Source organism: Pseudonaja textilis, chromosome 4 (assembly GCF_049901715.1).
Source record: "Pseudonaja textilis isolate UNSWEBS1 chromosome 4, rPseTex1.2, whole genome shotgun sequence".
Lineage (NCBI taxonomy): Eukaryota > Metazoa > Chordata > Lepidosauria > Squamata > Elapidae > Pseudonaja > Pseudonaja textilis.
Genome location: NC_141993.1, coordinates 70,277,527 through 70,349,615, shown reverse-complemented (window position 1 = coordinate 70,349,615; position 72,089 = coordinate 70,277,527). Strand labels below are relative to the sequence as shown.

The 72,089-nt window shown below is 38.7% G+C and overlaps 1 protein-coding gene and 1 pseudogene across 1 annotated transcript; both read right to left on the bottom strand.

Annotated features, from left to right (window-relative positions):
* Positions 1 to 24,263: 24,263 nt before the first annotated feature.
* TIPARP (TCDD inducible poly(ADP-ribose) polymerase) lies at positions 24,264 to 56,230 on the bottom strand. Its single transcript, XM_026705865.2, has 6 exons — positions 55,687 to 56,230; positions 51,815 to 52,782; positions 31,951 to 32,119; positions 30,955 to 31,136; positions 27,479 to 27,748; positions 24,264 to 25,019 (listed from the first exon to the last, which is right to left on the bottom strand). The coding sequence occupies exons 2-6, from the start codon at positions 52,720 to 52,722 to the stop codon at positions 24,572 to 24,574; spliced, it is 1,977 nt and encodes a 658-aa protein (XP_026561650.1). The 5' UTR covers positions 52,723 to 52,782; positions 55,687 to 56,230; the 3' UTR covers positions 24,264 to 24,571.
* Positions 56,231 to 58,640: 2,410 nt separating this feature from the next.
* Positions 58,641 to 59,884, bottom strand: LOC148125887 (protein phosphatase 1 regulatory subunit 12A pseudogene; annotated as a pseudogene).
* Between the last annotated feature and the right edge of the window lie 12,205 nt (positions 59,885 to 72,089).

Genomic DNA, 72,089 nt, shown 5'->3' with positions numbered 1-72,089 from the left:
ATGCAAGAAGAACAGATAGAATACAGTTTGGTGATACAGCAGTTTGGTTCATAATGGTATCACCTGATGCACTACTGTAGAAAGCAGAAACTACAATATTAGAACTGGGTGTTTTTCTTTTTAACTGATGGGAAATCATGCACTCAGGAAAGTACACATAAACACTGTCATTTGAGAAATGGCTCCAATACAAATACTATGAATGAAGAATTTGTTTATTCTAGCCAGTTGTTTCTAACAGAGGAACCCTATACAGATATCCAATCTTCATTTTAATGACAATCACAGAATCTCATTAAAATAAGTTTATTGTTTAACTAAACACTATGCATTAGTGTTTACGCAATTAAGCATTTTTCCATGTCAAAAGCTGGAAGGTTTGGGCTTTTAGATAACTATAAATGATATATCCATGAAGACTTTGGGATTTGTGCTTGACTATTGTTGGAATATTGAGGGCTTTGAATCTGAGTTTGTGTTGTCAGACTCCCATGGAGCCATGCAGGTGTAACTTTGTAGATTGTCTTTTGAGTCTCCAGGCTTGGTTTTGACTGGGCAATTGCATTATTTATTTTATTTATTTTATTTGGTCAATTGTTTACAAGATAAGTATAAGTGTATACATAGTTATGAATACATGAAATGGGTACATATCTAAAGAAAAATAAAAGAAACAATAGGACAGGAGTAGGTAGGCACGTTGATAGATCTTTGTTATGTAGAATAGACTGCTTCAGGCCTTAATAGGCCATTTAAAAAGGTGGGAGGGCTGAGTTTCTGCCTCTCTGAGTTTCTATTTCTCTTTTAGGGGAAATATTCTGTCTTTTTAATTTATCCTAAAACATTTCATTTTTCTAGGAGAGGGGTGGGTTTTAACTTCCAACACTACCTTTCCACGTTAAATGGCTTGCTTAAATACCCAAGGACAGAATGAAATGGGATTACTTTTTTATAATTAAATTGTTCAGTATGTGACATCCTGTTTACTGGGAAGTAAGCTCCCATGCTAGTCAAATGAACATGTACAAGATTTCACTATTAAAGGATTAAGTTTTCTTATAAGAAGGGTCCATGATTTGCTTAAAACTGCTTGCTTCTAAAGCATTGGTTTTCAAGTGATGTCCCGTGGTTTTATCTAAACAATGAGTCAGCACAAAAACTAAATTTAATGTAATGTACATTCAAATTCAATTAAAACAAATAGGGTTAAGCATTAAGTTTATAAGATGTTTAATGTACATTTATTTTTTATGAAACAAAGTAATCCCATTTCATTCTGTTATGGTTAACAGTGTTAATCTACAGTACTTCAGGGATAGTGGTGGGATTCAAATATTTGTACTACCGGTTCTGTGGCCATGGCTTGGTAGGCGTGGCAGGGGAAGGATACTGTAAAATCTCCAGTCAGGGGTGGTATTTGCCGGTTCTCCGAACTACTCAATGAGTAGTTGCATGAGAGCCAGTTTATCCTGATAGTCAAGACATAAGGCTAGAAATTAGCAATTTCTAATCCTTTTATTGTGCACTAAGCCAGTTAGGTGATCATGGGCCAGCCACTTTCTCTCAGCTCTAACATTGAGGCAATGGCAAACCACTTCTAAAAAAGACTTTTCCAAGAAAACCCAGGGACCCCCTAGAATTGGACACGATTGAACAGATGAAAATAAACAATAAAATAAATAGACTTTTGCAAAATATCTGTCATTATAGGAGGAAAGTGAGGAGGATATTATACGAAGGCTATCACAACCTCTTTGATACTGTCCCTCCATATATATATTAAGCATAAGAAAGAGAAATTTGTGTCTACTTGGCTCTATCTCCATTTTTTTCAGATTTTACCAAGCATATTTATGGTTTTCCACCTAGTACATGGAGATTCAGAAACATGAACAATTTCCTTCCTTCCTTCCTTCCTTCCTTCCTTCCTTCCTTCCTTCCTTCCTTCCTTCCTTTTATTTGTATGCCCTAAGGCAGGGTTATTTAACTTCTTTTTTGAACCACAGTCTAAAACTTTGAGTAAAATTTTAGAGGATCTTTTTGAAATAAAATGCACATAACCAGGACAAAGAAATGGCTGGGATAACATGACACAGTAACCTTGATCTGAGGTAAATGAATGCATTTTAGCAACATGATAATCTTTATACTGTAATTATGACCTAATCATTCTTTCCCCCAATCAACTGACATATCTCTGTGCAGTCAAATATTTGCAGCTTATTGGCATATCCAGAAATTGGATACCAAGGACCAGTCTTAGCAACTAGCCCCACAGCACATGATCTTGGGCACCTGTTTGGCCTATCTGATCTGCTTATAAATAACTTTGCTAAGTAAAGCAACAAACAAACAAAAATATTCCCTTGATTCAGTTGATCTATACATTTACAGACCAATGCCTTTCGAAGCAAGAAATTGGTAGCTTCTTAGCTGAGGATGCATTTAGATTATATCTTAGATTTAGACTGTACCACAGACTTCTATCTTGTCTTCCATGCACTTCAATACAGATAGTCCTTGACTTAAAACAGTTTGTTTAGTGACTGCTCAATGATACAACAACACTAAACTGACTTATGATTGTTTTCCACAGTTACGATCATTGCATTATCTCCAGGATCATAAACAAAATTTAGATGCTGAGAAGTTGATTCATATTTATGACGATAGCCATGTCCCAAGGTCAGGTGCTCACATTTTGCAACCTTCTGACAAGCAATCATGGGGAAGTCAGATTCATTAGGTTCTACTATATCACATGACCTAAAATGGACACCTAACATCAAAAACATCATCAAAAAAGCACAACGAAGAATGTTCTTTCTGCACCAATTCAGAAAGCTCAAACTGCCCAGGGAGCTGCTGATACAGTTCTACAGAGGAATTATTGAGTCTGTTATCTGCACCTCTATCACTCTCTGGTTTGGTTCTGCAACCCAACAGGACAGACACAGACTGCAGAAAAAACAATTACTACCAACCTGCCTTCAATCAAGGACCTGTATACTGCACAAGTCAAAAAGAGGGCTGTGAAAATATTTACAGACCCTTCACATCCCAGACATAAACTGTTTCAACTCCTTCCCTCAAAATGACGCTATAGAGCACTGCACACCAGAACAACTAGACACAAGGATAGTTTTTTTCCAAATGCCATCACTCTGCTAAACAAATAATTTCCTCAACACTGTTCAACTATTTACAAAGTCTGTACTACTATTATTGTTAATCTTCTCATCACTCATCACCCATCCCCTCCCACTTGTGACCGTATGACTGTAACTTTGTCGCTTGTATCCTTACAATCTATATTGACTGTTTCCTAGTATGATTTGATTGTTTATTGTACAATCAAATGACTATTATTAAGTGTTGTATCTTATGATTCTCGACTCTTGACAAATGTATCTTTTCTTTTATATATACTGAGAGAATTTGCACCACCAAGACAAATTCCTTGTGTGTCCAATCACACTTGGCCAATAAATAATTTTATTCTATTCTATTCTATTAACAACTGCGTTACTAACTTAATAGCTGTAATGATTCACTTAACAACCATGACAAGAAAAGTCGTAAAATGGGGCAAAACCCACTTGACAAATGTCTCAGTTAGCAACATACATTTTTGGCCTTGGTTGTGGTCACACATCAAGGACTACCTGTATCTACATGAAGCCTTTAAGGGCAATCAGCTGAAGTTTTGAAATGGGCCATGTTCCTAACCATCCCATTGAAAGAAGCAAATGAATATTAGTTGAATATTAAATGAACTTAACAATAAGTTGGATGAAGGAGAACAAGCTGAAATCAAATCCACCCAAATGGAAATGCTTTTGGTAAATTGGAAACTGGACTCAGGATCTGAGGCTCAGCCCCTTGGGATGAAATGGCTGTCTCCCGGAAGAGCAGACAGTCTGCCTGGAATTGCTCCTCCAAATCCTCAGCTGTCAATGGATATGAAAAAGATGGACACGGTTACGAGAGCTGTAGCAGAATTCTTTTTAGTGCACCAGCCATGTTCCTTCATGAATTAGATTTAGCAACAATTATCTGCACCTTGGTTACATCCTCTTGTTACAGTGTTGAGTATCAGTGTGGGGATTATATTTGAAAGGGGTCTGAAAATCGTTAAAATACAGCAGCTGGGTTGTGAGGTGGTCAACATACAGGGATCACCGTATGCTTTAAACTGAAAGACTCCACACTGGGTACAAGATGTTTATTAGGAATCATCTAATTTATTGAAATGGGCTTTTAAAGGCTTCAGCGTAGGGCCCATTTAAAGAACTGCCTTTCCTGTTTCAAAGTTGTCTGGTAGAGAAACATCCTTTTGGATATGCCCCCACCATTAAAGGCTCATTTTTTGGCACTTAAGGGGGAAAGCCTTTTCCTGCTTTACTCCTAGTTTAGAAACACATACCCTTAAAATGCATTTGGCTCCCCACTTTAGGAAAGTGGTCAAAGTACATCTCTTTCAATAGTCTTTTAATGGGTAGACCCATGTTTCCGAGCCTTAGCAATTTTAAGATGACTGGACTTCGGCTCCTATAATTCACCAGCAAGCATGCTTAAAGTTGCCAAGATTGCAAACACTGGTTAAATAATGCTAGTATGTATTCTACTGGAAATTTAGTACTACAAGCAGACCGGTGTGCAGGCCCCAATGTCTTGTTATTCAAGCTGTACCCATTCTCAGATATCCATTGGAAGGACTATCAGTGGATTTGGTGAGACTTTCTTCACAGGATATGTGTATTGCATTGGATCACACTGTATATTATTTTGTGTGGTGTCTTTCTTCCAAGAGAAATGAATAATTTCTCCCCTTTCATCTTTTGGGTCCCCGTCCCCTGATCTGAGAATTATTACTGTATCTTCTTACATTTGGGCAATTAATTCAGAACTCCAAAAATCAACTAGGCAAATATAAGTGCTTGGAGGAGGAAATATGGGGAGGATGGGAACCAGAATGGGCTTAGTAAACATCAAGCAGCCTATCGCCTACTACACAGTGTTTCCCACTCCTCACCCCTCTTTTTAAGGTCTTTCTTCAAAAAGCAAATCAAGCAAGCTGTCAAAGAAGTTCTGAGCTCAAGACTTACATTCTAAAGCTTAGTGGGAAGCATGATTTTCTCTTCTAAAAATACTTTTGGTGTAAAGTCGTAAGCAGAAAGAACCTGTTCCATCTTGGAAGATGCTGGTTGCACCCATTTCTTAGGCACCTCATGGAAAGGGGCAGGGGGAGAAAGGGCCTGCTTGCCTGCTATATTTGATGGAAAAGACAGCCCCTGCTGAAATTTAGCCTCGGGGCAGCAGCACAGTGAGTCATTGATGAGAAGTTGTCAGGAACAAAGCTACCTTGCTGTCAGGGTATCTGTGTCAACCAAGAGAAGAATGTCCAGATCGCCTTGACCTATTCCCACAATTTTGGGGAACTGGGACAGAATGACACTTGTATAAATAATCTGAAGCCTGAGTCAAAGAAAAACTTGGCATATTAAATGTTTGCATTTGACTGCTGAGTAGTTGCTTGTATTATGTAAAGGCCCTTCAAAACTTTCAAGAGGTAAATTTGTTCCAGACTTCATTGGCAAGAGTTGTAGGGGGGGAGGAAGCTCCAAATCTCTCCTTTTCTCTTTAACTTTTAGTATTTTGTATCCATTCACCCATGCTGTGAAGCAGGCATGGAAAGAGAGCAGGGCAGACAAGAAAATAAAACCGAGGGCAGGGTGGGGTTTGAAGGAAAAAAGAAAAAAAATTGGCTGGAAGGAAATACGAATGTGCCCAAAGGAGTTGCGAGCTGTTTGGATCCTGTCCAGTTTTGACTTGTTTCATCCATTACTGACATAATGCTCCATACAACGTCTGTGTTTAGCCTAAGGGATGCAGGTCTATAAGGAGATAATGGGAGTGAGAAGCAGGAGACATTTTCTGAGCAGGCCAAGATGACATTACATGCATCATAACACGATTTGCACAAATGAAGCAAAATAATTATGCATGTCATTTACCCAATGATGTCATGACTTTAAAGAGAGAGAGGGGGAGGGGACACCAGTGGATATATTGTATAATTATTTATGAATAAATTTAAATTTTAAATTTAAATTTCCAACAATTGGCAGATTTGTATTTATTTATTGTTTTCATCTGTGAATAGGGTTTTTCGATCTTTTTTCAACTTGATGTGGGAATCTTCCCAATGCAAGAATTTAGTGTCTATCCTAGTATGCCAATTATCACTTCAGCTTGTGGCAGAATGTTCAGGCAATGATTAAGCAACTTCAAATTAACAGGAGTTAAGATAGTTCCATCTATGGTTCTAAAATTCTGGATTATAGCTCTAAGCAAATTATTTTGAAGAAGAAGCAATATGAAGAATGCAATCTGAAAAGGAAGATAATCAAGTTGCCTGATCCAAGGTTGGAATATTCATCATCTGGCATGGCCTTCCTCGACTTGGCTTCCATGAATGTGTTAGGAACGCAGTTCACAGGATTCCTAACTAGCATACATGTTGGGAATTCTAGATAATACATAGGAAAAGACAGACTGGGGAGTGTTGATCTAGCTAAACGCTATCTGGACTTTAGCTTGGTCTGTACAATTGTTCTCACTGTAGCAGGCCCAAATCTGCATCCAACTTGATGAATTAAATTCTGAGGCCATTAGGTTTAAAGGCTACATTGGGGGCTGATGTCAAAAACTAACTTTCTTGATTTTTTAAAAAATAAATCCTATTTTAAGTTCAAAGGCTTCTCTCCCCTTGCTGGCAACTTTGATAAGATCATACAGTTGGAAAAGACTTTGAGGTCCTCTAGTCCAGTCTTGTGCCCAGTCAGGAATCCTCATACCATACATGTCCATTTAAAAAAAAAAAAAAAAACCTCCGGTGATGAAATACCCAGGACTTCAGGAGGCAGACTGTTTCATTGCTTAAGAACTCTTCTGGTCAGGAAATTCCTCTTTATTATAAGCTTGCATCTCTCACTGCAAGGCTTCCATCCACTGGTACTTGTCTTGCTTCAGAAATTCTGGACGATAAATCCACACCCTTTCCACTGTGATATTCCTTCAAGTATTGAAAATTGCTATTATGTCTCTCCTTAACCCTTTCTTTTTTTAGGATAAACATACCAAATTCCTTTAACCATTCCTCATAGGATTTAGCCCAGGACTCTCACCATCTTTGTTGCTCTTCTTTGAATTTTTCCTCTGCAGCCTTTATACTGTAGTGAACAGAATGGTTGTTCAGCCAATTGTGAATCTATCTGGTAGCGGAACAATCCATCACATATTGTTCCAATTTGTCAAGAAGTATTATACAGTCAATTGTATCAAATGCCTTTTTGAAATCTAATGTATGTAGCATTCCCTTCAACTACTATTATTAAAGAAAATAATAAGATGTTTCTGGCATGACCTATTTTTAATAGACTCATGATGGCTTCTAGTAATCACCCTGTTCAAGCCTACTGCTGGATTAACATTTCTAGAATTTTCTCAGGTATTGATATCAAGTTGATATCAGGTCAATATTTTCCTGGGTTGAATTTTATTCTCTCTTTAGATCCCCAATCTTCTGGGACATCCTCTGTGTTTCAGGATTTGTCAGTTCCTTTAATACACCAGGATGTAAAATCCATCCAGACCAGGATACTTGAATTCAATTATATACTCTCATAAATTCCTTATTTTGACCTGCATTTCTCTTTTTCTCCCCATTGTGGAGCTTCTAACAAGTAGGACCACTTTTTCCTTGGGTGAAAATGACAGATGCAAGGTAGCAATTAAGTAGTTCAACCTTTGCCCTGTTGACTGCCATCATCCTCCCAACTTCTCCACCCAGTGGGTCAACTGTTTCCTTGACTTTCAACTTGTTTCTACCCCCAAAATCATATGGAACAAAACTAATAAACACTCAGCTTCACATGACTCCATACCATAAATCTTCTGACAAGCCTTCATCACTTTTATATGGTCCCATGTTTCTAGAGAAATGTAGAAAGAAAGTACAACTGAAATACCATTTGTTAAAATCAAACTAATAACTCATTTTTGAAAATCTCCTTAGGTTTGCTTGATCGATTGCTTGCATACCTTTTTTTTTTTTTGCTTTGGGAAGTTCTGCAGACAATGTTACCTAAAAAGGCCATAGTAACCTCCCAGTCTAGCTACAAATACCAGCAAATGGTTTTGTCATAACCTTTTGCTCTGACATCATTCTGTAAGATGATAAATTACCTTAGCAATAGTGGGAGGAGGTATAAGAACTCATCATTTACTGGATCTCTGTGTTCTTTGTTCTTAGTTATCCAGTCTGCTGAGTTCTTTCTGTTGACAAGATAATCAAGACCACACAGTGTCAAAAACATGCACCAAAGAGATGTGTTAATCTACGTGTTCAATAGCACACAGGTTGTTTTGTTACATCCATTTTTTTAAAGTTATTGTTCCATTTTTCAAAGCACAATTTCTTCCTTTTCCTTATCCATGGAACACAATTTTGTTCTCCAGATCAACCCGTGCAACACCGTAATATGGAATTTTTCCTTATGAACTTTTTTAATTACTGTTGGTATAAATAAGGTTGGTAGAAATATATGTATGTAGTAGTTTGGATATCTGAAATATATTCAATATTATCCTCCACTTTAATTGGATTTACTCCCCCAAAAAGTGTGCATGTAGGATAGCGATCTATATAAAGCTTGGATCAGATTTGCTGTGTTAGCCCTCCTTTTCTTGAATACTCTAAAGAAACTGAAGAACACAATTGTTCTGGGGTTTACATTCCGTACTTTTATAATAGTAATTCTGTTTTGTAAGCCTGGGATTATTACATTTATTAGAAAAAACAGAGAATGAATGCGACCAATCAGTAAGTAAATAGTCCTCAATTCTACTCCATTCATTTTTTTTTTAATATTGTCAGTTTTTAGCTGTTAAATCTTCAGACTTAATTTAGATAGATCAAGTTAAGAACACTTCACCATTAGTAAAACAAAGTCATTGGATGTCAGAAAGTAATCATGAACCAAAGCACTACTTGTATAAACATCTCCTGTTTGTAGCAGATTGAAAATGAAATACCTTGAGGTTGGTATATCTGTATTATTGATACCATATTGACCTGCGTAACATATTCTTTTGTCAGAATCAGATGAACACTAGAAAGCTTAAATTAGGATTGGTCACAATTTAATAATCTCCAAACCTTGATTTTGCTCTGCAGAGCATTTCCCAGAGCAAGATGAGAATATGTGCCTGAATATTTAGCTTTTTGTAAGGAACAAAACTACATTTTTTTAAAAAATGTGATTTTCTTTATTTCCCATACTTTCACAAATCACCTTTTTGTTGTTATGATCCTAGGAAAATTCTTCCTCATCGAACTAATTGGGCTATCTAAAAGAAGAAGAAGCAAAACATCTAGCCTCTGGAACATATTCTTAATGCATTTAGAAAAGCAGGATAGTTAAAAGAAACAAATATTTTCTAGATGGTAGGAATGAATCTGAGAATTTTCAAACTCTAGAAAAAGTTAGACTGTCAGAAGATGTAAAGTTTCACTGAACCTTATAGAAGAAATGCCCTCCAGAAAAGAGAAACATGTGGAATGTCCAGACCTTTGAAAAATGGATTGCTTTATTGAGAAGACAGAACATATTTTCAGGAGCAATAAGAAATGCAACAAAGAAGGCTTAATCATGAGTTAGGCACGTCTGCATCACATCTGCATCATGTGGTTGTCAGCCAGATTAGAGATTAGTGAAGCAGTCCATTGCCAGTTTAACCCAATTACAGACAGGAGTTTAGAGCTGCCCCAAATTTATTAAAGAAAGCCAGTAATTGTACCAATTTATATAGCCTTAGTTATGTTTCTTGTCCAAACTCCCAGTTTCACATTTTTAAACAGTTTGAGTAAGTGATGCTAAAGTACTTTTCTTAAAACCCTGTGGAATTATGTTCTATGAGGGCACAGAAAAATAGAGGCTAAATTGTCTTATTATAGGGCAAACTTTGATATTAAAAAATCCTTTTTGACAAGTTTTCATATATGAAATAGTCAATCATATTTGAATCTAGTGTGAGATGTAAACTCAGCCTGTGTATATATAAATCAGTATGCCTTAAAATGTTGGAAATGTGGACTAATTCCATAAATCATAATCATAAGACACCTTACACAAAGATGGACATCCTCTGCTACTTGTTAAGAAAGTCTGAGTAATCCAAATTGGACCTGCAATATTTTCTGACTTGCTTTTTATCACTGACTTCTCTTCTCTTCCCTTCCTCTGTTCTGTTAAAAGTTTTAGTGCAAGCAGTTCAGGCAGGGATTTGTTCTATTGCACTTTGTAATGTGAAATAAGTATTATACTGATGCTGTAAAAACAAAGGTAATAATAACAGTGTGTTTTAAAAAATGTAAGATATCAGACTGGTTCCATATTTGATTATAGAAATGACATATATATTTGGATAGAGTTGCTTTCCTTGTTTAGTATACACTTGAAGTTTCTGGTTTAACTTGATATGAATCTTTATTCTCAGTTTCATCTTTTGGTTGCCAAAAATTCATCAGCAAAAAAAAAATCACGAATCATTCTCTGTTTTCTCTTGCCATATTCAGGGCTGGCAATACATGTAGCTCCTGATTTGCATATTCACTCAGTGGGAATTTGTAGAAGAAAAGAGGTATGTGTGTGGCGGGGAGGACTTTAAGCAGTCTGTCTCTTTCCTTTAAACTACAGGGAACATGCTAGTAATTTTGCAGTGTTTGTGTAAACATCCTGTCATCGTCATGGGCAATGAGTTGGATATTTGCTCATGACCTCAAATTAGGCTTTCAGTTTTGGTTTCCAAAGAAGGCAAGCCCAAATACTAACCAGTTGGCATTAATCCCAGCTCCTTGACAGTTTCAATCTCTCAGATGCTCTGGGGACCTCATCTCTGCCAAATATATGGACAGACTTTTAGGTCTTTCCAAATTTTCCCACAAGGCTGGAAATAGCTACTGAATTCTGGCCCACAGTGCAGCCTGTCTCCCTTGGAGGGCTCATTCCTGACGCCTGAAAGGCTAACCTTGTAGACATCTAGCAGACCCGCCTTCTTCTACCTGGCGCCTCCCAGCTGGATTTAGAAGATTGGAGATGAGATGAAAGCCTTGTTGTGAGGATGTGGCATACAAATAAATTGCCTGGGTATACTTGTGCTGTGGTGAGATGATATGTGGATGAGCCTTTGCTAACCCTCTCCATGTCTACCTCCATTCCCCCTTTGAAAGAAGGTGAAAGGAAGGAGAAACAGAGCAATCCTCCTTTTTTTCAGGGACACAATAGATTCTTTTAATGCCTATCTCTAGATACCAGAAGGCATAATTAATTCTCTCTTTTTTGTTTGCATGATACTGGCTAAATTTCAGGTCATACAGGCTACTTTAAGGATTTAGGAGGCCTGTTTATGATCTGAAAATAATTTAATTGTGACCTGATTTTAATCTGGGTTTGCATATCATTTGGGCTCTTTAAGTGATCTTGTCAAGCATGATAGGCAAAGAGAATCATTGACTGCTGTACAGATTTATCCATGCATTCTACTACGTATATATTCAGGATTACTGGGCATTACCTTTGCCTTTCAGTAGCCTTTCAGGAAATCAGCTCTCCTTGCCAGCTATCTGGTTAGGTTGATCTAACTGGATGATGAAGAAAAGTAGGGTCAGTGGGAGGGACTGGGTGAATAGGGGAAGCATCTAAAGTTTTCTTTCTTTCCACTGCTTTGCTATAGATACGATTTCTCATTGTATCTTATTCTCATTGATGAGGGAATAGAAGGGGAACTTACCAAATTTGCAGATGATACTAAGCTGGCAGGAATAGCTAACACGCAAGAACATAGGCTCAAGATCCAGATGGATCTTGACAGACTAGAACACTGGGCCATATCTAATAAAATGAAATTCAATATAGAGAAAAGTAAAGTCCTACACTTAGGCAAGAAAAACCAAAAGTACACATGTAGACTGGGTGAAACCAGGCTCAATAGCAGTAACTGTGAGAGGGATTTTGGAGTCTTAGTGGACAACCAGCCAAATATGAGCCAGCAGTGTGCAGTAGCAGCCAAAAAAACTAATGCAATCCTAAGTTGTATTAACAGAGGGATACAGTCAAGATCAAGATCAAGATCACTAATACCACTCTGTAAAGCCTTAGTAAGATCACACCTAGAGTACTGCATCCAGTTTTGTTCACCACATTATAAAAAATATGTTGAGACTCTAGAAAAAGTACAGAGAAGAGCAACCAGGATGATTAGGGGACTGGAGGCTAAAACATACAACGAATGGTTGCAGGAACTGGGCTTGGCTAGTCTAGTAAAGAGAAGGATCAGGGGAGACATGATAGCAGTCTTCCAATATTTGAGGGGCTGCCACAGAGAGGAGGAAGGGGTCAAGATATTTTCTAGGCCAGACAAGGAATAATGGATGGAAACTGAACAAGGAGAGATTTAACCTGGAAACAAGGAGAAATTTTCTGACAGTGAGAACAATCAACCAATGGGGCTTGCCCTCGGAAGTTGTGGGAGCGCCATCACTTGAGACTTTCAAGAAGAGATTGGACTGCCATTTGTCATAAATGGTGTAGGGTCCGCTTGGGTGGGGGGTTGGACTTGATGACCTACAAGGTCCCTTCTAACTCTGATTATCTGTTATCTGTTGTAGAAAAACTGGTCTGCTCTCCACTGGTCAGTTTAGCTTGATTACCTTGCTTGCCAGGGAAAATTGGTCTTCTGCTACATTTGCAGTCTGAGAATGGTGTAAGTTCAGTGATGCATGTTCTTGCAGGTTAATAGCAATAGACACTATACCGAAATCCTGGTTTTCATTGTGAACCCCAGCATATTCATAAACACCAGAGGAGCCGTGGTGGTACAGTGATTAGAATGCAGTATTGCATGCTAACTCTGCAACTGTCAGGAGTTTAATCCTGACCAGCTCAAGGTTGATTCAGTCTTCCATCCTTCTGAGGTTGGTAAAATGAGGAGCCAGATTGTTGGGGGCAATATGCTGACACTTAGAGGATGCTGTAAAGCAGTACTGTATGAAACGGTATATGTGCTAAGTGTTATTGCTATGGCTATCTCCCATTGATGACTATCAGTCCCTTGTTCTGATGTACTTTGAAATTTAAATGTAGGGTTTAAAAAATGACTAGCAAGCTAGAATATTACCTAACAAACTACTGATTTTAACTTTTAAGAATGCCCTGAACTCTTCAGGCATTCTTAGAAAATAAAGAGCTGTACCTCAATACCTTGTTTCAAATGTTTCTACTTCCTCTGAAAAAAGGCAATTGGAGAGATGATCGTAGCTAATTTTTCACCAGGGTGCCTTCTAGGGAATGGGTATTCTGGAACTGGCCAGAGTAATTGTGGCAACTATTTTGTGAACAGGAACTTGCCTAACTAACCCTTCCAAGGCAGCCATGGGACCCTCTCAAAACGTCAAACACAGTTGCTGTGCCCAAACACCTGATGTTTGCATTAGAGCAGGGGTCTCCAAACTTGGCAACTTTAAAACTTGTGGACTTCAAGCTCCAAGAATTCCTTATGCTGGCTGGAAATTTTGGGAGTTGAAATTGACCAGCCTTCAAGTTGTCCCTCATTAAAGAGATGTGTGAAACCATGATTTCTAATGGTTAGAAATCAGCAGATCTGCCTTCACCGTACAGAACCTTTGTTTGGATTCTTGATAGACACATCCATATGTGCAAATATTTTCCAATGCTAGCAAAAACCAATGATTAACTGTTACCACTGAGTAGTCCTAGCTCATCCGACCAAGCACAAGGCACGTTCATCTCAGTTTGAATGCAGAACTAGAACTTGGCTGTCATCTGATATGGAATTGCTAATTTGATAACAGTTTGCAGGCGTGCCACATATGTTCCAGAGTTGTTGGTATGGAAACAACACAGACACTGACACTTTAGTGCTTTACTGTTGTATATTTTTGTTGCTAATTAATTAATATAAATCTCAGAACAGGTTGGTAGGAAATATAAATTAGCTGAGATTTAGAATAAAGTATGGAATTGCCCGTATGCTTTCAGACTTCTACAGAACCAGTCAGATTAAAAAAAAAAAATGTGTGAGAAATTCATCAATCTCCCTATTACTAAACTCTTCTGTGGCCAACTCCACATCACCATCATTTCTCATTCTTGTGGATTTCCAAGGAAAAGCAAGGCACTCAGTTCATCCATTTGTTGTTCAGCTCCCCACCCATCCTCACATCATTAGAAAGTTATGTTGGCATAAAAGTTGCTACCCCTCTGCCAGTCCCTGCTCTGGTTTTAAAACTTCTGTTCTGACTTGTTGTACAGGGCATGTTAACCAAAGCCAGTGGTTAAATCTAGTGGTTTGGCTGCCCTTCCTTTCCTTTCGCCTTTAATCAGTACCCTATAGGAAAGGATGAGCGAATCACAGTGATCTGGGATAACAGTGTGGTGGGGAGAGATGGCTAGAGACATGGAGTCAGAAAGCTTTCAAAATACTGAACAGGTAGTCCCTGACTTACAACGATTTGTTTAGTGATCATTTGAAGTTAGAATGGCACTGAAAAAAATGACTTACCACCTTCACAGCATCCCTACAGTCACGTGATCAAAATTCAGGTGCTTAGCAACTGGCATATATTTACAACAGTAGCAGCATCCTAGGTCTGTGATGGCGAACCTATGGCATACGTGCCACAGGTGGCATGCAGAGCCATTTGTGTGGGCACCTGAGCTCTCGGCAAACTTACCTCACTGCACATATGCGTGCCTTTTTTGGCCTGCCAGAGGCTTGAGGGAAGCCTCTGCAGGCTTTGCAGACTGAAAAATAGGCCCATTTCATCACTTTCTGTATTTCCGGAAATACCGGAAATGATGAAACAGGCCCATTTTTCAGCCTGCAAAGCCTGCAGAGGCCTCTGGCAAGCCAAAAAAAGGCCTCAAATGGGCCAAAAATCATCTGTGTAGGTTAAGGGGGTGGCGGGGGGAAATTGCATGCGCATGCCCAGGGGCCATGGGGGGGCGTGCACATTGCCTTCTGGGTGTTGGCACGTGACCATGCATGCGCATAAGAGCGCACAGTTTTTGGCACAAGAGCTCCAAAAGGTTAGCCACCACTGTCCTAGGTCATGTGCTGGTTATTTGTGACCTACCCAGACAGATTCCAACAAGCAAAGTCAATGGGGGAAGCCAGATTTGCTTAACGACCATATGATTCACTTAACAACTGCGGTGGTTCGCTTAAGAACCATGGCAAAAAAAATAATAAATCAAGCTTAACAGCTTAACAACTATCTGACTTAGCAGTGGAAATTGTTGTCCCAATTATGCTCATAAGTCAAGGAGTACCTGCAGTGAAGTAGCTAAACCAAAGTGAGGGCAGTGGGTTTTTTTCTGCTTTTATGGGAAGTTGTTCTACAAGCCTCAATTCAGGCATTAGGTTGTGGCTGATTCATAGATGGCAGAGACTGTCTTGTAAAGCAGAAGAGTGCTTGCTATTTCATTAAGCCTTCCCCAGAGCCATGGGATAGTGTGTCATTTCTTTAGACAACCCTCCCAGTCCTTAGGGCTTCGGTGGAAGCATACTCAACTCATGTTTCGACTGCTTTTAGAAGAAGGCTGAAGTTGGGTATGAAAGCTGTCTAACAGTTGATAGGATTGCTTAGCGCAGTTGGAGAACTCCTGTCCAATTCACCAACTTACATGGCATTCTAGCTCCTCACATCTCTCACTCCCATGTCTGCCATCTATTCGCTTAGATTATTTTAAAACATACTTTAGTGCATTTTATGCCCTCAACCTTTCTGGCTCTGCAGACTGGCAGAGGTGGTGGCAGTGGCAGCAGTGACGGGGGGGGGGAGAGATGGTTTCACACATGCAACCTAATCTCGCACACACACACAAATGGAGCTTTATGCACTCTACCACCGCTTGTGCAGCCCAGTTCCCAGTGGGCCCTGGACCCCCGCTTTAGTGTGTTTGTTTAAAAGTTGGTGAAAGGGTGTTTCTCTCACTCTCCTCCAGTCAAAGTCCACCTCTCCTATTAATTTCTCAGCTACTCTTGGGGGCCTGACTTGGGCTTTGGAGCTAGAGATAGGCTTTCTCTCTTTGGAAGAGAAAACCAAACCCTCAGGTGCCAGTGGGAAAAATGTTTGGTGTCCTTTTCAGCTTTGTTGGATCATCTTTATTATGTAAACCTTAATCAAGTACCTTCTTTAGTGCCTCAGAGACTAAAGATCGCATTCTCCTAGCTGTCTTATGGCTACAGGATTGTTTGGTTTTCTCTTCCAAAGACAGAGCTCAGGTTCCAACTTCAAACCAACACCAGATTTCTCTTCCTGGTTGTCATGCCTGCAAGTGGGGTATCGGAAATCGGACTGGGACAACTTGCCAAAGCTCCCAGGAATATCAGAAAATATGGATGTGGCAGAGATCAAGAGGAACGACTCTTAACTCTTAGCATTCTTCCTATCCCCTCACAGTTGACCATCGTATTAGGAGGTGTTGAATATGTTCAAAATGGTTGAATATGATGAAAATGCAATGTAAAAGAGAAGGTGGAAGAAACATCAACTTTCTGGCAATGTTGGGGCACTGCAACTTTGGAGTGTTGCAATTCAATTATGTCTATGGCAGGGGTGGGATTCAACTGGTGTTACTACTGGTTTGGTGATTATGTTTTGTGTGCGCATGCGCGCTTCACAAAAAAACCTTAAGCTGTGCCGCTCGGACAGCTGATAAGCGCTGCGTGCGGGTGCACAGCGTTTGAAAAGCCTCTTTTTTTCCTGCTTTTTTCAACCTCAGCTGTGCCGCACAAAGTGGCTGAGGTTGAAAAAGCAGGAAACAAAGGACAGGTAAGAGCCCAGGCAGGTGGGCGGGCTAAACAGCAGCAAACAGAGAACCAGTTCCGGGTCTGTTGCTCTTCAGAGCTACCGGTTCTTTAGAACTGGGCAGAACTGGTAGCATCCCCCCCCCTGGTCTTTGGAGATTCTCAGTCATCCAGGTCGTGGTTGTTCTAAAGATGCCTTTTCAAAAGGCAAATGAACTTTGTTTTTCCTTGAAAAAATTTGCTTTTCATCCAAGAGGCTTTTTCAATCAGAACTAAGAACGCTTTTGGATGAGAAGCAAAACATCCGTTAATTTTTGAAAAAGCGAGATCTAGAATTTAAAGCACATCATTTCTTTTCTTTTAGCACTGGTTTCATTGTCAACATTAGAACTAGAACGTGAAAATTGAGTGAAGAGAGAATGTAAAAATGTTAAGCCAGACTGCTGAAAAATGGGCTCTTAATTCATAATTCTTTAAAAAAAAACTTAGTACTGTACATTGCTATATTGAGAAATTGCAAAATTCAAGCATTGTTAACATGTTAGATATTCCAGTTCTCATAAGAACAGCTCACACTTTATCAACAGGGGGAGAGAGAGAGAAGGAAAATCAATTACATGGAATCAAATAAAAATATTTATAGAGTGGACCATTTGAAGAATTTCTTCCCCACCAAGACCAACTCTAGAGAAACTCTGAGTTTGCTTTGGAGAAAATTCTATTGTATAATTGGCCAAAGATGTGAGAAGGGAAAGGAAGACAGATTTCTCTTTAGCACTCAGCTGGCCATTTAGCACCTGCAGAGAGAGAAAATTGGCTCAGAGCTTTGCACAATATGTCCCAATGTGCATGCTTCTACCCAGGAGGTCCTTCCTTATGGGCCATGTAAAGGAACAAGAATGGAAGAAGTTTTACAGCATTCCCAAACTCAGTATCGCTATACCAGCCAAAATAATAATGTTGCTACCCTTAAAATGTAAGGGTTACAATGAGGATGGAAGGAATAGTTGGAATGCCAGAACTGTTTATTTAATCAGTTGACTTCTAGATATTAAAAATGTTTTTTAAGTTTCCTTCTGAGATAAATGCTTACTTCCAGGAGAAATTACAAGAATTCTTATCAACTAAACACTTCAGAATGGCATTGGCACCTACTGTCATCTTTGGTTTAAAAGCAGGGGTGGGAATTCAAATTTTTTAACAACCAATTCTGTGGGCATGGCTTAGTTGGTGGGCATGGCTTAGTGGTCATGTGACTGGGTGGACATGGCTTGGTGGTCATATTATTGGCTGTGCATGGCCAACTCAATATCACTCACATCGAGGCATGCATCTCCTCGCCTGGCCTTTCATGACTGTGGGGATGCTGCAACAGTCATAAGTGTGAAAAATGGTCATAAATCACTTTTTTCAGTGCCATTGTAACTTGGAATGGTCACTCCACACAAGCAAAGTACCAGCAAAGGAGGGAAAATTAGCTCCAGAGAAGTTCCTGAGACAGGAATTCTTGTCCTGCCAAGAATGTAACAAGGGTTAACGGAGAGGCAGTTTCTGTAAGCAACACCAGAATGTTTCCTTCCTGCCTTCCTTACAGGATTAGGCCAGTAATTTCTTGTAACAACTGGTTCTCCGAACTGCTTGGAATGTTAACAACCCGTTCTAGCGAATAGGTATGAACTGTACAATCCCACCCCTGTTTAAAAGGCCATCCTGGACTGAGCTGGGGTAATTTGGAACTTCAGACAGATATAAGAAATGATTGGGAGAAAAACTGATTTTTTTTCTTTACAAAGGAAGCCTAATAGGCGTGCCCAAAGCTTGGCTAATCATTGCATGATTATTGTGGTGTGCATATTAATAAGATGTGATATGACCCTCTGAGTGAGGGAGAGCTGATGTTATATTACAGCAGGTTTCTGGTTTCTGCTGCTACTTTGTATCTCTGTCCATTTGAACAACCATCAACATAATATATTAGATAATTCATAAGTTTGCAAGATACTACAGCTGCAGCTGATTCCTATTATGCAGCCTTGGATCTTAGTAGATGTATCAGTGGAGGTTCTTCTTATAAGAGGTTAGGACAACTTCCCTTTCAATCCTTCAACCAGCATAAGAATTAATATACATCCAAACTAAAGAAATCTATGTTCAGTATCTGGGATCTTGTACTAAACCTTTCATCACTATCTTTGATGATAGTAGGGCTTAAGGTGCTTGTGCAGGTGGCTTACATAGATAAAACATTAAGAATAAGCTTGTGTGGCTCCTACTTTCTACCATTGTTGAATGCAAAATAGTCAGCATGGAATATCCCTAGACTTCGATCAACAGAGACCCACTTATTCATATGGGATATCTGTGCTACCAGGATCACAAAATATGCTGGCTAGGAAGATTCCACTTTGAATGGAACCTTCCCTAGCTGTCAGTTATGATATAGTTCTTGCAAGTAAGAAAGAAGAAATGAAAGAAAGGAGGTCCTGAGTACACATTTCAAGAACCAACCGTTTTCAGGCTAAGGACTTCCCATTTCTTTTAAGAGGCACACTGAAACTCTGTACAACCAGGAGAAAGATAAATGGGCAGAGCTAGGATAAAAATGAAAGATTGATGTAATTTCAGTTTAATTAAATCTTGCCCGTATTATTGTTATTTGGCGATATTCTTACTTGAGTCATTTCCCCACTTATGCAGTCTTCTGAAGTCATCCAACCAACTTTTGTGCCAAAATAAGAGTAATAAAGGTGATATTTCTATCATTTCAACATTGTAAGTTTCTAATGGGGAATTTACCTTGATTCTGAATGAAACCAGTTTTCTGGGTTTGCAAAATACATTACACTATAAACTAATCAAAACAGGCTGGCTTTTCACAACTTATTAACCCATAAGATACTAAACAAGATTATTTGTAACCAAGATTAGATATTGTGTTCCTCCTACTGTTATCTCAGTTAAAACATACTAGATGAACATAGCCTTTGCATACCTCATTTCTTCTGTCACATTCACAGTCAGTTTGATTGGCTTCGGGGGATACACCCAATGTTTTCATGCTCTGTAAGCAGTACTGAGCCTCAGTGTGTAGCCCTGGCATATTGCAAGAAAGTCAGTTCTTCTGCAAGTTTGAAGTAACTGCTTCTTCAGTTGAGAAGTACTTTTTGCTTTTCGAGCTAAGAATGCTTTACACATTTTCTTCCTTGTGATCAGGAGCAGAATTGTTGTCTCTGTGAAGTATATAACCCATGGAGTCTCATGGATAAATTGCTATTTGATACTGGTTAAACCCTGCATTTTCCCTTCATTGCTATCTATGTCCTACTGATTTTTTTCTTTTTAAGTTTGACATTGTGGACGAACTCCAGCCCAGAGGCATTCGTAAGATTTTCCTGAACTTTGTTCTAGTGGGATTACTTTACTGCCCAGATTCCACAAATTGCTTGTTCAATAAAAAGGGTGTGTTTTTTAACAGTCCACTTAGTTAAAATTTACCTTCAACCTTTAACAACCTTAGCTGCAAGAAATATTTTCCATACCAATGAACAGTTACCCCCGCTTTTAAAAAAAACTTCTGTGAAAATCAGGTCCTGTGAACATTGAGAAACAACTATGAAAGTTTAAGTGTTTCCTTTTCTAGATATATGTAGAGAGTGTGGAGAAATGAAGATAAGAATCGTTGCAGATGGTGGTTCATCAATCTATCACACAATCTGTTTTCTGTACAAAGGAAATGGAGGCCTATCACTTGGGCAAAGCAAAGCACAGTGTAGTGAACTGAAAAGCAATAAAGTAGAAGCCAGGTGTTCTGTGATAAGTGCTGCTGTAATACGCATCTGTGGTTTTCTCAGGAAAAAAAAAATCATTGCAAACAAATGTCCCCAATATTCAGGAACAAATACAATCCTTAGATAAAAAGCCCATTAACAACAACAAAAGTGGCAATAATTTTAAATGGGGATTGCTTTTGGCAAGGTAACTTGAAACTCTCCAAATGTTTCAGATAACAGCTGCCATAATTCCTTGTCACTGGCCATGTTGGTTGCATTAGATAGAGGTTAAAATGTGGGAAAGGAAGTGATTTTATTCTATTTTATCTGAAATTTACATTACTGCCCAATTCACACAAATAGGGAAGTTATGGTCTAAGTGAGAAGTCTGGGTCCCGTCAGAGGACATTGCCTTAAGAAAGTCACCTGAACTATAGTTATCCTATTAGAGCAGGACTGTCAAACTCACGGCTGCAGGTTGGATGCATCACGCGCTGGCCACGTCCACTCCCAGTTTAGCAAACGAAGAAAAAGTCACAATAGCTGTGACGACATGATGCCATGAGTTTGACGCCCTTACATGTGCACTCAGGACTATTGCTGCAATCTAGCCATGATGTACTCCCATCTCAACATGTTTGTATATCATATGAATAATGTAGTCTAAGTCCATTCAACAGCAAACTGTGATGACAATATCATAGCAACAGTACTTAGATTTATATACTGCCCTGTAGTGCCTTACAACACTGTCTGGATAGATTACAATGTCAGCATATTGCCTGCAACAGTCTGGGTTCTTCTCATTATACCGACCTTAGAAGATGGAAGACTGAGTCAACCCTTCACAACTGAATTCCAGGCTGTGGGCAGATTTGCTGCAATATTGCATTGTAACCACTGAGCCTGGTGCAGTGGTTAGAGTGCAGGAAATATATATTAAGGCATCATCACACAAATGCTGCCATTATCTACTCACATGTGCTCTCATCCCAGCATACGATGCAGATATGAGTCATGATATTTGCGTAAGGATACGGCCATACATTTCAACATCTGGCAGTTTGTATGCCTGTGAATCTATTCTTTTGAATTTTGATGCTTCTGTGTTTAATAAATATGCCACTGATTGATTAGACTCATACAGACCCTCTCCCTTTTTTGTTGAGACCAAACAGATGGAGCTGGAGGCCTTACTAGAGGTTATGGTGTATACATTAAGAATTCATCTCCATGAGTAGCAGAAAGTATAACATGAGCACAGTTCCTGCTAGTGTTCCATTCCACAACTGATCAATAAAAAAATATTGCAGTAACTGTGTTTTGTTCGCTGAGATGTTTCCTTATCAAAAACAAAATAAAACCCTCCAGAGAGCAATTTGAATGAGAAAACATTTAAATGTGATCCTTCCGCAACAGCCTGAAGTGACCAGAATCCAAGAGTAGTACTATTTTATGCTGCTTGGCTCTAAGAAGCTAAGCCAGAGAATAATATAGATGCCTAAGGATGAAGGAGCCTTCTGTTGTACGTCCCAATGCCAATCTGGATATTGCCATCACTGGGAAGGCAGCCTGGGTGGAAATCCTCATTCCAGATCTCTGTATGCCACTGAAAACTCTCCTCTGATCCCAGCTACTAAATTCAAAGAGTAGGAACAATACAATTAAACCAGGGCCCCCATTCTTCCTTTATTACTACTTCCTGAACTCCTAGTTTTTCCATGAAAAGTATGCAGGCATGCAGTAGGGACAGCTGAAACGCAATTTTCTTTCCCCTTTCAATTTCTTCAGGTTTTCATTAAGAATGTGGGTTGTAATAAAAGTTTATATCAGGGACAGAAGTATAAGGAACATTTAATGTAGTGTGACCTACACAGAGATTTTCAGATAGGTGGAGGTAGTACAGCTGGACTTTTGACTTATGACCACAATTAAATCCAAAATTTCTGTTGCTGAGACTTTGTTAAGTGAGTTTTGCCTCATTTTATGTCCTTATTTGCCACAGTTGTTAAGTCAATCTCCACAGTTGTTAAGTTAGTAACATGGTTAAGTGAATTTGCTTCCCCATTGACTTTGCTTGTCCAAAAGTTGAAAAACGTTGTTCACATGACCTCAGGACACTGCAACTGACATAAGTCAATTGGCAAGCATTTGAATTTTGATCACATGACCATGAAGATGTTGCAATGGTTAAGTGTGAAAAATGGTTATCACTTTTTTCAGTACCATTGTAACTTAGAACAGTCACTAAATGGACTGTTGTTGAGGGCTATCTGTATTCAGAAAAATAACAAATAAGCATTTGGACAATGTAAAAGTAAAACAAGTAAGACAACGATGGCCTTTTGGCAATCAAAATTAATTCTCCGTCGTACTATAGCGTCCTTGTTAGAATGTTGCGTGAACCCAATCATTATTTGTAAGCATGATAAAATAACCTTTGTTAGATATGTTGTAGGACCACAGCCACTGTGAATCCCAAAATTGACTGGGTGGGGGAAGGCATTACTTCTCACTTCTGAACAAATGGAAAACACCTGGCCAATGTTAGCATTATTTTAGCCTGCTTCAGTGATTATGGTGGAACAGAAGTGAAGATTATGCTATGTTTACTGGCAGCTGGCTTGCCCTTCATTTTAAAAGCAATCTCATATATTTTTATTTTGGGAAAATTGTAATATATATATATATATATATATGTAAATGTTTTCACGGGTACTTACATGTATGGTATTCAGCTTTGTTCGGGTATTTTCCCACGTCATTAGGAGTTGTGCTTTTAAAGTTGTAGCAACATTTTGGCAGAATCCCATCTGCCATCATCAGGCTTCTGTATTGTGTTTGTCTTTCACAGCCGTTCGTCTGACTCACAGACGAACACAATACAGAAGCCTGATGATGGCAGATGAGATTCTGTCGAAACATTGCTCCAACTTTAAAAGCACAACTATAATGACGTGGGAAAATACCCGAACAAAGCTGAAATTATCAGAAAGACATAGATGTTACATGCAAGTAAGGTGTGCAACTAGTTTCCACAATGATGGACTGTCAAGCTGCTAGCCAATGAACTTGAAGTTAGGTTTGCATCTCACACATGCTTTTGTGTTTCCATTTAAAAGTACATGGCCCTAAATGATTTTTTTTTAAAAAGGCAGGAAAACAAACCCTTTCTAAGCATAAATCAATTTTATCATCTCCCCAAGCATGTCATTTTGTTGTCGCCATCTCTTCTCATTTATGAAAACCCCAATTGTTGAACACTTAAGAGGGAAAGTAGCCATAAGAAAATAAAGTGTTTCTATGGAAGCATTTGGCTTTCCCTTCCTGTTATCACTGTTTTATGTAGCAGGAACTGAATCTCCAACCCTGTTCCTTTTAGTGAAGTAGATAATATATTTCACTTGGGCATGTTGCCAGTAAATACCTATACAGTTGCAGAGCTGTGATGTAGCCACACCTGCCTTCCAGATACGATTCAAAGGTGAAGCATTTCACAGTAAGGGATCAAGTACCTCCAAAAGCCCAGATAAGAACAGCAAGGACTCAAGACAGACAAATTACAAGTTTTCAAGATATCACTGGGTCACACTATTAAGTTTTTAAAACATTAAATTTACTAACATAAATAGTGTTTATAACAAAAGGCACAGTCTTTTTCTTCTTCTCAGCTATAAACAATGGAAAATATTTACAATTTGCACAATTGGTCTTTTCAGGATTATTTTTCTTTTTTTGTTAAAAAGGTTTATTTTTTCCCCCCTCCATGTTCCTCAATACCTTTATTAAAACTTCCCCAAATTGGATTTCTTCTCCCCCAAACAAGGCGTCCATTCTATAAACAGCAGATTAAAGTCCATCAACAACAATAATTTATCAATGGAAATTATTTCTCTCTGTGTCTCTCAGATGGTAACAGTATTACTAACTTCTTCATACTGGATAACAAAATAAGGGTAACTCTGGTCATCGTTAAAAATAACAAAAATCTGTGGTTCAAAGTAGTTGTCCACACAGGAATCATATAGATCACTGGTGATGCTTGCAGGGTTCACAGGTGGAGGTCTTCTCATGGTGTGGTTTCCTACTGTGTACTTTCCAGTCAGTACTTTTGCTAAAAACATGTAGTGGATCCCTTTGGGTGACCGCTTGGAGAAATTATGGGAGTAGCTGGCTTTCCGAGCAAAGTAGCTGCCTTGCCCGAACATGGTGGCGTGTTTCCCACATACCCGAGGGTCAAAGTTGTGCTTGCAGATACCATCTACCACGTCTTGGGAGGTGCCATGGAACAAATGTCTTTCATTCATAATTTTGTCTAACCCGGTCATTTTTTTAGACATGTATTCTTTTTTCCTGGAAATGAAACATAAGACACATACATGGTTATACCTTTTCAAATTCCTAAAAGTTAAAAGTCTGCCTAAAGGAACTTAAAAAGACCAAGACATTTTGTAGACCCTGGAGCTTGAGTAGTATGTCATTGCCTGAAATAATCTCCAAAGCAGTCCTCAGTTCATGCCTGGAGGATTGGGTGGCTTGCTTTCACCACTGCTTATTTGGTGCTCTTTAGCTATCCTTAACAATGCCCCCAATTGCCAATGCTTACCCTGCTTCTTTTGTGCCTGTTTTGACACATTGCTAAATGGTGCTGCCTGATCTTTGCACACCCAGAGAGTGAAAAACCAAAGAAATTGGCCGATTCCACCAGTTTTCCCTACTGAATGACATCTGCCAACAAATCTTGAAACAAGAATGATTGCTACTGCTCTGTGCTTGCCATGACTAAATTGTTTCCTGGGCTTCTCTTTCTACATCCCATTCTGTCATCATCTGAGTTTAACACAATTAAGGAAGTTAAAATTCAAAGCATCACAATTTATTTTTCAGGAGGGACCACAGCAGTTATACCACATATGGTTGAGATATCTAGCACCACCGTTTTCCTAGATCCCTAACACAGCACAACTATTTAGGGAAAGAAGATGGCACCAAACATGGTAGCCTTAGGTTAAAGGGGACGTGTGGCCTTACTTAATGGCTATGTATGTGTAAGACTTTACATGTTTTGCAACTTCTTGTGAATACTATTCAGTTTAAGGGGGGGGACACTACTTTCACATTAGTATAGCTAAAGATGGTGTACGGGTAATCCTCACTTCATGACCAAGTGTTTTAAGACAAAGTTATGATGGTCATGGATTGAGTGCTTTAGGGTCCATAAAGGACTTCAGCAATCATAAATGATCAGGCTGTGCCCTTATATTCACATGTCAGGCAGGTCAGTTTATAACCAGCCATGGGCTTCTATGGTCACATGGCCGATTCATTATGTTTTTTTGTCGGTTTCTATAAAAAAATGGCCCATTCAAAAGAAGAGGTTTGCTTAACACCCACCACATTTATACTTAATGATTCCTGCAAAAAGGGCAGAAAATTACTTCTGGTCATGTGGGTGCCTTGACTTATGACAACAGAGACTATAATTCCACTCTCAATTCCAGTCATAAGCTGAGGACTACTTGTAGACCTGCCTTACTTGTAGGCTGGGAATGAGATGGAGGCAACATCGAGACATGGCAGGAAAAAAAAACAACCCAATGCCAGGCCATTTGTACCCTGCTTAAATGAAACCGGGGAAAGGCTCTAGCAATACACAACCTAATTATAAAATGCAGGAATAATAGGATTGCAGCATCCTCTCCTGGGTCTACCACTTGCCTTTCTGCTCTTCTTAATGGAAGCATTAATCCTGAGAAAAACTTACTTGTAGTTAAATGTAACTAAGATTTAGAAAACACAATTATAAATCGCTAATCTGTACTATTTCAGAGAGAAAGCTGGAAAGTAGAATACTTGGCTATACCATAACATTAACAATGCTTTCTTTTTTTTATGCTAGCTTAAAAAATTTCCCCCATCTCAGATTTTTCTATCAGCATACTGTTACAGTATTTAGAGGAAATATTCCAGGGGCAAAAAGCAAATAAAATGTGATTTTGTAGCTCTGTTTGTGGGATCCATCACGGAGATTTCTGCTCTTCTCAGTTTGGGTTAGAAGCTAAAACATGGTGCCAACTTAAGAAAACGAGAAGCCAGGAAGCTCTATTCAAATTCAATCAGGCCAAACAAAACAGCTGTTCATCACCAAGGCTGGTGCTTCAACAAAAGGTCTCTTTCATAGGTTGAAAAGGAGATGCAGGTTTTAGTTCAGAGGGTGGCTTTTAGCAAAGCAGAGGCACTTCTGTCTAGGCTGCACTCCTTCTGAACAATTTGTACACAACAACGGCCATTCCTGATATTTCCCAACAGACAGCTGTTGCCTGCAGTCTTCCCCACTCTAATGTAGCTGAAGTTCTTGTTTGTGTTTCTAAGGACAAGCTCTTCACCGACATCTAGGCCAATAGTATATAAGGCAACTGACCATTAAGAGGCAAAATTTGTTTAATTTATATGCCTCCTTTGATATTTTTATACATAACTCAAGGCAGCGACTTGAGTTATGTATGAAAGCAGCAACACACTTTCCTCCTCCTAGTTTCCTCCCAAAAAACCCTAGTCAGGTGAGTTGGGCTGACTGTGTGTGACTGACTGAATGTCACCCTGCAGGCTTTCATGAGTAAGGCAGGGTTAAAACTCTCAGACTTCCACTTTCTAGCCTGGTACCTTAATCACTAGACCATGATGGCTCTCTTGTTGAAGGCATTGGCAGTAAAAAATGCTTTTCCAAGAGATGTTGCTATTATTGTCCCACCTCTCCAAAAACCGTGAAATAATGAAGTGAACAGGAGATTATTTATCTGATCTTGACTTACCTCTTGTACTTCTCCCACAAAAACTGGTTCTGAACTCGCAGTATTTTCAAGATTTTATATTTGGTCTCAGGCACAGTCTTATGAAAGAGATTATAAATGGTTCTGTAGCTTTTGTCTTCCTTTGAAACAGGCACTTGGATAAAGTCCTGAGCTGGGTCCATGCTAATCCATGTGTCTGGATAGAAACCAGGAGCGGCAACAGAACTTGGGAATAAAACTTGTGATGGGATAGATTCTGTCATTGGCACTGCCAGGCTGCCACTAAGTGTCCTGGAGAAATAGGGAGAGAAATGGAAGAAAGGGGATTTAATAGGATATCTAACATCTGCAAAGCTGTACAGGGTCCTCCATCATTTTTGTAAAAAGTGGGACGGGGTGCTAAAGGGGAAAAAATGCTGCTCTAACCTCTCACTCTGAGGCTGAACTTTTTGCTCTTCTAATATGTTGGTGATCGTCTACAGTTTTTTGTTATCTGAAGTTTGATAAGCATTATCTCTTCATTGAGGTTATTAATGAAAATACTTAAGACTGTTGTGACTTGAACTAAACCACGAGACATACCAGTTTGATGAAGAACCCCTGATGACTTACTCTCTAGTACAGCTTTCAAGTTGGCTATGAATCCAATCGATAAATATAACCTCCATCTCATACTTGCTAAAACATGTCATGATGAGTTTGTCAGATGTTTTGCTGAAGTCTAGATGTATTATCTCCACAGCTTTCCCTCAACTAAAGTAGTTCTCCAATCTGAAAATAAGATTTGTTTCCAAGAAATCCATGTTTGGAATTCTTAACAATCTGCACAATTTTCAAGGAAGTGGTTACAGAACTAACTTTTTCATGATCTATTCTAAAATCTTCCCATATAGTAATGTGAGATTGATTGATAGTACATATCTTATATCCTTTCTTTTCTTATTTCATAAGACAGGAATATATTTTCTTTTTCCAAGTTTGTGTTATTTTGAACTATCGATGCTCCTTTTATAGATTTTTGGACAGACTATCATCAGATTACTTCCACATCATAAAATGCAAATATCTCTGGCCCAGAAAGTAGCTCTTCATTTAGATCAGTACATATTCTCACTTATATTTCTGTTGAGCTCAAACTAAGAGAGATTCTGTTCCTTCAACCATGTTTTCCTAACCGTTTGGCAGAATGCATATTTCTTATTTAGAAGATATCTGAAGAAATACTTTTAGTTATTCTTAACATGTTTCCTAAGGGTACCTATATTTGAATTTTAGTTATCTTGACGCCATCTCTACAAAATTGGGCTACTTGTACATTGTTGTCTTTGCTGACCTATTCTTTCTAACTCCTTTATATCGCATGCACATAAACACAAAGGTTTGGTTTTTCAGATTTCTTTTACATCATGTTCTTCCCCTGTAGTTGTTATAATTATCCCCAATTGAGTTTTTAGTTATTTTTAGGAATTCCCATTCTTACCCATCTTGAATTCCCTTTCCCCATTCCTTTTGCTGTCATATAATCCTATTAATCCTTGTTCTGATCTGTGTATATTCAAACTTGCACCTTTAATTGCATTCTGCTTAGTGTCCCATCCTAAATGGAATTTCAGCATTCATTGGTCATTTTTGCTCAAATTCACATTCTCTAGTAGCTCTTCCTTATTGGTTAAGGTCAAATAAAGACTGGCTAATCTCTCTTGTCTCTTAGACAAGAGAAAGGTCAGGAATTTCCTAGAAGTAGAGGGCTTGGCAGTGTTTGTCTCCCAGCAAATGCTGCAGTAATTAAAAAAACAACCCCATCACAACTAATTGATGCTTATTGAAAGATAAGCAATTTGTTCTTAAAAATAACATTTTCTCTTTGGTTGGATAATCAATGGTAGACACCAACAATGAAACTATTTTTATTCCACTTATTATAAATCCGATGCTCTCAATAGAGAGCTATAAATGGTATTTATGCTGAACTACGGCAATTCCAAATGCCTATTAACTAGCTCTTAGAAAGCAAATAATGCACCCAGAAAGACCTAGATCCAGATGAGGTCAATTCCATTTTGGTCCTTTCAAAGTCAGTGTGGTTCATGCTAAATATAAATAGTTTTTCAAAAGGAATTCAAAGGGAACTTGAGTGAAAATTTGACAGGATCCAGCTAACGGTGTTAAAAACAAAGCCATTCAAAGAATTAAGATTCAGTTCCAAAACAAGTATACGCCAAAGCAATTTTGTCAAAATAGGGATTGTTGTGTTTCCAGGAAGAAATATTTGCACGTTGCTCACTTCTACACTAAATTTTCAGCAATCCGAGCTGCCTTGTTCCCAACAAAACAGAGCTAACTTTAAAAACAGCTGAGAACTGGAAAGTGACTTGAATATGGAAAGTAACTTTCTTGCAGAAAAAGGGCTTCCCCAAATAAGGTTTCTTTCTTATTAAAATTAATTTTTTACAAGTTGTGGCTGCATACTTTTGCCAATTTAGGAAAAGCAAATTATGTAAAGCTAGTGCAATTCTACCCTTATTAAAAAAAAGTTATGTTCAAGCTAGTTTGTTGCCTTTAGCATAAGTGAAAGCTGTGCATCTTGTACAATCTTATCGGATTAGTAGTTAGTCAAAGGAGCAGAATCATTTGAATAGAGAGGATTAATAGAAAAAAAGAGGAGAAAAACAGGAGTACAATTCAGTTCAGTGTTTCCACAACAGAAACCAATGCAATTAGTATCTACAGTCAAAAGGAAGACATCTGAGCTGATTTGCAGACAGAGTTGTTGGCATCTACACTTCAGATAGGACGAGTAACTCCATTGCTAAGTAATGTGGTCATAAGGTGTAACATGACATGATCATATCAACTTAGGACAGCAGTTCAGGCTGCCCCATTTGCTGTCATTAGGTGACTTCTGCATGGTTGCACTGTCCTGCATTTATGCGATCACCATCTGTGACCTTCTGTTGGCTTTTCCATTAACTTGTATGAAGCTGGCAGTGCAGATGGCAAATGGCAGTTCAAATGTGCGATGCTGCGGTGTCATAATTGTGAAGTTGCAATCATATGACTGTATGGATGCTGCAATGGCCACAACTGCAAGGACTGTTCATTCAGTGCCATCGTAACTTTGAACACTCACTAAATGAGTAAACCTTGAATGAGGACTACCTGTGGTATCAGAAGAACATCTAACAAACCCACTATCTATTTCTATGTGTCGGTTTCTATTATGTTGAGCATGTGTTTATATGTGCACGATGGGCAAATAGATTGTTTTTTTATTTATGCAGTCTTGGTTTTAGTTGTTGGCAACATTTTTTAGCTGTATGCAAGCACCAGGAAGGAAAAATACAATGTTTTGCAAAAAAAAAAAGAATTGGCTAAATCTATGACTAAGACAAAAAACAACAACAACATTAAAGCTACATAATCAACTTATATTGTATACCTGTGCCACCACCCCGTGGTTATTACTGAGCACCCCAAGAGATACATAAAGTACTTACTGCAAAAATGGCATGAGAATCACACAGGAGCGGAAGAGAGGTCTCTTCTTGATTTCTCTTCGAACACATGCATTTTGCTGGAAGCCATCTTTGATGTTCAAGATGTAACGATTGTGCCATGTAACAAATCGGACCTCTGCCAACCCTCGGTAGTTGGCTTCTTCTATCAATCGTACTACAGGCTGTTTGAAATAAAAATAATAATTTACTTCAGTCTAGTTCATGTTCAATTTCGTAGAACTACTCGTCAGAGTAAGCAACATTTCCCTTCTCCTTTCAAATACAGCCAAGCTTTCTTAATAATTTTAAAATGTAATAATACATAATGATCTGTTCATAGGTAGGACAGTCCCACTCAAATCAACAAGCCTTATGTTAATGATAGACATCTAGATCTAAAACCACTGCAATGAAAACAACCCCAACCCAGAACAACAAATTCAGTATCTAAAATTACTAAACTAGGTAGATCAACCTAGTGTCCTTCAAAACTGAATTATAACTCCTAAGGATCTCTCACAAGAGACTATATTTTCTCTGAATGCTGAGAATTACATTTCCATAACAAATGAACTGCCACGTTATGTATCCTTGTAAATTTGAAACAGCCTGCTCAACCTTTGGCTGAAAATTTTACTTTCTTCATAAAAGGAAGTAGATGAATAAATGAATATAACACGTATGTACGTAAAATCCTTTGAGCACATCTCTTATTTCTGTATTAGAAAAAATTACTGTTCTCTGGACAGCACCTTCAAGCATTCAAAGCTCTTAAAACCAATCAAAGGGTGGGTATGCACAATTCATTAAGCCACAGAAAGAATGCATGTTATAAGACTAACTAAGCCTAGCTTGTAGTACAAACACGGGCATTAGATCTTTAACTGACCTGATTAAATAAGTTGCAGAAACACAGCTACAGTAAGCTTCCTGACTAAGTGGTAATTTCAAAGCACAACCAAACCCCCTATGTTACCCCAATGATGGGAAAATTACCTCAGAATATTCTCTCCAGCCAAAGTGATCCCTGCAGAAATATTTCCAGACTGTATAATAGTTGGAGTCAGTACTTGTGCAGACAGGTGTAGAGAGTCTCCTTAACCGGTCAAACTCAGTTGTATCATAAAACGTCAGGGCATTCAGGTCTACTAAAAACTCCTGACCTCTGAAAGAGAAGATGACAAAAGGTTCAGTTCTTCCATTTGTTCACAAACGGATTGAAAGCTATATTAGCAGTACTATTTTTACTAGGGCTGCCATTTGGGACTGGAAGCCAAAGTAAACTCGTTATTAAATGCATAGAAATAACTAACTACAGGCTTCTCATTATTCTCCCAATCCCATAATCAACTCTCAATTCTCCATCCCCTGGAGCTTTAATTTAGCTTAGTTTTTCCTTCAAACAGATCTGCAAGAAGGATATTAATTAGAATGTTCTAACAGTTTGTATGTAGACATGTAAATCTTCCACAAAAATCTTCAGTTCTTTCATGCTTCATTGTCCCAGTAATTTTTAATAGTACACATTATCTATTCTTTCATATCTATCTTTCCCAATTTGATCTGGAAACTGAACAGAATATGAGCAGAAACAAAAAAAATGGGGAGATATTATAGGTCTATCAAAACTGGGTTGAAAACTTGACAGATCATCTGAATAAAGAGGTATAATTTTTTTTATCTCTTTCCTTCCCTTAAGTATGCATTTTTTTCAGCCCACTGAAAAAACTATTGAGAACAAGGAATAGAAACTATGCTCCAATAAATGATACAATCACTAGCATCACCATCCAAAACAAAGACCATTCTTTGATTACTTTGTCAGGCATTGAAAGGCTACCCCTTCTTCATCACTGTGATAAAACCCAGATGGGACAATATATTATACTCTATGGAGTGATGTTTTTTCTTTATACATGTATAATGCAAGACACACTTGTTTTGTATGAATTTCAGATTTAAAATATTACATCGTTGAACTACTTCTGATAATAAAGTTTTTTGTGTCCTTTTTATGTTTTACATTACCACATATTTTATTACATTTAAATTATTTACTAAAATGTTGTACACTACCTGCAGGTACATTGCACAACAGGTGGAGATATTTTTAAATTAAACAAACAAATGATTAACTGTTACTTTCTCTAGAGCACATTCCATAAGCTGCGGATCTCCAGAAATGGGGATAGAACTATTCAACTCTTGTGTACTTTCCAATCTTGGCTGTGTTGGTCTTTCCTTCTTCTGCATTGCTATGGAAATTCTTATACTAGACATAATTGTTTCTTCGGTTATTAGACAGAACTCCAGCAAGTTGAAGATAAGATATTTTATGATACCATTGTTTATTTGCAGTAAGTCATCATATCCTTGTAAAGCAGAAACAGGACAAAAGTCAACCACACTGCACCATTTTTGTTTTTGGATTGAGCATAGAGTTCCTGGTTCAAAATAATCCTTTCTGACTTCCTAATTATATGACCTCCTCCAGGTTCAAGATAAGTTGTTTCGTTATGAGTAGTTAGTTACCGATCCATGGGCCTTTCTCCTCTTCTTTATTAACAATCCAAGGACTATTCCTACTTCCTAGTCAATTTAGATGGAAATACCTGAATATGACATATTTTATAAACTTTGCATTTTGAATGAAATGTTCACGAATTCGATCTGACAACTGCTTTTGTGAGCATGATATGTATTGATTGCCAGCACATTCCAAGGGAGCTGCAGTTTATACTGTCCTCTTACAATTTTTGCTCTCAAACCCTTAGAGGCAAAGGAAGACTTTAGAAAAGTCTTTTTGATGTGAGTAATCATTCTTTTCAGTTTTCAGAAAAAAATATGGAGCATTTCTAGTACAGACATTCCTCAACTATAGGATTCATTTTAGATACCACTTCAATAGTTTGAAGTAAGACAACTTGGGCTCTCCTACACACCTAGCAGCTCATAAGCATGCAAATGCAAGTAGATAAATAGGTACCACTTTGATGAGAACACTGCTCCGTGTACCCCAGCATATAGTCATGCTGGTCACATGAGTATGGAAGTGTCTTTAGGGAACACTGGCTCCTTTGGCTAAGAAACAGAGATGAGTACCATCCCTAGAGTTGGGCATGATTGGACAGGAGGAACCTCTACGTTGGAGCTGCTTTGAAAACTACCTGATTCAGATTTAATTCAGAACTTTGTTTTGGAGAAGTTTTGTGCTTTCCATTGATCGTAAGAAAGCATAAAAAGTCAAATGGTTCTATCTTTTTTTTTTCCAATTTATAAAAAACTTTGATAATATATTCAGGCTCAGTTGTCCCTTTTTAAGAGGACTTTATCTACCAGATTCCAGATTGATAGCATTTCAAAGACATACTTCTCTGTTTGAATCTTCCAGTGTCAACCATGAATACCATATTTGCTGGGAAACTTATTTGTTCGAATCTTTTAGAAGACTTGATTCCCATCTCCCTTCTACAAAAACCTCAAAGTACAGCTATGGACCTTAAGATAGCAATAGCATTTAGACTTGCATACCATTCACAATGCTGTACAGCCCTTTCAAAGTGATTTATGAGTTGGCATATTGCCCCCACAATCTGGGTCCTCATTTTACCGATCTCGGAAGGATGGAAGGCTGAGTCAACCTTGAGTTGGTGAAAACTGAACTCCTGGCAGTCAGCAGAATTAGCCTGCAATACAGCATTCTAACCACCGTTTTACCATGGATGGGGGCAACTATACGCTCACAAAGAGCTAATGACTTTCGAAGCTATGTCAATACCACAGTGTGGACAAGGAGGTAAATCGGCAACATTTAAACTGTTTTTGCTGGAATTGATTCACTGATTTCATAAGCACTTTTTTTTTTACTTTGTCTATAATGTAAAAAAACACTATTTGAATGGCAAGTTATGAAGCAGAGTATGAACATATTGAAAGTAGGGGTGAGTTATAAGAATATGGGGAGGTAGAACAAATGATGGTGTAAACAGATTTAGCTATTTTTTTAATTTTTTTCTAAGCATATATGACTTGTTCTAATTGTTCCTTCTCATTCCTTTTCTGTTGTTTTGCATATGGTTGCTTACTTCAAAAGGGATTAGGCTGGTGGCTATGCACATGTGCATCTGAAACTTCATGGTGATTTAGAAATTCAATATTCAAATTCTGTATTGCCACACAACTAGTTTGCAATTTCCTGTGCCTTCCAGATGTACCCAATGGCAATTACCAGAGCATGGAGTCATGTACCAAATTTACTGCATGGATCCTTTGAAACAGAGCCCAACCTTAAGTTTTAAAAGTCCCTGGTAAATAAAATAAGATTTAAAAATGGCTAAGGATGCACACTCTAATTATACTCCTGTTCTGTGAACTACAAGAAGGTTTTCCTATTATCTTAATGATATGGTGGTAGGGCGAGAAAATTTGGAAGAGTTTTTTTATAAGTGGACTGGGAAGTGAAGTGGCAAAGGTTCCCCACCGTTAGCTCTATGGAGAATAACATTTGTCACTATAACCACATTCTGTTCTAAGAGACACATAATTCAGTCTCTAGTAAAAGAAGGGTTGGATTCAGCTTGCTTTGCAGGGGAAGACATGCAAAATTGTGCTAAAGTTCATCAACTCTCTTTAAAGCCTCCACAACAGATCATAAATACATACAAACACTGTGTTGATCCTATCACCCTGACAGCTGAATGAAAAAGATCTGCAAGCTCTAGTAATAAAAACCAAGGAATACATTAAAAATGGGAGTAAAACTACAGGTAAAGATCAAACTTATGACAGTAAGTAGAACAACCAGACTTAGAACTGACAATGAAGATAACTGGAGTGGTAGACTGCTTCTGTTGTTGATAAACCATTAATAGTAAAGAAATAAAGAGTCAAAAGTACGCCACAGACTAGCATTTGTAGAGCAGCCACGAATGCCTTGGGAAATACATTCAAATGCTGTGATGTGTCTCTACCTACAAAGATCAGAATTGTGTAAGCAACAATATTCCTTCTGACGTTGTATGGAAGCAAAGGTTGGTCTTTGAAGAAGCAGGATATGAAGAATTGATTATTCCAAGATCCAGCTCTATGAAGAACGAAGATGGAAAGGAGGGAAGAAAGAGAAGACAAAGAAAGTTGATAAGCTCAGTTACAGTGGGGATGACTGCATCATTCAAAGAGCTGAAAGACCAAGTTCGGATAGAATATCATAAAGAAAATCTATGTGGTTGCTAGGAGTTGAAAATGACTTAATGGCACATAATCAAATAAGACTGAGATATTTTTAAAACACTCTCCACCCAAACTTTAGAAGAGGGCATCTGCTTTTAGCAAATTAGCTTCTTAAAAAGGCCAGTCCACTCCTGGGAAGACATTGCCCTCTTTGTTCTTGCTCAGAACACATCTGTGCCTGGTGGAATCTCAAAGTTCAATTAACATATGCAGGACTACTATTAGTAAAGAAGGTTTTCTTGTGGGTTATGGTTCCTTTCAACCTACCCACCCAATAAACTACATATATATCCTCAGTTTATATAACACTTTGAACTCATAGATTGCATTTGCTATTCAAGAAAGGGCTCCGAATTCTGCCTAGCTGGACTCTAGCACAAGAAACTTCCTTAAGCGAGCTTATTTCTTGTCAGTAGCTAAAACATTTCCAAATTGTTTTATTAACTTGTATTTCACCAAAACGAACTCAAGCCATTTCTGAAAGGGGAAGAACCAGAGCATTTAGTGAAAAAGGAAACAGTAGGGTGGCCGAGTGGAAAAGATGCTCGCCTCCCACTTAGAAGGTTGAGGGTTCAGTCCTTAGGTAGGAGAGATGTTTCTCTCTTGGAGTGCAAATTCTACATAAGCGACAGGAAGGGCATCCACAGCCAGTAAATGCTTAGCTCCATCCAATCGCCCAAACCTCTATTCCCAAAAAGGACTACAGGGTCGTAAAAAGGGAGGGTTTTTTATTTAATCAAAAAGGCTTAATTTTTTTTTAAAAAATAATAATATCAGAACATGTGAATAATTGGATGGGAAACCCCCAGGAAACCCCAGAACGATAGGCTAAGTTTAGAAGTTCAAAAAACATCCCCCAAACAAGGAAACTACTGCTATATTGTTGACAGGAATCCTTCTTAGATATCTCTACAAGGTCACCCAGAAGTCAAGTTAAAAGTGGCACAGCAAAAAATTGCTTCTAGTAATTTTGCTGAAATATGAACATGCAAGGAACTGAGCAACACAGAATCCTCCAAATGTTGAACTCAGTTCTGATTAAACTAGATGTAGCTATACAAAGTCCCCTAACTTTTTGTAAGTTAGGAACAAGTCATCTAGCTGAGGAGAACTAGACACAACATTAAATAGCTAGCTGTGAGTAGGCTTTACAAAGGTTAACACAACAAACTATTCTTCCTCACACCTTGCTGCATAGAGATTAGTGCTTTTATATGCTAATTAATTCAACAATCAAGCTCACATTGATTGTAGTTTGTTATAGCATCTGTATCCTGGTAGGAATTTAGCACCTTAACAAGCAACTCATTTGAGGGATGGATCAAGCTCAAACTGGTTTATGATATTAGACCAGCTGACAAAATTTATGGGTTCTTGTGTTCATCAATTTTAATATTTTATAATATTTGCTACTGCAAGGATATGTCTCAGTAATTGGATAATTACATTTATTTAAATAATTATATAAATTCTATGCAATGTTAAAGCATATCAGTTTGTTGAATTAATTTGTATATAAAAGGGAATGAACCTTTATCAACAATATCAATAATACTTTATTAAAACTTGTACACTGTCCAACTCCCAATAACTCTGGGTGGCTCACAAGTAGATTCAAAATCCTCTCCGTAATCTCAAATGAATTCTGGATTATCACCTCAATTCTGCCCTAATATAACAACGCTGGAAATACCGTCAGCCCACCTTACAGTGATTTGTGAAGATCAGGATTTTTGTGTATGGTACGCAACATGAAATCTGAGGGCTTGATGCCATGAACGTTACAAAAATTCTACACTGATGTAAAATGTAGTCACTTTCAGCCATTTAAGCCTATCCAATCTCCCAAGAGCTTCCATTTGACAGGAGCTCTAGTGGAGCAGTGGTTAGAATGCAATATTATAGGCTGATTGCTAGGGGTTTGACTCTCACCAGCTGAAGGTTGTCTCAGCCTTCCATCCTTCCAAAGTTGATAAAATGAGGTAGATTGTTTGGGGGGAAATCTGCTGACTCTGTAACAGTGGCTCTGTACATTTTTTAAATACTGGTTCTGTGGGCATGGCTTGGTGTGTGTGGCAGGGGAAGGATGCTGTAAAATCTCCAGTCAGAGGTGGTATTTGCCGGTTCTCCAAACTACTCAAAATTTCCACTACCGGTTCTCCAGAACTGGTCAGAACCTGCTGAATACCACCTCTGCTCTGTAAGCTTAGAAAGGGCTATAACTGTGAAGCAGTGTGTAAGTCTAAGTGCCATTCCTATTACTCCTAGTAAAAACATCCCTTTGTATCACATGTTGACACTGCACAGGAGGGCACAAAAATGAGTGCCTGGAAGAGAGCCAGACGTAGGTTGATTTCCATGCACAAGTTACACAATGGAAACTTCGGCAGACATGATTTTCCTAATCTGCACACAGGGTGTGGAAGCAGCATTCATATTCAATTAATGCCTTGCTGAGAAAGACAGGACAGACTACAGGAGTCGATTCACCGTGCCATGAACGGTTTCCATGTACCACATTAACTTCAGCCTCCTGGCTAAAAGGCTCCTGACAGGAGACAGGAGGATACTGTGCACCATCATTGAAGGCTTTGCTTCAGTGACTATGCCCTGATTCATCAGCACTGGTCAAGTGGTGTGTGCCCTGCAGTTATAAGGGAGGAAGGAGGAAAACCACATGCAGAACGAGGTTTTGCTTAATCACTCTTGGAAACTGGCTGACAAAGCTCTTTGTTCCCCTTTTGCCAAACCCTTTGTGGCTTAGCAACAGTAGCTAGGCACACACTCAACACAACCAAAGTTAACACATAATGCAATTCCTAGTTTTGAAGTTTTCAAGTAATTCAGCAGGAAGGAGAGTGCGTGGAAGTCAATGCCCCCATTTTCAGTGTACTGAGAAAACAAAGCAAGGCACGGAGCAATTTGCTGTATGGAACCGAGGAGAGGTTTTGAGTGGCAACATCTCTGCCAAGATCATGCAGAAGCCGAGGATCTTTATCCCCTCCACAAAGACCGGGCTCAAAGAAAGCAACTTCTGCAATAAGGATGGACAATTTGCAAGTTTGTTTGTGACTCGTATTTATGTAGCTGAAACATTTATGTAGCAGTCCAGCTTGTAACTAATTCTGGGCGGCTCCCAATCAACCGTTAAAACAGCATAAAAGACATCTTAAAATTATAAAAAAGAAACGTACTGTATTTAAAACAAAAAACCTGATGCTAAGTCAAACCTCTGGTGTGCAGCTACCTCATCTTATTCCAGTGTTTGGAGGTGGAAAGCCAGATCTTCATATAGCTTTGCCGAAAAGCTAGGAAGCGGCAGTGTGTTCCACAGGATAGGAGCTTCCATGGAAAAGTCATGTTTGCCAGCTAACATCAGATAGCAAAGTTTAGGCAAAGAAATTAGAAGCATGTCCATCTTACCTGGCCTGGTAGGATCGGGAGATGTCCTTAGGGAAAGAGATAATCTTATCCCACAGATAATCTGGCTCTGAATCTTTCATTACATTGTAAATTTTAAATCACAAAGAGAAACAAAGCACCACTTAAAATATTATCAGGAAAAATACAGCCTACTAACTATCAAAAGAAGCTTTTCTGAAGAAACCCAAAATGACCTCAACCATTTTTAAACAAAAAGAACAATTTTCAAAGTGCTAACAACTCAATTACAAATAAAGCCAAATTTGGGGATAATAGCCTGGATCGCGATCATTATCAGTACTTACTCTAAATAATTAAGTTTGTTTTAGGGCATGGATTAAGTCCACAATTTTGAAGAGGTATCAGAACTTTTTGAGTAAATGTCAGCTCACATTTTCCAAAATGGTGGTCCAGAACAAACTTTAAATGTAATTCAATTAAGTTTCTGCTTTGTTAAAAGTTAATCGAATAAAATTTATATGTTCACTCCTATGCACAGTATAAGCAATGTTTCCCTCCTTATGTCATATTAAATACAATTTGGAACTATTTAAAAAAGAATTTTCTATCCCAAAGTACTGTTACAAAGAATGACCTTCCTAAGAGTCTAAAATAAAGGATGGATTATAGACTTTTGTTTATCTAAGTGATGAAAATTACCACTAAAAATATCACCTAAAAATAAACTTTCACTAGGTAATCCCCAGTTATGGGTTCCTAAAGGAACTGATGTTTAATATTTGATTTCTAATTACTATTATACTGTAGGAAAAAAATAAGAGGCAAATGTAAAAAAAAAAAAAACCACACCACTACATAATGAACAGATTACTCCATCCACCTGGGTATTTCTTTCAAAAAAAGATTTAGTAATAGAACAAAAAAGGTTCCGTAATAGTCCATTTTTATTAAATGAATATGCATATCTAAATTGTTAATTTTTGCAAGTATTGTGACAAAGAATCCTATTTAAACAGCATAAAAGTTGTTCTAAGGAGCACATCTTCCAGGACAAAAGAAACGCATACCAAAGCAGAGAAGAAGACCAATTTCTCATTGTCAATTTTCAATGAAATAACTAAAAACACAAGTTGAAACTTGAGATGTGGACTCCTATCATTCTGTACTCTTCTGCCATCTCAAAAGCACTCTTATTATAGGACCATAGCAGTTATAGGAAGATTAATAGTTTGCACAATCTGCATTTCTAGGTGCACAAATAAGGAAATGATAAGACTGAGGGAGACATCACAGGTTGCAAAAGCCTGTGTTTCCAAAGAGACTTATGACCGCTTTTCACACTTACGACCATTGCAGCATTCCCATGGTCACATGATCAAAATCTGGATGCTTGGCAACTGGCATGTATTTATGCTGTTTTTGCAGTGTTCCGTGGCCATGTGATCACCTTTTGTGACCTTCTGACAAAATCAACAGGGAAGTCAGATTCACTTAACAACCGTGTTACTCACTTAACATTGCAGTGATTCACCTAACGTGCCAATAAAGGTTCTTCAAATGGGACAAAATTTACTTAACTACTATCTTGTTTGGCAACAGAAATATGGGGCTCAATTGTAAGTTGTGGACTACCTGTATATTGAATGCAATTCTGTTTAATAAAGAAATGCTTAGATGTAGTAAAGACTGGGCCTGTGTGGATGAAAACCACTTGCCCACAAATCATTTTTCTATATTTTACTTATTTTTATATCCTTAATTATAGGAGCAAATGACATTTCCTATTTTATCTTCTGAACAATAATCCTGTGAGGAAAGTTGAGCTGATATGAAGTAACTAGTCCTGAACCATCTATGAACATCATACTTTACTATCCAACTGTAACTACTACAGAACTACTACTATTTAGGGCAATGGAAATTGATATACCCATCCTCTGCATGGATTTGATAGAAATTCTCAGTATTCATTTCTACCATATAAAGGCCAAGCATATTTAATAGTGATATGCAAAACAGTTTGATTCCAACCAATTTCCTATCCCATTTTTAATGTGAAAATTCTGTTTCCAGAATTTTGGAAGTATCCTAACATTGAAACAAAGTTCGAAAGTACTATTTCGAACTTAAAACATTTTAAACATACACAAATATTTGGAGGATGTTTTTCCATCTTCATGGCCAACAAAACTATAACACAGGTGGTAATCAGAAGTTTCTTGGAACAATTCACTAGAACAGGCTAAACTGATTGCTGCGTTTACCTATGCCTTCTTTTCTCGTTAGGCTGCCATGCATTTATTACCACTATACAAGGAACAGACTGACCTAGATCAAACCAGGTGACAGCTGCTTCCCCAATCTTATCATCATAGTAACAGAAGTAAATAGGAGAGTGTTGACTCTGTTCCCACCACTTCCAACATGTGTCTTTCAGTTTTCTGAGATCTATAAGGAGAGAGTCTAATCATTTTGTTTCCCGTATAAAGACAGCATATGAGCTTGCAGGAACCCATAACACACAATATCCACAACCATTCAATGCTGCCCCCATTTTTAAGATCTTTGATTCTTTTAGTCTTAGAACAGCCAAAGCACCCAAACAATGCAATTCTCAGAACCAGCCCAGAAATCAAATTCATCCGCACTGATTCATAGCAAGCTAGCTCTTTCACTGAAACAGCGTACAGGTAGCCCTTGGCTTATGACCATAACGGAGCCGGTCCATTGTGATCGTAAGCCATGATGGTTGCAACCTGAGTCATCATGTGACTGACCCAATTTTACAAACCTTTTTTCCCCTGTGGCAATCATTAATCAAATCACTCTGGTCATTAAGTGAATCTGTAGTCATTAAGCAAACACAGCTGTCATTACGAGAGCCTACTGTTCACTATGGAGTATTTTTGCCTGAAACCAGGAGTAAACACCAGCTTTTGGCAAAAATGGTGTAAACTGAGATCATGTGACCACAAGATGCTGCCAATAACTATAAATGAGGATTAGTTGTCAAGCACCTGAATGGAGTCACATCAGAACTGGGGGAGGGGATCAGAACTGGATCACAAGTAGCTTTTGGAGGGTCTCTAAGTTTCAGTCGCTAAGCTAACAGTCATAAATTGAGGACTATCAATACAGCATAATTTTCAGGTTAAATAAACTCTGACATCCAGGAAAATAAGAGAAGTCAAAAAATATTGACTTAAAAAGCTACAGTACTTAAAAAAAATTGACATCTTTCTACATCAAAATGTAATCTGCAATCCATGTCAAAAATGAAGAAAAATGCCAACAGTTTCAGCTATGGCAATCTGATTCTGATCATATTATACAACAGATGCAAATAAAAATAAGTTTCACTATGTACTAGAATTTATTTTTAAATAAGCTATCAGGACACCTGCAGCTAAAATAGCAAACACTTTGACTCAACAGGAGCAGCTTTATGTGCCTTTATATGGTGCCAGAAATATAATCACTACATTCTGTTTTGAAAAACAGATTAGCAGAAAACCTTTGAATTTCCTGTTCCAAATGCAAGGGGGAAATTATTTATATGGCACTGGGCCTACACATGAAAAAGAATCAGATGCAAGAATGTGAAGATGATAAAATGAACTGAACTATGCTAGTCAGCAGATGGATTTTGCCTTGTGAATCCACAATATGATTTTTAAACTTCAACACACACACATGGTTTTTAAAATTAACACACACACACAACACACACACAAATAGATGCATTAAGTCTATTTGCTGAGGCTTTTACATGTAATGGAGCATTCAAATTTCTACCCACAAAGTAGCAGTCCATTCTTTTAACACATTCTCACAACACAGAAAATTTCCCATTCTTTGTAGGCACAGCTTCAGACGAAGAATAGAGGATCAACAGACCAGCAATCAAAACATATTCCCCACTGAAAACCAACCCAGATTTCTTTTTTTCAGTCTGAGCTCATTAAAAAATAAAGATATTTGTAATAATACTGAAGAAAATTAACTATTTTAATGACTCTTAAGCTTTTTAAAAAACAAATGTTAATTCAAAATATATGTCCTTCTAAATTTAGAAGGATTTGACTTCCATGGAAGTATGCATGTCATCAAACTGCCAGAAAAAAACACCATATTACATAGTCAACACAGATTGTAAAAAGTGAAAATGTAATGTGTCATGTGACTGGCAGTCCAAGAATAACCACTTGAGGCATATATAAGCAGAGCTTCTATATAAAAGCCTCCTAAAATTATAAGTAAAAAAACAATAGAAAACAGACTTCAATAAGCATAAACTATCAATTCCAAGGAGATTTTAGGGAAGGGGAAAACCTGAATGGACAACCCCCACTTTATGTTCCCCCAATTCCTTATCAGTACAGAGTCCATTCCCTTCTCTCCTTTCATGGCCCCAAACAATTCTATGCCCAAAGAGAAAGTCAAGGCAAGTAGGCCATGTGCTGCTCTACCATTTCACTCCTTGCATATTTGGACAAAGCAATCAGCCAAGCAAGAGATAGCACAGAGGAACAGCAGCTGTGAGGAGATCCCAAGTACAAACAAGTCCCACTTTAAGTGGTATAGGTTATGGCAGCTGCTCAATACTTCTCACCCCCGCATCCACCCTATCTGTACATATGGCTATTTATTCTTTCTTAATTGCCAACCAGGCTTGGCAGCAGCAAAGAATACGGAATGCAATGTTGAATTTAAGTTTTAGAATAGATACAGGGGGTAAGATCAACTGAAAAGCAAGCTACTTGTAGGGCACCTTGTTCTTTAGCCTCTGGATGAGCCATTGGTCCAGAATCATGAATGGACTTAAGAGCACCAAACAATGAAGGTATTATGGATACCAAGTGCAGTGATGGGTCACTGTGCCATGTAAACCATTCAAAACAAAGGGGAAAAAAACAAACAGCTACCCCCTGCAGTTTACTACCCAAGGCTGGTGGCAGCTTGTCATCTCTTAGATACTGCTGAATTAGACATTTCCTTGTTCCTGGCAAGCTTTGCAGATAGTCCACTGAAGTTTTAATAGCTTTAGCCAAATCAAGAGTGGTAACCATGTGAACTGGGAAGCTCACAAACTAAATGCTAAAAGAGCCAGGTTCAAAAATACCACTATCCATGTGGAGTTGCCAGGATACACAACATCATCTGAAAAACAGAGGGGAAAGTTGGAGTGCAGCGGCCACATGTACGCTCCATGTGAAACTGGCATGGGCTTCAAAAGTTCAGATCTTCTAGACTTCAGTGGAGGCTAGAAGAATCCAACGTTCAACGCATTAGTTGAGTTTATGAAAAACACATTAAATTAAACCCAGGGGAGAAAACCATAATTCATGTAGTGTACTATGCTTAAATAATGAAATCAGTAGTATGACTTAAATCAATAACAAAGTTCTCACAATATGCAAACAGAACAGTCAGGAATCTTAACACCGCAGACTACAAACAAAACCGCATCCTATACTAAGTCACAAATTAACCAACCCCACTGTATCCTAATATGTTACCTAAACTTAGATGTATGCATAATAATAATGTGGATTGGCAAAATAAGAATTAATTTGGGTTGTTTAAAAAAAAGAGAGAGAGATTAGTGTGGACAGGTTTGCTCCAAAAAATATTTCATGGCAAATTCAAGGGATCATGTTCTTCAATAGACCTCAGGTGGATCCTGGAGGAAAAGGATCCCTAAGTTTGGTGCTTGTTTTATTTATTTTGTAAAGAAGGCAATCCAACATGTTAATGTGCTTGTGTGAAGAAGTAATCACCCCATGCATTCAGTTATTCATTGCGTTATTCTTAACAGAAAACAGATACTTCGTCTAAGTACTAATAACCTCTCACATGGCTATGTGGAAAGTTAGGTACGTTTCTCCAGAATGAACTGCTTCAACTCCTTAACCCTGGGAGTTGAACTCTGAGCTTTGAATTGATTATTAAAAAATGCTGAATTTGTTTTTCTTCATCTGCTAAATTTGCTCATACCATATATTGAGACCCCTGCCTTGTTCTACAAACTACTTCTGTTTCAGCATTAGCTGAAAGAAAGATAAGATGGCCTGCCAATTATTTTGATACAAAACAGAATCCACACTTCCTTTAATGGTGGCATGTCCTGAGGCAGCAAAGCATTCCGAAACCATGACTGTATCACCTCTATTGCTTGACAGTTGGTATGAGATTCTTATTGCAAATGAAATGTTTGGTTTCTGACAAATGCAACACCCACATAGCTAAAAAGTTTCAGATTGATTCATTTGGTTTTTAGAGCACTCCTCCAGAAATCTCAAGTAAAATACTTTGGAAGCTTCACTATTGCTCCCAATCTTCCCCTCGTCAAGACTATATAACTTTTTTTTGCTAATATTCAGTGGCAATAATATGCAAAAATTGTGAAAACCTAAAAGGAATGCAAATAGATTTTCACAGAATTGTTTTCAATGAACAGATACTACCATATTTAAGGTATGTTAGATAGTGGAATTCCACCTTTTTTTTTCTAAACAGAAGCAAGGAAGCTTGGCAGCCTACAAGATTGGGATATGCCAGATGAAGATTCTCAGCCATCTAGGTAGAATTGTTTGAAAGCTGAGTCATGGCAACTGGACTTCTTGTTGATTCAAAACATTTTGCTGCTTATCCGAGTAGCTTCTTCAGTAGAACTGAAGAAGAGTGAAGAAGCTACTTGTACCGGTAGCGAAATGTTTTGAATCAACAAGAAGTCCTGTTACCAACTTCCAGAGACAATTAAGTCCCTTTGGGAGTTAATATCAGTACCTATAAATTCTCTCCAAGTACAGGTAGTCCTCAACTTAACAGCAGCTCATTTAGTGATCGGCACTGAAAAAAGTGACGTATGACCACCTTTTTCACACTTACCTTTGTAGCATTCCCTATGATCATGTGATCAAAATTCAGATAACTTGATAACTGGTGCATATTTATGACCGTTGCTATGCCCTAAGGTCACACGATCACCTCTTGACAAGCAAAAACAATGGGGAAGCCAGATGCACTCAACAACCATGTTGCTAACTTATCAACTGCAGTGATTCACTTAACAACTGTGGCAAAAAATGTTGTAAAATGGGGGGAAACTCACTTAACCAATGTCGCAACAGAAATTTTGGGCTCAAGTAGTTGTTAAGTTGAAGACTACCTGTACCACTTTTTAATGGGCTTGAGATGGAAATTGGGTTGGTTAAGGGTGTTTGGGTTCACTTCAGGCATAGGAATCTATAGTCCAATTCTCATTTGAGACACAAAAGAACATGCTTTACTCACCAAATTCAGCATTATTTTTTTCTTGCAATTTCAGAAGATTTTGGCTGTCCCATACACGTTTAGAACATTTCTATAGTTGTTCTTTCCCCTGCCAGCAGGTGAGGCTGGGTAGGAAGGGAAACATTGCAGAGTCCAAACTGAGTCATTCACGGAGACCGAAGGTGATCCACTCAGATTGGAGCCTGCAACGTTATCCTGGGACATGTACAGTATCTTTAACTTTGTTTGCAACAAAGGGAAATGCTGATGGGAAAATACACTAATTTCCTGCCCTTAAATTGTTTTATATTAAAACTGAAAAGACAGCATCGGTTATTGCCTTTTCATTGAGACAGTTCGTCAAGGGAGCACAAATTTTTAATCAGCATCCTTTCCCGCTGATTCAAAGATAGAAGGAATGCACATAAATGTGAGAAAATATCCTTCATCCATCATTGCAACAAACTTGCGTATAAAATAATACAGCTATCAGATCTAGGTTGTAAATCATGGCCAACAAAGAAACATAGAAAACCCAAACTCTTTTCTGTGTTAACATAAGAACATAAGCAGAACTCTGCTGGATCAGACGCTTGCTCTGGTCTCCTACTGGCCACAAGGAAGCCCATTAGTTTTCCAGTGGATGACCTTGGCAAATAATAAAAATGGTAAAGCTATGTTTTAAGATAAAAGAAATACTTGCCACTTCAAATATTTTGAAGCTTTTTGGCAACCATCAGCAAGATGATAGGGCAAATATGCTGAATCATAACAGAGTATAGCCCTTTTGTTGTAAGCTGCTTTGATCCAATTCAGTTGCATTAATAAATAAACCACTTGAACACATTTAGGAAAAAAAATGTGCAGGCTTTAAAAATTCATTAGCTTCCATCATTAATAATTATCCTAGCAGCAGCCTTAAAAACTCAAAACTTCAATGGAAGAGGCTTGAGTATAAAAATAAGTTTTCACATTCTTTCCCCAAGGTCCAGGAAAATAATCAATATATCTAATCTTTGACTTACAGCTATTCATTTAGTGACCAATCGAAGTTACAACAGCACTGAAAAAAGTGATAAGTGATATGATAAGTTTTCACATTCACAACCATCACAGCATCCCATTGTCAATGGGGGAAGCAAGATTCACATAACGACCACACTATTCACTTAATAACTGCAGTGATTCATTTGGCAGTGATGGCAAAAAGGTCATAAGATGAAGTGCAACTCACTTAACTGTCTGACTTAGCAACAGAAATTTTGGGTTCAACCATGGCCATAAGTATAGGACTACCTGTACAGTTACAGAGTCTGTTGTCCCAGTTCTCTTAATTTGCTCACATGTTGTTTTATATCCTTTAAAGAATGTTTTATTTAGACAATTAGTCTTGTATGCTTTTTAAGACAACTTCGTTTTTTATTTGAATATATATTTAATACAGTACTTGAATTGTATTTGTACCAGGAGTGAATGCAAAACAATACAAATACTCCAGCAAAGTAGTTTTGAATACTATAACCAGCCAGAAATTCTGCATTGTAAAATAACAGTTAAATTTTATGGAGTTGTATGAATACAGAGAGATTAGATAAAATCTTAAGTGCCCTGAAGACTTTTAAATTTATCCAAACCACATTGATAAAGGTACTTTAGTATTTTCCTCTGTGGAAAACAACTTTATTTAATGCCATGGTTTCTTCTATATTTTTACTTTTTCCTCTTTTCATCAGTAGTTTGCCCTGTATGCACGTGTGCTGAGAAGTAATTTGGCTTTTCCCAACTATATAAAGATTTCATACTCTTCCTTACATAAACATATATTCTACATCTGAAAATTGCAACATATAGCAGGTGGAATGTGTTCATTTCCTATACACATGTAAGGATAAAGTGAACATTCCCATGATTTGGGAGATGAGTAAAAACCAAAACTAGGTTTGTTATTGTTTAAGAGTTCCAAGTGACATTCTGGTGTAGACAAGAATAAATTAACTTTGATTGCTGCAGAAACATAAAAGTTTTAAATCAATTTGTCTCCCCATTATAAATTTCAAAAGGAAAGCATCCCATTGCAGGCAGCCTCCAAGAATCAACAAGAATAGTATTTGAATTACTTCTCTAGAGACTAGAGATTTGTGCTCATTCTCTACAACATGCACATTAGACATTCCTCAGATCTAAACCATCCTCAATAGAGGTTCATTCAGCTTCTGTTTTAATGTCACAAAGAGAAATTCCACAACTTCCCCAAGGCAACTGTTCAACCAGCCAACTGCTCCTACTCTCTGACAGCCATCCTTCCCTACTCCTACTCCCAACACTTTCACTGTGTCAGTTAAATCACTCTGATTACTCTTCCTTTTGTATTTGCATAAGCCTAGGCTACTTCTGTGCGGACCTAGACTGGAATGTCAAGTGGGTCATGCATAACCAGCCCAGCTGCCAGAGCAATTGCTTGGAGCAGCAGTAATTTTGTGGGTGCAACTAAGGCTTCATTCCATCCAAGTAGAATGTCCTAGGATGAGGGCATGAACTTTTGGGTCACGCAGTGCAGCTGTTTCAAAGTATGGCAAATAGCTCTTGGTTAGTGCTATACAAAATCATGTCTCCCAGCCCTTTTTTGCTATTGTTGATTGTTTAATAACAAAGTCAGGTGCAAGTTAATTTCTCCAGCACAGTTCCCCCACAGGACAACAGGCACACAGATTAAAAAGCCAACCAGAACAACACTTGAGGAGCGGGACAGATGGATAAGCTCAGAAGCAATGAAATAAAATGATACTAATATTCTTTATATAAACATGCTATTATATTTAACACAAAAAAATATATGAATGCACAGACATGCAATCCTATCACATTAACAATTTGATTCAGTGGCCACTTTTGAATGTGATTTCAGGGACCTCTCTCAAGACTTCTGGGTGTGCTTTTAGAGTCACATGCATCCTTGGGGATTCAGATTATGTATGAACCTCTGCTTTAAAGAAATTATTAAGGAGTGGTGCACAAGTTCTTCCACTCTGTATCTCTACCCTGTTGCCTATAATTTAATCCAATTTTGTGCTGGCAAATATAAACAACAGACAGTATGTTCCTCTCCCAAAGGTCTGTTAGTCTACATGTTACTTCATACACTCTTTGTTCTTAGCACAGATTGCTCTGCTTGCATCACAGACAATTCACGCCTACGGTCCTTTGGTGTTTCGCCAACCCTGGGTACAACCCAATCTAAAGAGTTCCCAGAGAGCTGTATGTGCATGAGACACCCTGAGATCCTCCATTAAAGGGATCCTCCCTTTAATGGATTGTTTTAGCCTCCATTAAAGGGAGGCTAAAACATATAAAGCATGAGTGTCAAACTTGATCGTATCACAATGTTTTTTGTGTTTGTGGAACCAAGGTAGGCATGGCCTGCGCATGATGCATCTGGCCAGCAGGCTGCCAGTTTGACACATATAAAGAATGGCTGCTGGAATTGGATATGTCTAGTTTAATGAAAAGAAAGACAAAGGGTGACATGATAGCAGTGTTCCAATATCTTAGGGGTTCTCACAAAGAAGAGGGGGATCAAGCTATTCTCCAAAGCACTCAAAGGCAGGACAAAGCAGTAATAGATGGAAACTAATCAAGGACAGAAGCAACCTAGAACTAAGGAGACATTTCTTAACAGTGAGAGCAATAAATCAATCCAGAAGTTGTACGTTTTTAAAGAAGAGATTGGACAACCGTTCTCTGAAATGGTGCAAGGTTTCCTGCCTGGATAGAGGATTGGACTAGAAGACCTTCAAGATCCCTTCAACTCTGTTATTCTATTAATCTTTGGGGATCAACTGCTGCCTGCAACAGCTATTATAACTTCATTTAAGTTTACTATTTCTTGCAAATCTATCAACTTTGTATGGAAGTCAAACTATGCTGTTTCTTGGTCATAGTGATAAAGCGTGTTTTTGGAATCTCAACATTTTAACTGTGTGTAAAATAATGTACAACTATTTCAACTTTTGCTTTTGTATAAATCCAACCACATTTGGAATACTGTATGTACCTTGCTGCAACTTAGAAAGGAAATTTGAAAAAAAATAGAACAAGGCAATCTATACGGTCAATTCAGCCACCCTCTGTAAGGAAAAATAACAGTTTTGAGGCTTTTAGATATGATAAAAGTGAATGAAGTTATTAATGTAGAAAGTAAAAAATGTATGAAGAGCAGTTCCTGTCTCACATTGAGAAAAGAATATCAATTATAACCAATATAAGACAAATAAGACCTAATCAGAAAAGAAGAAAAACAGGAGACAAGCATCTGTTGACTATGGGGATCTAGTTGATCTAATTAAGATCTGTGATCTGCCCAGAAACGTGCAGGATAGTATAGTGGCTGAGAGATGATAAGTGACCCAGACAAAAGATGCAGAAGCTCGCTGGATAATTACTATCTCTCAACCCAAGTTATCTCAGAGATAGGGGAACTGGCAGGAAAAGTGAGATAATGATCTAACAAAGCATTCGATCAAAACTTTTTCACATGGTTTCCACTCTACAGCACCACTTTTTGTTTCCAGACCAAAATTAATCACCTGCAACCAATGATAAAACTCAAAATAGTTACATCCACCACGATCCATTTTCTTCAATTACTTGTTTGACTTTTACTTTAGTTTTAAAGAGTATCTCTTGAACTATTATTTCATATTACTAACATTAAAGAACCATCCAATTAATGAACCTTGGAAACAAATCTCAATTATGTAGAAAGTCTTCAGAGCAAGTTCTTTTAAGACAAAGTTAGCTTTTAGAATAGAAGGGAAGGGGGAAGCTGTTACATTTCAACCTGTTCCCCAGCATGTACACCATCTGCCCTAATCAGACATGAACTGTTATGTCCTACTGCACAAATTCTGCAACTCTAGGAAGATTTCTAAATCCTACGTTTTGTTCCACCTGCACATTTATATTAAAGACCTACCGGTATCTCATTTTGACCTTATCGTTATCTGGATTGCAGTAGAGTCTCTCCAGATGCTCCTGGGAGTCAGGAGTCACACTTTGCCACGCCTGCGTAGCGCTTCTCCTGGCTTGCCAGTGATACGGCAGGACAGTATGATGTTTGGGGCAATCGCTGCCATACACACACATGCCTTGAAGAAAGTGCACACAGATCTCAATCCCATCCTTCTGATGGGTATGATATTGCAACTGGTTCAGAAGTTCAAACACCAGGTCAAGGGAAGCGTCTTCACTTTTGTTCTGGAAAAGACCAGCTCCGAATTTATCACCTGGATTCCCATTACACTGGAGCAGGCACTGGTTGTTACTTGGGGATATCCCAGATGGGTAACCTTCAAGTACCTTGCCAGGGTATGCAAGGAGGGCAGCAGCATTAGAGGCAGCTTGCAAGCAGCTGTCTTGGAATGGCTCATTAGCAGGAGAGGTAATGGAGGGGAAGCTCTGGTCCTGTGACTGGACTTCCTCTTCAAGATGTCCATCAGATAGTTGTCCCTGAACTGCTGGAGCTCCTGGCACTAAGACAGCTACATTGCTATCTGGCTGTGGGCATGGAGCTGCAATTCCCAAGTTCTTTTTTGCAACAGATTCACACAAGTTACTATGGCTACTACTCTGTCCCCTGGGCACGAAAATTCCATCCAAGGTGCCCGTGCCAAGCAAACTGGTGAAGATCGGCCGCAGAGCCCTCAGTGCTTCTGAATCCAGCCTTTTCTGCATCTGCTGCTTCTTCTTAAAGCATGGCTTGATTGGTGGTATCTTTGCGGGAACACTTGCGGGTGGAGGAAACGCCTCTGGGGGATCAGAGGGCTGTGTTTCCTGACAGGCAGCTGGCTGGACTTCACACGGAGATTCCATTTCAGTTTCCATCGCAGATTGTGTGCCTCCTGGGCCTCCCCTGTTCAGAGTTACTTTCCAAGTCCTAAAGACCTACAGTAAACAAAATAAAGGTGTTATTATAGAATGAGAGTTGTGTCACCCCTGTGGTGTCAAAGAACCAGGACTCCGGCAACACCTCTTATAACACATTTTATTGACTCTTTCATCAAGAGAGGAAAAGTGAGAAAAGATGCTACCAGGTTCCCGATGTAAAAAGATAGTTAATCTCTCCCAATTCTTGAGGCTGGACACAAAGCCTGAAACCAATTAAAAACTGAAGACCTAGAACCCCCAATAAACATATTCAAGTTTCCCCAAATCCATAAATAGTTCAGTTCTGGAAAAGGCATTAAAGCTACCCACCCACACAATTTCCCTATTTACTTGTCCAGGACAGATTGTCCGGGATTCTTAACATCCCCTTGGATGTATTCACCTTTTTCCTTCCTTCTCCTGATCTTTCACTGATTAATGAACATAAAAGACAAACATGCCTGCACCAGTTGGTTATCCCAACAACAGGAAAAGATTCATTTTCCTTCCACGGATGACCTTGCAAGTTGCCACATTCAGAATTAATGACTAGCAGCATGTGGGAATGTGAAACTCTTTTCAAAAGGCTCTTTTGAAAGAGACCTTGTGCTTAGTGGCTTCGGAACTGCCAATTGTTCCTCCCTCCCAGCTTCCCGGACAGTTTCGTATTCCCACATACTGCTAGTCATTCTGTCTGAATCACATTCCACAAACCCAGGCCGTTTCTGGCTAAATGACACAGCAAATAAACATGCTGCCACCCACAGGCAGAGCCGAATACTGCAGTCACAGAAAGAAAAGGCAAAACAGCAGCTGCATACCCATACATGCAAAAATTAAAGTTTGGAAACGTTCTCTGCTAACAAGAGCCTGGGGAGGGAGTTAAAATGCTTAAAAAGGGGTGGTGGTGGATAGAAGCTCTTTTGAATTGCTTGTCTGGCTTTCTAAATAAGCAGTACAAAGACTGTAGCTAGGAGCAAGAAGAAACTGGATACAAGAATACGTACTAAATGTTAGGAAACATTCTCCTGTTTGTTTGTTTTTTCCCACCAGGCCTTTCTCAATTTTACAAAAGTGAATTTGCATGAACATTTGCTTTCAGAGAACATAATTTCAGTTAAACTCTCATGGGTGGAGTATTCTTCCACTTCCTTAATTACAAGGTGGCCTAGAGTGCTGCCTTGCCTGTCATCTTTCCAGCAGCCAACAGCTCATCTCAGATTTACAAGTGTCAATTAAATCTCCAAGGAATTCTCCCTGCTGGGATGTTCAGACTGGGGACATGTGGGCAGCCAGGCAGGTTTCAGAAGGATAGAGAACTACACCACAAAAAATGTTACCACTGCTAGCTGTACTGTATTCTCAGCAATCACCTCCACAAAGAGAAAAAATAACATACACTGCCAAAATTCAAAAGAAATTCTTGAGCCCCTTGTAAGACAGAAAAAGAGGAGCCACTTTTGCTGGGGAAGAAATCCTTAGAAACCGCAAGGCAGATTTAGACATGATATGAATACGGAATCCAGCAAGCCAGCGAAGGCTTCCTACTCCCTCTGTGCCAATGCAGAAAAGATGCCTCCCTTAAGACACACAGCTCTGCCAGGCTACTCTACAAAAGACTGAACTGGCCATCCCATTCTACTGCCAGGCCAAGCAGACAGAGATTTTATTCAAAGTATCATATACGTATATCATACATATGTATGAAGGATTTATCTATCCCTAGAGCAAATAGTTTTGGAGAGGTTGCCAACGAATTGAGTCTCCGCGCAAACCTTCAGGTGCGTAGCAAGTTTATGCAGCACCCAAGGATTACTCAGATGGATGAGTCCCCTTCCTGTTCACCAGCTCCTGACCCACAGCGCTTCATTCATTACACTTCCTGAAGTTTTACAATTCCAGGATTATGCACCCTCATTCAAAGGCGTCCCCTCTCCGTTATTTTGTCTACGAGGGATCTCATTCCAAGGAGATCAATTATTCAACAGCGAAGAGGCTGCTCCTCTCGCCTAACATAGATACAAGCGTCGAAACAGCGGTGGGTGGGTGTAGGGTTTTGCTTGCATTCGTTTCTAAGCGTTCTTTTGAATTGTGGGATTCTCTAATCCACATTTGTCCCTGCGCCGAAAGGTCCAGATTATTCGCCCTGCATTAATTAACATACCATTGTCGCGTTCCTGCCAAAACAACCGAAGGGGATTCCGAGATTCCTGGTTTTTGGAAGGCGCTAAATACCATTCACTTCTATGGGGTTCCCCCCCCGGGGGGGCTTTTTCTGAGGGTGGGACGGAAGCCGTCCCGCTTTCAGACAAGCGGCTGAAAACTTTTCTCTCTCCTCTCTCTGGTCCCCGGTTGCTTCCTGCCTGAGCAATGCAACGCTAACTTCGACACGAGTCCTGGCCAAAGTCAAAGCGAGGCTTTTGGGGCTTGGGATCCCCGAGCCCGAAACGGCTGCCCGGGAAGACCGACCACAGGGACTCGAGAAGGACTCGAGTTTGAGCCAAAAAGCAGGCTGATTAAAAAAAAAAAGGAAAGGAAAGGAAAGGAAAACGCCCGCGCCCACCTTCGGCTCTGCTTTCTTTCTCCTCTTCAGCGCTCCAACCCAACCCTCCCGCCCTCCTCCTCCTCCCAGCCCGGACCCCTTTTTTGTTCCCTTCACGACCTGATCCCGGGGAGCGCCGTCCTCCGAAGTCGATCCGCAACGCGCAACGTTTGCAAAAAGCGACAGGGCATTTTCTAATCCAACCCAACCTCCAGAAGCCCGGGCCAGGCCGAACATTTTAACGAGAACTAGGCTCCTGCGCGTATATAAATCCCTCGGCTCCGTTCTGCCCGGGGCCCAGGGCAAAAAAAAAGAAAGTAAGGCGGGGGTGGGTGGAGAAAGGAAGTTTCCTCCCCCCCGAGTCCGCGGCTTGGACGCACCTCGCTTCCCGCTGCTCGGCGGCCGGCACCAGCAGCTAAACAAGGCGGCGAAAGACTCCGGGTCGGAGCGGCGGCTCGCTCGCTCGCTCGATCTCCCTCGGGCACCTTCCGTGCGCTCACCGCAGTCTGCTAGGGACGGTGGCGCTGGGCGAGCTGGTGCAGCCGTTCCTGCCCGTACGTGACCAAGCTCCCATTCCGGCCGGCGGGGGTGGGGTGGGGTGGGGAAGGGTGGAGGGAGAGGCCGGCGCTCGCACCAATTCCCTCACGCCTCCGCCTCCTCGGAGCCCTTCCGAAGACTGCGCGGCTCACATGCTCCTCGCAGCCTGTTTTAAATACCGCTTCCTGCAAATGCCCTCGGCCAACAGCTGCACGATCCGGAGGGAGGAGCCTTGTAGCCTGCGAAGGGGATGGGCGGGGTGGAGCCCTTCCCACCTTTCCTCTGTCTGTGTGTTTGTGTGGAAGCGGGGGGGAAATGGAGTTAAGGGTTGTGTGAGAGGAACTCCGGTCCACAGAGAGGCACTCCGGCCCGACCTCCCTCCGCCCCGACCTATTTTCCCTCAGGCCTCGCCTCACTTGCGCCTTTCCCACCCGAGCAGGGCGGGCGGAGAGGAAAGGCCCTATTTGCATACGGTTCTTGCGGCTTGGGAAGAAAAGGAGGAACACGCACGCACGAACCAAGCCGGCAACTGGCCTGGTTGCAAAGCCACTTTGTTCCCGAGCCGGCAGAAGAAGAAGAAGAAAAAAGGGGGGGGGTGAAGCACGCTTGTGCACACGTGCGTGGAATTAACATTCCCCCCCACACTTTTTTTCCCCTTTTTACAAAAGGGACTTCTCGGTTTTCCAAACCTTAACGAGAAACCCGGAGCGTGCTTTGAATCCAGAAGCTGGCTTGAACTTGGGTGCAAAGAGTGGAGCAGTTCTTATATACACACACATACACACAACGGTTGGGCAACAGCCTCAGGTATAAATTTCGGGTAAAACAAGAATTCCAATTCAGTGTCAGTTTCTGGCTTTGGAGCCGGAAGGGAGGGAATCCGAAATGAGCAAGAAGAATGAGTGATTGTTTGGGTGAAACTGGCCTGTGTTTGCTGGCGTAACTTAACTTTGCCTCTTTGAGGGCTTTTAAATTAAACCGTCATTTAATATAAATTAAAGAAGAAAGCGAGGAACCTTAGCCAAAAAGGGTGGGGACGAAAGAGGAAACGGCAAAGTGGTTCCAGGAATACTTGTCTCTGTGAGAAAGTTTGTGAGATATCATACTCACTTTTGATGTGCGGGCTCTTGGAACAAGAATTGCAACCCTGTGTATATCGAAAGTGAATGTGAATTGCCTCTCACAAACTTTCTCACATAGAAACAGCATCGTGTGCCTGGAAATGCTTTGCTTTGACTGGCAAGATAACTGGTATCGCTTATTGAGAAATACTGAGTTACAAGTAGAGAAAAAGTAATTTCAGAAAGAAGGAAGTACAAAGTGGACAGATAATAAATTTATAGATTTGGACAAGGTTATTTACACTATCAAGTCCAATCTTTTGTTTAGTACAGGACTAACTTCTATTTTTATTTCACTCATCCTCCCTGCTTTTCACACCATTCATCTGAAACCATTAAATCAATATGTCCATCTGACACAATGAACTGTAACAATCATAGACTAATCATTTTTTTCACCGTGGCTTTAGCACAATAATGGTACAGAAACTTGTTCCAAAACACAAAAACCCTATTAAGTTAACAGGAAATGTAGTTAAAACTGCTGTCAAAATTTAAATCATCAATGCAAAGCTTTTTGATACGGGTAGTCCTCGACTTCATTTAGTGACTGTTCAAAGTTACAATGGTGCTGAAAAAAGTGACTTGATGGTTGCAATGACCTGGGATCATATTTGCAATCTTCTGGTAAATGGTGAAGTTAGATTCACTTAATAACCATGTTATTAACTTAATAGCTGCAGTGATTCACTTAATAACTGTCTAATTTAGCGACATAAATTTTGGGCTCAATTATGGTAGTAAATCAAAGATTACCTGTACTGTCATGAAGTAATACTATGGATCTGTGACTCTGAATGTCATGGTTTTTGTACCAAAGTTACCATACTAAGATTACATTTGCCATTAAATTGGTCAGCGGGTAATCGGAATAGAGTGGAGAATGTGACTTTTTATTCTCTTTTATCTCTCAATGGCTATTGAATCTTCAGCCTTCATATTCTTTTGGATTACCTTTTAAAATTAGGACATCTGACTGTGTAATGAATCTAATCTTATTTATTTTATTTATTAATGAAATTTAATAATTCATAGTGATTCTAAGTGGCATATAGGAATAACCCCGCCTTTCCCCCCAAAATACTCCCAGAAACAGTGACAAAGCAACAAGAAAAGGTAAAAGATAGCAGAAAGCTTTTTTTTTAAAAAAAAAAAAACTGTTTATGTACAATTAAGGCTTACTGATTCAATATTTGAAGTTTATCAGACGTTGTAAACAAGATTCCTCAGTCATTTTGTCTTCTCAGCAGCTGCTTTTAACATATAAAAATAACACACACACACACACACACACACACACACAGGTAAAAGGGCTTTTGACAGAATATCTGAAAACAATAGTCTTGAAGAAATCTTCCCAGGAATCCAGTGACTTCTGTGGTCCGCTGGAGTTACTAATTATGTGCAATCCCCTGATTTGCTGATAAGTGTAAACAATTTTATTTGGACAGTTTGCTGATTACCCTGATCAAAGCCCAATATTCATCCTTTAGCCCCTGGTTATCTGCCTTCAGGTCTGATAGCATCTTGAATTCTTCCATTTCATGTATTTGCCTTTTCGGAGTTATTCGCTCTCCTTTTTCCATTTCTTGCAGAGATTGATCAACACATGCCAATTGTAGTTTAAAGGCCATTAATTTGTATCATGCATTGTGCTTTCAGTTTTTCATTTTGAGCTATAATATTTCATAAAGTTTCTAAAAATAAGTTGTATCTTCTTTTTCTAGTTTACTGGCATATAATTTGTGATTTTCCAAGTAATTGTAACCAGGTCATCCTAATACTGAATCATAACAATCTCCAGATGACCCTGTGTCATATCTTGAATGACTGTCACTCTTCACTTCTTTTTTATTAGTTTCCTCTTCTGGAATTAGACCCATGTTCTTGTTTCATCATTAACCTAAATCCGAAAACAAATTCCAGTTGATCTTTGTTTTTCTCTTTCTCTTATTGATTTTGTTTATGATTTATCTTTTCCCTTCTTTTTTCTTGTTTGTTTTTCCTCTCTCGTTTTCTTTTGCTGCACTTTTTGAGTAAGCATAACATATGTCTATAATGCCCTTAGGTCTATTCATTTGCCTTGAAAAATTAGAAGATGTGGCTACTAAGAAATTGATGAAGCAATTGAAGATATAGTTTTACAACTATGACACGGCTCTTCTAAGGTTCACACATATATTCATCCTTATCCTTAGTTTCTGGTTCTTTGTTTTTTATTTGGTTTCCTTTGCCTTGTTCTTTTGGTTCCTATTCTTTATTCTCTTGTTTTTTAGTTCATGTAGCCAAACTTCTATATTTTTTTCCCCTCAGCTTCCTGGACATGGGTTAATGTTACACCCTGTGTGGATGTTCTGGATTGCCTCGTTTGTCTTGAACTATCTTTTCTGTGGGATTCCAATTCTTCTTCCTGAAGAGGAATGAGGCATGACTTGTGCCTCTCCCTGACTTCTGAAGATCACACAGTACCGCTGGTCGTTGTAGACAAGGCAGTTGAAGTACTCACAGTATTTACAACTAATGGTATAATACAAGCAGTAAGTGACGTAGAAACATTGTATTCCTCAGCTCATAAATGATTTGAAATACTGTTCTGCATGGCTGCTGCTGCAGTATCTATGATGGCCTTTGTAGGAGAGTTTGTGCTACAAAGCAGATTTTTCTGAACACTAGTCACAGAGATAACAGTCAGTGTGGATGTAATGTTTGGAATGCTAGAATTAGTCAAGTCATCTTGTCTTTTACGAAAGGAACCATTTTTACTATAGTTTGAATTAAGTGATGAAGTCCCTTCATTTGATATATTTCTTCTGCATCTTATTCCCATTTTCTTCTAGTATAAGATCCACCACCATATTATTATACTGGCTTAAGAATTCCTATTTTCTTACTCTTCAGATTCGGAGCCGGACTTGTTCATGTCATAAGTGCCATATATGCACGTTGTTGTTTTTGTATCTTTCTCCTTGTCTTTGTTGTCTAATGAAGAGGACACCTAACACAGTTCAACCTTTTTCCTTCTGAATTGGTTTGCTAGCTGTAATCTTTGCTGGAACCCTGTAATTTTTATTTATGCATTTATTATTTTTACAAATAACCCAAGGTGGTGAACATATCCAACACATCTTCCTCCTCCATTGATGTACAGGGGAGACTTAAAAAAAGTCTTAACAGAAATGCCTTCAGATTTTTGGGAAATTCTTCAAGCACCTCCAGAAAATTCATTCTGCAAATGAATCTTGCAGAATTGAAGTTAGTCCTATGAGATAGACCTTAGAAGAAGCACAACCAGGAGTACTAGGTCTGTTCTTTATTGTAAGGTTATATTAACAGAAACTTGCAAGACTGAAAGTATTTCTCCCCTTCTTTTTTTTTTTTTTACTCTCTGAAAAGTCCCTTCTGAAATGTTTTCCACACCCTCCCCTCTTCTGTGGGTTGAGACATTTTTATATGCCTATTGTCCTGTTTGTAGCTCTTCCTAATGTTCCCCAGGATCATTCCCCACATACCATTACCACAAATTCATCCATCAATGAAAGCTCTGGCTATAATAGTCTTGACACACCAGTCTCCTCCGTTCCCATTCTGGCACAGTTGCATAGTTTTGCAGATTCTGCTTATGACCCCTAGGAAGCATCCCATCCAGCTCCATCCTCAAGTCAGATGAGTCTGAACTCTGTCTGCGATCACCAGTCATCTCAATTGTTTACTGTGCTATTCTATTCACCCCAATTTCTGCCAGTCTCTATATCCTCCCATATATCCTTATCATCAACCACCCAACAAGCCAGTTCTTCCTGCCTAGTTAAAACACTTGCCATTCTCTTTTTATCTGAACAAATAATCCCACCCAAAACCACTCTTGTCCTGATCACTAGGTCCCCAAACAAACAAAATTATTCATATCAAATGTTAGAGAATGTGATCCTCTATCTCACAATTAATCTACCCTCCTGTTGTCTGGAATGTGGATTATTATTAGGCGTTGAGTTACACTTTCAGAATCAACTACTTCTGATGAAAACATTCAGCTAACAATGTTGTTACACTTTAACAGTTTTCCAGTAGAGATTTTAGACAATGGAAAATTATCAGTCCTTTCAGCTGAGAGATTTGTTTTATTTAGCAAACTTTTGTCTGAAAGGTGGAACAATATAGACACAATTAGTAAACAATCGGTAACCATAATTATCATGAATATTATAAGCAATACAGCAGAGACTAAGCCATGATGCTAAGAATCAAATCAGTAGCTTGAGATAAATATTTTAAAATACTGCCACTTGATGCCTTACAAATACTATAAATGAACGTCAGGCTCACCTCAGTCCCTCTTTAGGAGATTAAAAAAAGAAAGCAATCCCATGCCTGAGTACAGCTCAAAGCCTAATTTATAGCCATTACAGGAGTCGTGCTGATGAAGTCTGACTACAGCAGCTTATTTAAACATTTTTGCTTGTCCTTGATGTTCAGACTGCAAAAGCTTTATAATTTCAGATTTGCTGAGTTTTTGGTCTTGAGATCAATTGAGCTTGGGTAGCCCCTATTTCAGCCTTAATTCGCCTTTGTTAGTTACCCCATGTATATTATAATTATTAACTATTTGACTTAAACTTCAGCTTCTTTACTCTTTCTCCCCTTGTGAACTGCTTCCAAAGACTTTACAAGGATTTACACTGGAACTCTGTTATTGTTTCAGGCCTCTCTGTTGCGGCATTCCTTTCAAACAGAATAGATCTCCAGTAAGCACACATCAATGGCCAGAGGTTAGTATCTGTTTCATTTAATATATGAGCATAAAGTGCACATCAATGCATATACTCCCCACCCTGAATCAATGAAGGTTAAAACTAAGGAGGCTTAATATGTCTTTAAATGCAGTGTGCTCTAAATGTGGCTGCCCTTGAAGACTACTTGGAAATTTCAGCTGGTCCAGAATGCAATGGTGTGAACAGTTATCAGCAGCCCCCTTGTTTGTCCATGGGATAGCTCTGCTTCGCAAGCTTCACTGGTTGCCAGTTTGTGTCCAGGTGTGATTCAAGATGCTGGCTATGACCTATAAGGCTCCATGTAGCATGATGTCCACTTATTTGAAGGGCCACCATCTCCCATGGTGTCTACCCAGCCAATTCGAGCTGACAGGGTAAGCAAGGTCCAGTTTCCTTTGATTAAACAACATCACTTAGCAGGACTGAGGAAGTGCAGCTTCTCTATATGGCGCTTGCTCTCTTGAATGAGATTCCTCCTGAATCCAAAGAAGCACAAAGGACCTGACTGTTCTCCTAGGATTTGTGCTGGAATGTTCGTTGTCCCCTTTGTTGGATGTCAGTTGTTAATAAGAGGTTTGCTGGATTTGCCATTTTGCTCTTCTTTGAATTGGATTCTGGTGTTTGTATGTCTGTTTTTATATTGTTTTAGTGTTGAACCACCTAGAGGCAGCATGACCAAGTTTAATACTGGTTTAATTAAGCATGTCAACCACCGTGTTTTAAGTGTGAGAGAAATAGGTTAAATATAATGCATTTATAAATATAATGCATTTTAATGGAATACTACAGAACTAGGCTCCAATTGCTGTCAGTCAATTAACTATCATTATGTGCATCACAATATGAAATAATATAAATGGATTCTGCATGTTCATATAATATACTCCTGCCCCAGCTCCATTACTTGTCCTTCTCTTTTCTTCAGACAGAGGCATCCACAGCAGCAGTCGCAGGCTTTGAAAGGACAAGTGGAATTGCACAATCAAACCTCTGCCCCTGTAATGTATGTTATCTATACTGTAAGCACCTAAAAAGAGACAGGCTTTGATTGCCAGTTCCTCCTGTTTTTTGATGCCAAAGGCTTCAAACATAGTTGCTGTGTATATTGTAGTAATTTCTCCTTTAAATTCTCATTTATGCTTGCCAATTTCCCTTGCAAATGTCTACACTGTAATCAGTTTCTAAATAAAATCTTATCGGCAGATTCCAGCTTTATCTATAGTTATGCTGTAGGATTGGAAAACTGCCTGGATTATTTTCTTTCTTTAATTTACAAGTTTGTGTGTGTGTGTGTGTTTAACAAAACTCTGGAATTAAGATGAATATTGTCGAGCTTTCAAAGATACTGTTCTTACCAGCACAAAATAGAAAAACTCACTGCACAAAATACATGTCATACCCCCCCCACACACACATTTATAGTCAATGTCCTACACAGCCAATGTCTATAAACAGCTGTGTTTTAGAAAGAGAAAAACAAGCAGCTCAATTTCTTAGGAATGCTAACATGTTTTTTGTCAATAGCATTTCTCAGGAAAAACAGGTGTAAGTGGGCAAAAGTCCGCTCTATACTGTAAAATTTCCTTTTCTCGCACAGTATGTTTCATAGGTGTATATAAATAGGATGTGAATGCTTTTATAGCTATTGCTTAGTTTTTATGCCAAAAGGCAGAAACTTAGTTTTTAATGCCAAAAAGCAATTATGCCAAAAAGCAGAATTTCTACTAGCTGACTATTCTGCTTGCAATTTGTCTTAAGGAAAGAGAAATAAGGAAAGAGAGAGAGGAAGAGGAAAGGGGTAATTATACATAGTTTTTTCATACCCATGGGTTTAGACTTTGTTTTATATTGCATCATGCATGCACAAAATGACACATTAAGTACATATCTTACATATAGGGTTAGGTGTTTAATGTATTTGTGTTTTTGTTTTCCCTTCTCCTCATTCAGTTGTAGCAGGTCTGACTGGGTCAGCCTGATCACAAGGCTCCATGTGGCTTTCTTAGAGCAGCTGGCTCTTTTCTTCCCTGACCTGACTCACTAGGCTGGTCAAGGAGAGAGTCATGTGGCTCATACTGGCTTCATGTTCCACTTGGTTCTTTTATGATTTTGGTCTCTCATATTGCTGCTGAATGTCTGTGTGATTCAGATAGTCCCTCCTATTTCTACCGAAGTCTCCAGCCACAGAGATGGGCTAGTGATAACAGATGGAACATGATAATTTGAATATAAGAGGAGTAGATGGTAACACCATACATTAATGAAATTTAAAAAAATAAAGATAGATACTTGATAGAGAGAAGGAAAGAAGAGGTCTTAATGAAGGTGAACTGATCTTCTGAAGATATGCCTCTGAAGGGTGTGTGTGTGTGTGTGTGTGTGTGTGTGTGTGTGTGTGTGTATTAATCTTAATATGAAATTGATTATTTTGGAAGCAGCCCTTTCAGTTTTATGAAGAATACAGTTTTGAAAGTGCCCATCTTTAATCACTGTAATTACATCATTTTCTCCTAATTATATAAAAGCCCTTGTTATATCTCTGACAGAATTTGAGGAGGCACTTGGATAACTTGAAGATGGTTTTACTTCCCCTTTTATAATTTAATTGGTAATTTTCATGCAAAGTTGGGCAAGGATAAAAATAAATTATCTATACATTTAAGCCTGGAGATGGAGATTCTCAGTTGTCCAGGTCATGATTGTTCCAAAGGTGCTTTTTCAAAAGACAACTGGACTTCCTTTGTTTTTCCTTGAAAACATTTTGCTTTTCATCCAAGAAGCTTCGAACAACAAAGAAAACAACCCCAGTTGCCTTTTGAAAAAGCATCTTCGGTACATTTAAGTCTGGAGATACTGAAAATATTTCCTCCCAAGTATTTCAAAATGTGGGGCATACCTGACATATTTATTCAGGTCTCAAGTGTACTGTTCATCCTGGGTTGTTTATAGTAGTCACAACACAGGGAGAAATAATAAACTTGTCAACACCTTTTCTTTAAATAGGGAACATGAAGGAAAGGCAACGCCTAAAGTTTTGCAATAGGTTAATGGACACATGGAACATAATATGCATGGCTCATACTACAGTAAACCACTGTCCTCTGCTGTTTCATGAGTTTCTAGAGTATTATGTTTGGTATTTGATTGTCAATGACTTTAAGTTTTCTTTCTCAGCTTAAGGGATATTTATAAGGACTGTTTGGTGATGCAAGAGATGAAAACAGTAAAAAGATAAAGGTTTCCCTTGTCCAGACATGTGTGACTCTAGGGGGCGGTACTAGTCTCCATTTCTTATCCGAGGGAGCCAACACTGTCCAAAGACACTTCCCTTGTCATCTGGCCAGCATGACTATATACCAAGAATGCTGTTACCTTCCCACCAAAATGGTACCTATTTATCTATTTGCATTTGCATGCTTTCGAACTGCTAGATGGGCAGGAGCTGGGGCAAGTAACGGAGCTCACCCCATCTCATGTGCTTGAGTCTTGAACCTGGGAGGTCAGTTTTCCAGCTGACAAGCTCAGCATCTTTAACCCTAGGCCATAGAAAGGGCATATTTCATCAATAATTGCAGGCTTAATGAAAGAAACATATTGAAAGAAATATTGTAAGGGAAGTTATCCATGTCAGAAACAAAACGGAATTAAGTGAACTGCTATTTTAGTCCCATAAAAAGGTGAACAGGAAGCATTCATGCAGAACGGTGCAGAGTATCTTCCCAACTGGAGAATTGCTTTTAACTAACATTAAATAAGGCGTGCATATAATTGGTTCACCACCCTGGTTGCTAGGGTACACTTAACCATTCCTTGCTTTACATACTTAGTGTGATCCCTGCTTTTGCTGCTTTAACAATCTAAACCCTTTGCTCAAAGCAGGATCTGTAGGTACAGCATTCATATTAGATAGTTATGGCAAGAAAACTGCTAGATTTTATTGACATCAACAAATCATCAGACCTTGATGGCATCCATCCAGATGTTATTAAGGTGCTTACAGCCGAGATTGTAGACCTCCTAACTAAAATATGCAACCTGTCTACACTCTGTGGTTGAAGACTGGAAGGTGGCCAACATAACTCCCATTTTTAAGAAAGGGCTCACATGGAGATGCAGGAAATTATAGACCTGTCAGCTTAACATCTTTTCTGGGGAAGATAGCAGAAACAGCTGTTAAAGATAAAATTACCAAATTTAGGAAGGCACAGCCTTATTAAAGGATATTGAACATGGTTTCAGTTAGGGGAGGTGCTGTCTGTCTAACTAACTAATATAGGATGTTAATAAAGACATGGATAAGGACAAGCCAGCAGACATCATCTACTTAGATTTTCAAAAAGTCTTTGATAAAATCCATCATCAAAGACTTCTTAATAAGCTTAACAACTGTGGAACAAAAAGGCAGGTCTTCTTTTTGATAAGCAACTGCTTAACAAAAGAAAATCTACTTCTATCACATTGTGAGACATGTACTATCTCACGATGGAGGGATAGAACTACTGAGATCCTGCATGGTTTTATCCTAGGATCAATGGTTTTTTAACTTTATAAATTATCTGGAATCAGGTGTGACAGGAGGAATAGCCAACTTTGCTGGTGATGCTATATTGCCCAGAGCAATAAAAACAAGAGACTGCCAAGATCTCTGATTTTGGCATGTTAGAGGAGTGGGCATCAAAGTGGCAGGTGTCATTTGGCATGAGCAAATGTAAAATAATGCACTTTGGAGCCAAAATTCCTGCACACATCCTGGAGATTGAGAAGTTCCCTGAGGATGGGCTCCAGCATGAAACCAAAAGATTGAAAGAACAAACTTCTGGTCCCAATGACCAATTCAGATTGGATCCAAAAATCCCAATTAATCACACAAAGGAATGGGATCAGAACTAGCTGTGATCTCCAAAACAGGCAGAATTCCTCCAAGAAGTAGGCAGGACTACAGCAAAAATTAAATTTGATTTCATTTGATTTCATTTATTTAACATTAAAAAGAATGAATATAGGCAATATCATACCCTAAATTTGTTCATTTTTTCTTTTAGATCACATTAAAATATATATTTAGAATGACCCCTAGAAACTAGATACATGGGGTTTGGAAGAATGTGAATTTGGAGCTCCAGGCAGTGCATCCCTACATCCTGGTGTCCTTTTCTTTGCTTAAGTGTCAGTACAATAGCCAAGTGATCAGCTAAACTGAGTCTATAGTCACAGAGCTATACATATTCAAGTGAATGTAAGCCAAATTCATGGGAATTCAGAGGATTGCAAAGGCAGATAAACATGCAGAAGAAAAAAGCTGATAAAAGACAATATTTGTAATTCAGGGTTAAACTGCAGGGTTCTTGGTGCACTCTGAGCTTGGTTTTTTGCTGACATTTCATTACCAAACTAGATAACATCATTGCATCATGGTTACTGATGATGTTACCTAGTTTGGTAATGAAATGTCTACAAGAAAACCACCAAGTTCAGAGAGTACCAAGGACCCAACATTAGAAAAAGGCAACTTTATCCCTCTGTACTAAATTTCATGTCTTCTGAGGGCTTGTGTACATGTGGGGAAAATCAGTTCTTAGATGAATGTAATTAATTAAATCAACTGCATGTATAGACATATAAGCCCAAAGTCTATAATCAGAATCATCTCACAGATTTGCAATGGGACATTTTTCTTTTTTGCATCTGGCATTCCCAAACTGCCCCCACCCCTTGATTTATGGGAAACACTTCCTCCCTGTTTTAGTGTTCTATTGCTTTAGTTCTCCCTTTGGGTTTCTGAAGGAAAACGGGGGCAGGATATAACATGAGCCCTGTTGCCTATAAGTAAATGAGATCCTTTACCTATGCATATGTTTTATTTTTATTTATTTATTTGGTTTGTCAATTGCTTACAAGATAATAGGTATAAGTAAAAACATAGTTATGAATACATGGATACATATAAGAAAAATAAAAGAAACAATAGGATGAGGACGGTAGGCATGTTGGTGTGCTTATGCATGCCCCCTACAGACCTCTTAGGAAACTGGTGAGGTCAATAGTAGAAAGTCTAAAGTTAAAGTTTTGGGGGTTTGGGGAAGAAACCACAGAGTCAGGAAGAGTATTCCAGACATTGACCACTCTGTTGCTGAAGTCGTATTTCCTGCAATCAAGTCTGATGCGATTAACCTTGAGTTTTTATCTATTGTGTGCTCTTGTGTTGTTATGGTTGAAGCTGAAGTATTCATTGACAGGTAGGACATTGCAATGTATAATTTATATACTATACATAGATTGGACCGAAGGCGGCACAGTTCTAGGTTTTCTAGGTCTAGAATTTCAACCCTTAGAAGTGAGGCCTATACTACTAAGAAATAGAAGAATACGGGAAGGTGGCAGGGTTAAAAATTAACAAAGAAAAAACAAAAGTGTTAACAAAAAACTGTACAAAGGAGCAGAAGGAAGAACTAGCAAATAAATTAGGTATGCAGGTGGTAAATAAAGTAAAATACCTAGGGATCTGGTTGACTGCTAGATGTTCGTCGATTAAAAAAGATAACTATGATAAATTAATAATGCAAATAGTTAAAGATTTAGATAATTGGGCCAAATTGCAGTTATCGCTATTGGGCCATATTTCGATAGTAAAAATGAATATTTTGCCAAAATTGTTCTTGTTTCAGACAGTGCCAGTCAAGTTGGAAAAGAATTTTTTTGTAGAATTAAACAAATGTATATCTAAATTTATATGGCAGAGGAAAAAACCCAGAGTGAAATAAATTATTACAGGATGCCAAGAAAAAAGGAGAATTTGGCCTTCCAGATTTTGAATTATATTATGATGCTGCTATAGTAAACTGGCTTAAGGATTGGATTAAATTAGAAAATAGAAGGTTATTAGTATTAGAAGGTTTTGATCTCCAACTTGGCTGGCATGCCTTCACATGGTATGGAAAATCTAAACAACATTCATATTTCCAAAGGCACCATGTAAGAAATGTGTTGTTCAATATCTGGGGAAAGATTAAAAAGAAAACACTACCCAAAGGTTCCATTGTGGCTATCTACATTGGAAGCAGTCACACATCCAAATGTATTGGATTATGAAAATATTGTCAGGTATAAAGATTTATTATATGACACTGGAGAGCTTAAAAATAGGAACCAAATACAAATTCAAGGAAAGGAGATAGTGTGGTGGCCCTTTGCACAAATACAAACCCATTATAAAAAAGATAGAGAACAATTTGGCTTTAATATGACCCCACAAGAATTAGATAAAAGTATGGCTAGGAGAGGACAGGTAGGACATTGCAATGTATGATTTTATATACTATACTTAGGTCGGACTGAAGGTGGCGAAGTTCTAGATTTTTTAGGTCTATAATTTCAAGTCTGGTGGCATAAGGTATTCTGCAACAAGTAGAGGAGTGGAGTGTGAAATATTTCTAGACTTTCTCAACTGTGTTATTATCAGACATGTAATGCGGGTTCCAGACTGATGAGCTGTATTCAAGTATTGGTCTAGCAAATGTTTTGTATGCTCTAGTTAGTAGTGTGATATTACCAGAGAAAAAGCTACGCAGGATTAGGTTAACAACTCTTAATGCCTTTTTGGCTATGTAGTTACAATGGGCTCTAGCACTTAGATCATTAAAGATGAGTACTCCAAGGTCCTTGACAGAGTTTGGATCATCAACAAGGTTTTGACTATTCAGCTTGTATTTTATTTTCTGATTTTTTTTGCCAATATGTAGGGCAGAGCATTTATTTGTTGAGATTTGAAGTTCCCATTTGTTTGACCATTCTGATACATAGTCAACGTCTTTTTGAAGGGTATCAGTATTCTCTGTGGTGTTGAATAGCTTTACATCGTCAGCGAAGAGAACACAGTTGCTCTTAATACGATCACAGAGGTCGTTTATGTAGAGTATGAAGATAGTTGGTCCTAGAACACTGCCTTGGGGGACACCACTATTGACAGGTACAGAATTTGATAGGACGCTCCCAATTTTGACCATTGTCTGTTTGACAGGAATGCTTCTATCCAGTTATGCAGATGTCCAGAGATACCATAAGAATTTAGTTTTGGGAGTAGTTTGTCATGTTCCACTGAATCAAAGGCTTTACAGAAGTCTATGTAGATTGCATCTATTGCTTTGCCCTGATCGAGTTGTGTAGTCCATATGTTTTTGCAGTGTAAGAGTTGCAGATTGCAGGATAGTTTTTTCTGAAACCAAATTGTTTATTAGAGAGTAGGTGGTTTGTCTCTAAGTGGAGGATAATGGATTGGTTAATAATTGATTCCATGACTTTACAGGTGACGCAGCATAAAGAGATTGGTATGTGATTTTCAACTAGGCTGGGGTCTCCCTTTTTGAAGATGCGGATGACTGTGGCTTGTGACCATAGTTTTGGCAAGGAGCTGGTCCTGAAAGATTTTTCAAAGATTATGCTTAGAGGTTATGGCAGTGGATAGCTTTTTTAAGAAGTAGGCACATATTCCGTCTGGTCCGATAGATAGAGATGGTTTTAGATTGTGTAGTGCTTTTTCAACATTGTCTATTGTAAAATGGATATGTATTAGATCACTGTAGTTGTCTGTGGTTTGACTAGGAAATACTGGGCATGATCCATTGCTGTTTACAAATACTGAAGAATGTGTTAAAGCTGTTGGCTTTAACGAGTCATTGTTGCATTCTTTACCATTAGGTCCTTTCAGGGGTGGGATGGACCTTGAGTCTTTTAGATTGTTGTTTACAAAATTGTAGAAAGCACGGGTAGAATTGGTGCGTAGAAGGTTTTCCTCTTGTTTAATGTGATAATTGGTGCATTCAGTCTTTATCTGGTGGCATAAATTTTTGTATTGGCTTTTGAAGTTGGCAATGTGACCAGATTTGTTTTTCCGCCAAAGTGATCTCTTTTTGGATTGAAGCTTCCTTATTGTTATGGGTAATCTGTTTTTTCTGGTTTTTGGAGTTGTTATTGGTACATATAGTTTGATGACTCTTTTGACTTCAAGTAAAAATATGTTGTCATGGTCTTCAACAGTATTGCATCCAGTGAATAGAAATTGCCAATCAAGGAATGAGAGATAGTTGTCTATAAGATCATAGTTGCCTTTTTTGAAGTTATAATTGGGGATCACATCATTGTGTTGATTTTTGTGTGGACGTATGTTGAGACAAAAGTCAGTCATGCTGTGGTCACTGTTGGAAAAGGGTTCTTTAATTTGTATTCCATAAATTGAATTCAAACTATTGCAGAAGATGAGATCGAGGCAGTTGTTAAGTCTAGTATTGTTGGTTACTAGTTGTTCCAGTCCCAGGTTTGTTACAGCATTGTAGAAGGTTGGATGTATGGGTTCAGTTTTACATTAGTTTAGGGTCCAGTTAATGTGAGGTAGATTGAAGTCACCAAGAAAGATAAAAGTGTGTGGGCAGGATGTTGCCCATGTTAGTAGTGAATTTAGCTTGTTTACATGTTCGATGTCATACTCAGGGGCTCTGTAACATAGTAAGAATCGAAATGTGATATTTAAGGACAGTTCACAGACGATGGTCTCAGGAAGAGCAAGCTCTTGGGTAACTTGGATGTTTTTTTGATGTAAGGACTTTTTATAGAAGATAGCAACACCACCTTCTCTATGAATTTCATGATCTGATGGGTAAAGATGATAGTCTCTTACTGTGGTAATGGAGTCAGGGAGCGATGCATTGAGCCATGTTTCACAGACAAATGTGATGTTGAATTTAGCCATATTTAATACGAGGAGAACATTCAGATATTTTATTCACAAGGCTTCTTGCATTGAGTAGCTTACATTTAAGGCCAGTTGTCGTTGGAATTGAGGTAGTTAGAGGTTGCATGCCTAGTTTTGCATGATGGTGGGTTGGATGTGGAGTTGTGGGTTGTGTGACTTCCTTTTTATACAATCAGCGTGGTAGAGATCCTTCTCTCCATTGTCTAGACGTCTTTTGAGTTCCTTGCGGAGTTCATGGGAGCAGATTCTTTGCAGTATGGATAAGTCTGGTTTTGAGCGAAGTTTTTTGTGGTTGGGATTGGTTTTTGCAATGGTGTTTATTGTATGAATGAATATGCATTTGCTGGACTCATTTTTGCAAACAACTCTACAAAATTTTGGGGCCAATGAGCCATCATTGTATTTGGGCTCAGGGCCATCTCTAGTTATTTCAATGATATCTTCAGGAGAGATGTTTGTTGCATTTGATATTACGAACTTTGGTGATGTCATCTGATTCATTGGTATCTTCAAGACCAAATAAGATGGCATTTGGATGTTTCCGATCATGTTCAATGATGTCTCTGATGATTAAGGAGATATCATTTGTGGAATTATTTGATGGGATAGTA

What these genes read in the sequence shown, in the direction of transcription:
- TIPARP (XM_026705865.2), bottom strand. Translation starts at nt 52,722, where the DNA reads ATGGAAACTGAAATGGAATCTCCGTGTGAAGTCCAGCCAGCTGCCTGT. An exon ending in ATTCTCATGCCATTTTTGCA is followed by an intron (nt 27,749 to 30,954) that starts GTAAGTACTTTA and finishes CTATTTCTCCAG; the next exon opens with GACACTTAGTGGCAGCCTGG. An exon ending in TTGTGGGAGAAGTACAAGAG is followed by an intron (nt 25,020 to 27,478) that starts GTAAGTCAAGAT and finishes TTTCATTTCCAG; the next exon opens with GAAAAAAGAATACATGTCTA.